Raw genomic sequence first — 70,349 nt, 5'->3', positions numbered from 1 at the left:
GCATCAGAGTTTTGGGTGGCAGAATTGATAGGATTTGCTCCACCACATCTTCACCAATATTTTTGCCAAACTCAGCCATTTCAGCTATGAACTTCTGGCTCTCCATTTTCTCCTTACAAGACACATACACAAAATCAAAACCAGATCACCCAGGTCAGAATACTACACTGTAAATATCACACACACACACATACATATATTCAGGCAAGGGTAAAGTTTAACAATTATAAGACTGCCCAAGACAGACAGAGAGAGTGGAAGAAGCGAGCTAGGGTGAAGATGGAGAGAGGGACTGAGATAAGCAATATGCAAGTAGGTCAATAACAGTGACAAAATTAGAGGACTGTTTAGGGACAGAAGGGATGGTTGAAACTGCAAGTAGATCAGGCCATCAGAGATTTTAAAAAAAAAAATAATAGAAAAATTAAATAATAAAAGCTTCTAGGTTACCTGAGTGCTTAGGGGAAGGAACACTCCAAGAGATAGACAGCGACGAAATGAGACGCGGCTTGAGAATTGAGACGGAGAATAATCAGCCGGAGTTGGCGTGGATGCCAAATGCGGTTTTCTTATTTCTCTTATATCCTTTTTTTTCTTTTCAACAATAGTAAATGAAAATATTTAGTGAAAAACGCTTCAAGTCTTGAACAGTCGGCAAAAAAAAAAAAAATTAATGACATGACCGCAAAAATTTTGTTTTACTTTCCCAAATTCCCTGATCCTTGCTCTGACGACTTGAACATTTTTCTCTCTTTCTCTGCAACCTAAGGTACGTGCGCTGACGCCAAATAAGCTTTTCAAATGCTGATTTTGTTTGGGTGAAGAGAAAGTGACATATAACAGACTCAACGTACAGTGTAAAGAAACAAGCTCACATATATATATATATATATATATATATATATATATCGTTGTTTTTATTATGAATCCCAATTCTAACCTATGTTATTCGGCTAAGATTTATTTAATTTTATAATGAAATAATTTGCATCCGATCGATTCCATGTCTTTTAGTTTGTGCAAACTGAATGGAATTTATCATAATTAAAGTATTCTTCTAGATCTTTTTTTTATTTTTATGTTTTTGCTATCTTGTGTTCGATACCAGGAAGAAGAAATGACAACAGATGGACACTTTATTGAAGTTGTATTGATGAGAATGTCATGCTCTTGTCACTGTTTGGTATGAGTTTTGGTTGTGCAATTGCAGAAAAAGCAAATTTTATTGCCTTTATGTATCACTAGTTAATTTTGGTGGGAGAATTGGAGATGGTTTCTTGCTTGATATTATAGGTTTGATGGTCATAGTTTCTTGAATTAAGAAATGTCATCTGATCAAGGTTTGGATGTGAGATGATTGGGATGAAAGTCCGAAATTGGGCATGCATGTAATGGATCATATAGGTTCTAGAGAATGTGATCTGGAGTTTGACTTGGAAAGTGGTGAGACTGAATCCAGCAGTGAAGAAGATGGAAGTGAAGAGTCTGGTTCCCATGGTAAACATTTCAATAAATTATTGAATAGGGGAAGAAGTGGATACTTGTGTATTGAAGGATCAATAACAGCTAATGATGTTGTAGAAAGCAATAAGGTATCAAATATGGATGAGACTAGGAATGTGATAGAAGGAGGAATTGAGAAGAGAATGGTGGATAAACAGAAAATGAAAGGCTCTGAGAAGCATCCCAAGCCACCTAGGCCTCCTACGGGTCCATCATTACATGCAGCCGATATAGAGTTGGTTAAAGAAATTTCAAAGCATACTAGGTTGCGGCGTGCAAGGAGAGAAAGACTGAAAGCATTGAAGAATATGAAAACTGATAGAAGTCATAGAACATCATCAGCAAATATCAACTTTTTGGCAATAATCATCACAGCTATCTTCTTCTTTGTGATAATCTTCCAAGGTATTTGTTGTATGCCTGTAGTGACTCTGCTTACATGTTTTGATATATTTGTCACTATCTCTTACATCGTAGACTGAAGAATGATTCATGACCTTTCAGTCTCAATTGTTGGACTACTTCAGTTGAGCCAATTCTATTTAGATTTTGATCATGGAAGTTCTAGTTGTTAGTGAATTTGAATAAGCACTATGGGTAGCAGTACTTCTGTAACTTTTCATACCTGAGTAGGGCTATATGAGAAATGACTGTAGTTTGGTATAAGCTGCAGAATAATAACGTACACTATCATTTTCTTCTTGAATAAGATCAATATTCTTGTATGGTTCGGGTGTTACTCCAACAAAATCCAGTTTACTATTGTCCTAATATATCTTTGAGGATTCCTTTGTATTTTCAGTTACAGAAATTCTTGAAATGTCATGTAATGTAACTTCAACGTAATGCTCAATTTAAGGATTCGGTATACATGCTCAAGCTAGAGCATTTTATTCATTACTTTTAGTATTTTAGAAGATATATATCAGATCAGAAGGGAGTGGTGACCTTGCCAATTAGGAAGCTAAGGTAATACTCAAAAAAATAAATGGGTTGATGTTGTGTGCTCCTTGGATATCAGGGGTTGGTGGTAGATTTGTGCTAAATTACAAAAGGTCCCTTAAGTGAATCTTCTTTGAGTTTGATTGTTAACAGTTAACACATGCGCGCCTACACTTTGATGAGTACCATGATTGTTTGATGTGTATGTTTCATGTTGGATCTCAGGAGTTTTGGGTGCTCGTGTATGATTCAAGTGTTCCCATGATTCCATAGTTTTGGGATGCAAGTGAACCTCTAGCCAAGCTGATCTATGTTTCCTAGGTAAAGTGCTATTTCATTTCCAATTTCTGATGCAGAATAGTGTGTTCAGCTCTATTATTTCCACACATTTGGTTATTTTGACTAGTAATATCTTTCGTTTTGTCTTGCAGGCTTGCAGGTATGAATAAGGGCAAAGTACGTGCACAGATACGAAGCGAACTCTTTTTTTAAAATCATATATAGTACTGCTGTTATATTCCATCTTCAATGTTGGATTACCTCCAGTATGACAGTATGTGCAATGAGGCATCCAAGCCGTTATATTCAGTGTTAAATGCTGGGTTGCCTCCAGTATGTTCTCCTCGTCCTACTCGTACACATATTTTTCTCTCTCTCAAAAATAAAAATATTCAATGTTGTTTTCACCAAGCCAGTAAGCAGGTTCAGCTTTTTTACTCGTAAAAGCATTCTGCACCTGGGTTCATAATCTACTCTTCCAAATCGTAGATGAAAGACAGCCTAGAGTTTTGTTGTTTATGCATCCTGCTCCATCTTGCTTGGCTCCATATTAACTTTTGCATCTGTAACATCATTTACTTGATGAATTAAAAGTACTTGTGCATATATCAGCAAGGTTTATTTCTAGTCTTGATTTGATCGAGTGTGTTAGGCATGACAGGGGAGAGGGATGCAGGGGGCCAGTGCCAACTGCCAAGTAAACACACACAGCTGCTACTAACTCATATGTCATATTGGTAAGAAAGTGTGGTATATGTGAAGACTATCTTACCAATATGTCATACGGCTTGGCTTTATTATCTAATTATTTATATGTATGCAGTTAGACATACACGTACCTACGTAGAAGTTTCAATAGAAGTATGGCAGTGGTACTCAAAGTACACTCTGAAACCCAATATAAAACTATGTTTCATATGACCTCAACCTACAAAAGATACCAATACCTTCTTTCTGTAGCCGGCAGCCCATCTTATGATCTCAGTTGCTGCAAAGCCTCCCCTTCAAATTCGGTCATTACTGTACACGGGATGTGACGGGGAAATTCTAGCTGGTGCTTCGTTGCAGTGCATTGGATCTGGTACGTATCCCATATAATTGATCACGTTAAGTAATTTTTCCTTAAATTTCCAAAGAATTATCATGTCTTAATTTAATTGACTCCAATTTGGTTAGCGCATTCTAGAGCAAGTTCCTAGGTGGTATGTATCGATACATTAATGGTAGTCTAACTCTGTATATCAGTAGAGTAGCATCACGCAGAGCTAAACAATCTCAAAGTGGTTTAGTAGTACTGCTTGAAGCTAGTCTAAAATTTAGAGCTGTGAATACGTAGTGGCTTAATATCCCTACCAACTTCCCCTTCGAACTTATAATTAGTTTGAGCCTGGATCTCAAGACTATGTTTATTCAGAATCATAGTAGCAATTAGCAAATAGACTCAACATTCCAGGTATTTTGAGTTCATCATTGATTACAACAAACACATTGAACGGAGGGCTGGGAATCTAGTCCATATTATTATTAACCACATTGGATTTTCATGAATAATCTGGTCCAAATATGTATATACATGTTTTGTTTTAGTACGTATATGGTAGTGGAAAGTCAATATTTCCTTGATGCCATTTCTTCAGAAAAAGTAGTGTCAATTTTCATTTTGATCAAGTCCAGTCAAAAGGTCTCCTTAAATTTATGAGTTCCATTAGATGCAGTCTAAACTCATTCATTTAATTTCATTTTGATCTAGTCCAGTCTAAAGGTTAAGTCCCAGTCCTAAACTCATCATCATAGGAATACATAAATAGTGTCTTTTTATTACAAATTATGTGGTACTACGAACATAATTAAGTAGTGCTTCCAGATTTAAAAGCAAACACTAAAACTGAAGCATTTATGCTGAATGTACGACTTGTTACCAATAGGATAGAAAGTATAAGAATCATGGATTACATAATACTTAATCTCGAGTAGTCAAACATTTCCCAACAGTAGCTCTCTGAACATTCATCTGCCAAAAGCCAACCCCTAGCCAAGATTATTGCACCGATGAATTATTGAGCAACCACGTTTGTAAGGGTTCCAATTGCCGTTAGGAGAACAACCTGGGTGTAGTCTTGCAAAAGCCAGGTTGCAAGGGACAGGGAGTCCAGGGTTAATCCTTCTAGCTTCGAACGCCACCATGCTAACAAGAAGTACTAGCCAAAAAATCAGCGATTTCTTATTTGACAATCCCATGATCTTTGTTGGCCTCTTAAGTAAATGTTATTTGTGTCTTCTGTATTTGTTCGAGAGATTGAATATTTATATGAATTTTGGCTGCGGCTTTTGAAATGGAATTATGGGTGCAAAAAAAGTTTGTTTTTGCGGTTTATTTTGTTTCTTCCTATTTGATCAATTACGTTATGATCAGATTGATTTTAACCAACGGAACTCTCTATTGCAAAACAGACTAGTGGGAGAAAGCTTTGGCATCTCAATCAGGACATGTTCAGCTAGGCGGCTGGACACTCTTTCTTTTAGATTATGGGGGAACACTTTTCTTAGCCTTCACTTGGGAAATGTCTCACTGTTGCAAAACAGAGTTGTACTAGAAAATAACATAACCTTCTAAAATTCCAGGCCAAAACTAAATTTAAAGTATGCCCAAGAGCTCATTCACAGGAAGGAAGCAAGTAAAAACATTGTAAATTGCATACTTGATCTATTCATGTGAAAAGGTTCGAGCATTGAGAGTTTGAGACTGACTGTTCTGCTATACAGCAAGAGCTGAATCAAGCTAGTCGTTTTAATACCTCTTTTCTGAGCCGAATTTATGAAGATATACTCATGGATCTGTTGTTCATCACCAATACTTGAATTGTTCATTTCAAAAACATACCAATAAGACAGCTCATATGTTGGCGCATCATGCATTTGCTACTTGCCAGGAGGATTGCTGGTCTAGTGTCCCTACTTTCATTCAAGATGTAATAGGTTCAAAACTCTGTACTACTTGATATTTCCTAGTTTCTTCAATAAATCTAACCTCCTTCGACTCAAAAATGTCTAAGAGATATAAAGTGATTAAATAATGAACTTAATTTGCACCCAAAATTGTCTAATGTAGCATTCAAACTAGATTACTTGATGCATGTGATTCCATTTCTTAACATAGCTATATCCAAGTGAGAGATCCATTGAGAAGGGAGGGATGAGCTTACCAAAGGAACTAAGTATCCTATTATAATTTGGTGGCTGGTGGTACATTTCAAGGTAAGTCTTGTGAAGAACTGAAAATACACAAATGATTTCTAACTTGTGATCCTTGCTTAATTAATTAACTCATACTAATCAGGGCTTTCCAAGATTGAAGGCATGCTTGACAAGGTAGTCATTGCAGACATAAGATGAAGAGTAATCTCAAAAGATGGATGTCGATCTATATATTAAGCACTGACAAGTTAAATGGGGGCTGTGAAAGTGCATGGGGCAAGGAGCAAGTAACTTGTGAATTTTGATGGAGTCTAGCAGTAAGAGGTAAATGAGATAGCTGGAATATATCACATGAAAGGGTGGAACACAATCACATATATCGTAGATGGTGTAAAAGGGTAAGAGATTGATGGAGGGTTAGAGGTGGAGTCTGAAAGAAAAGAATAATGAGGGAATATGTACATTGATATGCTCTCAAAATGGTAAAACCCCAGCTGGTGATTATGGTGGTTTAGGCAGACCTAATAAGGTGTGATGATACTGATCAGAATACTAATAGGAACTAAGTAGCTTGAAACAAGGAACTTCATTTGCATTGATCAAGTTCAATGAATAATCGATTGGTTCTATTTATGAGTTTAGGCTGGTGATTATGCTAGGCTACACCCATTATGATATTAATGAAGCCTTGAAATATATCTTATGAGTTTAAGCTGGTGGTTATGCTAGGCTACACACACTCATGCTAGGCTTCATCAATAATCATAATGGGTGTAGGTATGAATTTCTTGATAAGTACCATAGAACAAAACCAATTGAAACCTTCATGATTCTTTAACTAGTACTTGTAGAATGTGATGCAGTAAAATTTAACCACAATGTTTCTATAACCCGGTCTTATATATCCTAGTGTTTATGATCTGCAAGGGAATTGAAGACTTGAAGTTGGGCTAACAATAACAAAATATCGTGTGTGAGAATGTGGCTGAACGAAAGATTATATGCCAAGATACAGAGTGATAGCAATAGCTGTTTTAGGAATATATAAGAGAGTATTATTGATGCTAAAATACAGAGTAGAAGTCTCCCTTCATTGCAAAACAGAGTAGTAGTAGACTAGTAGTGTTAAGGTATCATTCTGAAAGCAAAGTAGAAAGGAATGTAGAACTTGTTGGCAACAAGATAGAAAGTAACAAATTATGGATCATTAAACTTGATCTCTTTGTGGGCAAACATTTCCCAACAGTAGCTCTCTGATCATTGATCTGCAAAAACCCGACCCCTAGCCAAGATTATCGCACCTATGAATTATTGAGCAACCACGTTTGTAAGGGTTCTGATTGCCGTTAGGAGAACAACTCGGGTGTAGTCTTGCAAAAGGCAGGTCGCAAGGATCAGGGTGTCCAAGGATAATCCTTCTAGCTTCAACCCCATGGTTCAACGCCGCCATGCTAAGAAGAAGTACTAGACAGAAGATCAAAGATTTCATGTTTGACAATCCCATGATCTTTGTTGGCCTCTTAAGTGAATGTTATCAATCTGTATCTTATTCTTTATTTGTTTGAGAGATCAGATATTTATATGAGTTTTGGCTGCGGCTCTTCTAAGTTGGATTATGGGTGCAAAGGAGTTTGTTTTTACAGTTTATTTTGTTTCTTCCTATTTGATCAGTTATGTTATGACCAGATTGGTTTCTTGATGAAATAGCTTAGAAACCATTAATTTGGCAGCTTACATAACAATCTGATTGCTCGTTTTAAAACAAAGAAACAAACTGATTGCTTTGATTGTCTTCTCTAACCATTTTAGTCGTTGGTATAACACAAAGTTGCAGTAAATACCTATTCTAATGTTGTTTTCCAATCAAGTTGTATGGATAAAATTGCAATAGCCTACACCCAAACAATTGAAATATTTGAACTAGGACGGTCGCTATAGTTGTTACCATAGTTGGTAAAAAAAAACAGAATATGCATAATACAAAAAAAATCTGTACATGTTGAAGGATATCGACATTGAGTGTGCCTCTTCAAACTAGGGTTTAGTTCTAGAGTTGTAATAGGAGAGAGATTCTAGATTTCCCAATTATTCGGATTCTATTTCCTTGTATGACAAGATTATGTACTTTGTAAATCCCTATATAAAGGGCTCCTATTATCAATAATAGAACACACAATTCTCTCATCAATCTCTCTGCAAATCATATTTACTACAACAGTACATCTATTATTCGGACAACTTTATCTAATAATTGTTGTAGTATATATGAAACATGTTGTATTGTTCATAGTATAAAATGTCTATGTCATGTATAAGATAGGTATTTTAGGTATAATGACTTGTGAGTCAAGCTTTATGCCAATGGGGAACAAGTGTGGCAATCATCATCATCACAACCACAATGTGAAGCTGCAAATGAAGAAGCCACAAGGAGAGGCTACAATTGAAGATGCCATCAAGTTGTATCATTATTTACTTCAAATTGTATCCCTATAAATACCTCCTTTGAATGAAATGAAAGACACACTTGAATCTCTCTCTCTCTCTCTGTGTGTCAATTTACTTATCCTTAAACACGTTATCAGCACGAAATTGCTCTAGAATTAGGATCAAAGTTGAGAAGAGAAGAGGTAGTTCATAATCCAATCGAAGCCATTTTCTCAAACTTACAAAAAACCTCCAAACCCTAGCTCATATCAAAGCCCTTGATTCAAGAAGCCCAGAACCGGTTTCAGAACCTCCAGAACCGGCCGGAAACCGCCCGAACCGGCTGCCGGAATAACTGAACCGCTGCCGGACCGCTGTCAAGTCCTGCCGAGCTGCTGCCGAGTCCTGCCGAGCAGCTGCGCAGAAGGCCTGCCTAGCATCTGCCGAGCTCCTGCCGAAGTGCTGCCGAGCTGCCTGCCTACCCCCTGCACACCTCCTGCCGAGCTGCCTGCCTACCCCCTGCACACCTCCTGCCGAGCTGCTGCCGAGCTGCTGCCGAGCAGCTGCCGACAGGCCTGCCTACCCCCTGCATACCTCCTGCCGAGCTGCTGCCGAGCTGCTGCCGAGCAGCTGCCGACAGGCCTGCCTACCCCCTGCCTAGCAGCTGCGCAGCAGCTGCCGAACTCCTGCCGAGCATCTGTCGACACGACTTCCCGACAACTTTTCCGGCGACTTTTCCGGCGACTTCCGGACACTTTTCCGGCGACTTCCGGACACTTTTCCGGCGACTTCCGGACACTTTTCCGGCGACTTTTGGGCAACTTTTTCGGTCATTTCCGACAACACTATTTCAAGGTATTTTTTACTAAAAGTTCCCGCTTTTGAGTTTTTATTTATTTTTCTCCTCTTTTTCTTTTTTTGGGAACTTACAATTAAAAAGCGGAATTATAGAAATTCACGCTAAACGAACTAAGAGCGTTCGTGGTCAATGAACTAAGAGTGTTCATAATATCCGGACTAAGAGCGTCCGCAAGCATCGATTTATGACCTTACTAAACATCATTGTTTCGGTCTAATCCAAATATTTTTGGAAATTGATTTCTTGGTAGCATAGCTCGGAAATCTTATTAATTTAGTTTTTCGTGGAAGTTTTAAACTCCGAAACTAATACATCTTTTTCTTCTTATTTCAAGGATGTCGAATGAACCTAGACTCGATTTTCAAATCCTTGACTCAACTGGTTCGGATTACCATAGTTGGAGAACCGACGTTGAGAACCATCTCACATCAAAAGGGATATTGCCCATAATCCAGGCACCAAACGCGGGCCTTGTGTTCCAACGAACACCCATAAAGCATGCACAAGCAATTATCTTGATGCGACGCCATATGGACAAAGCACTCAGATTAGAGTATATGTCCATCAAAGATGCAAGGGACCTATGGGTAGCGCTAGAAGAGCGCTTTGATAATATCCAAGATTCCCTCCTCCCTGACTTGAAGATTCAATGGAACAATTTACGCTTCTCCGACTTCAAGTCTGTTGCTGAATACAATTCAGAAGCTCTTCGGCTAAGAGCCATGCTGAAGTTCTGTGAAAAACCTCTCACAGAAGAAGAGCTGATTGAGAAAACTCTCTCCACCTTCCCCGTCGCAGCAATTATACTATCAAAGCAATATCGCACTGAATATAATGCTGGACGACTTACGAAGTTCAATGAACTTATCAATATTTTGTCGGTAGATGAGAAGCACGACAATATCCTTGTAAAGAATTATAATTCAAGGCCCGTAGGAACCAAAAGCGTTCGTGAGGCGAATTATAATGCACCCAAGAAAGGGCGCAAGGAGCGGTACCCTACTAATAAGGGGCATGTATACCCTAAAAAGGGAAATGACGGACGCATGGGTCCATACAACCGCCCCAATAAGGAAGGAAACCGCAACTTTGGAGCGGGCACACGTGGTGGCAAATCCACACGTGGGAGAGGAGAATATAACAACACCATGGGCCGTAACACTGTGGGCCGTGGAGGTCGCATAATACGCCGTGGTAGTAGCAGCAACAACCCGCCTAGGGAATATCCACAACGTGCACCTCAAATAAAGAAAGTCAATCACAATGACGTGTGTCATAGGTGTGGATCAATCGAGCATTGGTTTAAACAATGCCAAGCAAGTACACAACTAGCTGCAAGCTACAAGGAGTACAGGGAAATGAGGGAGCAAGAAGCTCACCTTGCTGAAGAAGATGATGGTGAAGATGTAATTCTCACCATAAAAGACTTCAAAGCTGGAAATGAAGAGCACGAGGATGCCGCAGACTTTGATTAAAATAGTCTTTTCTATTTTCCAATAAAACGGCAAATGTGCCTTAGTCAAATAACAATTGTATTGACTTTTTCTTATGTGGCGTACTCAATGAAGTATGATGTCTAGGCAAGTAATTGAGATCATGGTACTTAAGCGAGCCTCGCTCCACCAACATCTCTATACTTACCTGGTCATATTTTATTGAAATTACCAAACGGATTGAGCAATTACAATTTGTATAAAGTTTGATTTTATATTGGAATAAACTTTGGAAACTTTGATGTAATCATTGACTATTTTCCCTATTAATAAAGTATCGCATTATCAATGTCATTGACATGTGTTAATATTCCGAACTTTATTTTTCAGTATGTCTTCGGGAGAATTGGAATGCCTTCTTGATAGTGGCACCACACATACTATATTACGACATAGGCAATTATTCTTATGGATGACACCTAGTCAATCTTCAGTGACCACGATGGCAGGACCATCTCAATTGATTCATGGTCGTGGACCAGCTCAATTTCTATTGCCGAATGGCACAAATATTAATGTCGCCGAAGCTTTATATGCTCCAAGGGCTGGAAGAACCCTATTAAGTTTTAAAGATATAAGAGCCAATGATTTTCATGTGAAAACACATTGTGAGAATGGACAAGAGTTCCTTTACATCACCTCTAATAACTACGGAAATACACGAGTATTAGAGAAACTCACGTGTCGCTCTAGTGGATTGTACGCAACCACTATTAGAGTCATTGAATCCAACCATGTCATGAATGAAAATTATGGGATTCCGACACATACAGGCTTTGGCACGACCGTTTGGGACACCCAGGTCGTGATATGATGATCCGTATATTAAAAACTTCACACGGACATCCATTCTTTAAAACAAAAAGGAATACGAACCAAAAAGAGGTTCAAAGAATTACTTCTAAAGCATATCATTCGTTTTGCAAAGCTTGCTCTTTAGCAAAAGTAGGATCGAGACCATCCTATGCAAAAGACATTAAAGAAAATATACCATTCTTACAAAGAATACAAGGTGATATCTGTGGACCTATCCATCCAACTTGCGGACCATTTAGATATTTTATGGTGTTGGTTGATGCATCGACACGTTGGTCACATGTCGTGCTCTTATCCACAAGAAATGCTGCATTTGCTAAACTCCTAGCACAAATTATTAAGTTAAGGGCTCACCACCCTGATCATCCTATTAAGTCAATTCGTCTTGACAATGCTGGGGAGTTTACATCAAAAACTTTTGATGATTATTGCATGTCCATTGGGATCGAGGTTGAACACCCCGTCCCTCATGTACATACCCAAAATGGTCTCGCAGAAGCTGCCATTAAAAGACTTCAAATGGTTGCTAGGGCATTGGTTATGCGCACCAATCTCCCTATTTCTGCTTGGGGCTATGCAATATTACATGCAGCTGTGCTTATTCGTCTAAGGCCCACTGCCACCCAACCTTTTTCTGCATCCCAGATGGTGACTGGGTATGAGCCTAATGTCTCACATTTACGTATATTTGGGTGTGCAGTCTATGTGCCAATTGCGCCACCACAGCGCACTAAAATGGGTCCTCAAAGACGACTAGGCCTTTATGTTGGCTATGACTCCCCAACCATAATCCGCTACATAGAACCCTTGACAGGTGATCTATTTACCGCTAGATTTGCGGATTGTCACTTTGATGAGACAGTCTTCCCGTCTTTAGGGGGAGACATGAACATAACTAATGTTCAACAAAAAGGACAGGAATTGTCGTGGTTTGTCCCCACTTTGTCTCATCTTGATCCCCGAACTGCACAATCTGAAAAAGAAGTGCAGAGAATTCTCGATCTTCAGAACGTAGCAGAATCGATGCCTGATGCGTTTTCTGATATCGCTAAAGTGACGAGATCACACATACCTGCTGCAAATACACCTGCAAGGATTGATGTCCCTAAAAGACATAATGCCATCTCAAAAATACATGAGAATGGCGCCAACGTTCCCTCTATGGGTGACACATTGGCTAGGCCCACGGCTCCTGCCAGGAAGCGCGGGAGACCTATAGGTTCGATGGATTCTCGCCCAAGAAAGAAGGCGAGTTTGGCACAAAATAATAATCCATTAATCATAGATATGAATAATCCATCTCACGAGAATATTCCGGATTATGGTTATGTCCAAGAGACACCATTGGGGGACGCTCCAATGTCAGAACCAACTCCAGAGAATAGAGAAATCTCCATAAATTACAATAATGTACATGAGATGATGGATAGAAATTCTATGGCAATTGATGATGCGTTTGCATATCATATTGCAAAAGGAATCATAGAATATGATGATATCGAACCTCGCTCTGTTGAAGAATGTCAACGAAGAGCGGATTGGCCTAAATGGAAAAATGCGATCCAGACTGAATTGGATTCACTAACAAAGAGACAGGTATTTGGGCCTATAATGCTGACACCACCAAATATAAAACCTGTTGGCCATAAATGGGTCTTTGTTAGAAAGCGTAATGAGAAAAATGAGGTGATGAGATATAAAGCCCGCCTCGTGGCGCAAGGTTTCTCACAACGCCCTGGAATCGACTACGAGGAGACATACTCTCCCGTAATGGACATTATAACGTTCCGCTACCTTGTCAGTTTGGTAGTTTCCGAAAAACTTGACATGCAGCTTATGGATGTAATTACAGCATATCTCTATGGGGATCTAGATTCAGAGATATATATGAAGGTTCCTGATGGACTTCAATTACCAAAATCAAGTGGCTCTAAACCACAGAGCGCGTTTTCAATAAAATTAAGACGCTCATTATATGGATTGAAACAATCCGGACGGATGTGGTATAACCGTCTAAGTGACTACTTGATTGGAAATGGATATATTAACAATGAAATATGCCCTTGCGTGTTCATTAAAAGAACAAGTTCCGGATTTGCAATTGTAGCAGTTTATGTCGATGACATGAACCTAATTGGAACTCTAAATGAGTTAAAGGAAACTGCTAAATATTTGGAATCCGAGTTTGAGATGAAAGATCTTGGGAAAACACGGTTTTGCCTCGGAATAGAACTCGAGCACCGTAGTGATGGGATTATGATCCATCAGTCAGCATATACTCAAAAATTACTAAGGCGCTTTAATGAAGATAAAGCAAAGCCTGTAAGTACTCCCATGATCGGCCGAAGTCTTGAGCCCACAAAAGATCCGTTTCGTCCAAAGGATGAGGACGAAGAATTATTAGAGGCTGAAGTACCCTATCTAAGTGCGATAGGCGCATTATTGTATTTAGCACAATGCACAAGGCCAGATATCTCATTCGCAGTGAACTTGTTAGCTCGACATAGTTCTGCGCCAACACGCCGCCATTGGATTGGCATAAAGACAATCTTTCGATACTTAAAAGGTACGATTGATATGGGCTTGTTTTATCCCTACAAAGAGAAAATAAAAGACGGAAGATTGGGATCAGACCCTATGAGGCAAAAAGCCACCTTCCGTAATACAGACGCCGGCAACACCATCCATGGTGACCGACGTTCTCCTCCTCCCCTCCATCAAAATAAAAATAATGTTTTGATGGGCTTTGCTGATGCAGGGTATCTCTCTGACCCCCATAAAGGTCGCTCCCAAACAGGTTATGTCTTTACCATGGGAAGCACGGCGATATCTTGGAGATCTACAAAACAGACACTTGTCGCTACTTCCTCAAATCATGCAGAGATTATTGCTCTACATGAAGCTGTGCGTGAATGCATATGGCTAAGGTCTATAAATAGACACATTCGAGGAACTTGTGGTTTGAAGTTTACCACGGATAAACCTACATGCATTTACGAAGATAATGCAGCTTGTATTGAGCAAATGAAATTAGGTTTTATCAAGGGTGACAATACTAAACATATATCGCCGAAATTCTTCTACAATCAGCAACAGCAAACACTTCTAAACATTGAAGTAAATCAAATCCGATCAGAGGATAATGTAGCGGACTTATTTACTAAGTCGTTACCAAAAACCCCTTTCGAGAAACATGTGAAGAGTATCGGATTAAGAAGATTATCCGAACTCTCAGGGGGAGTCTAAATCAGGGGGAGTATCTAGAATCATACTCCACGCTCAATGCGCGTTGCACTCTTTTTCTCCTTCGACCAAGGTTGTTTTTTCCCACAGGGTTTTATTACTTGGCAAGGTTTTTAACGAGGCAATTTCGAAGCGCACGGCTTAGACAAATACTATCAACATGAAATATCCAAGGGGAGTGTTGTAGTATATATGAAACATGTTGTATTGTTCATAGTATAAAATGTCTATGTCATGTATAAGATAGGTATTTTAGGTATAATGACTTGTGAGTCAAGCTTTATGCCAATGGGGAACAAGTGTGGCAATCATCATCATCACAACCACAATGTGAAGCTGCAAATGAAGAAGCCACAAGGAGAGGCTACAATTGAAGATGCCATCAAGTTGTATCATTATTTACTTCAAATTGTATCCCTATAAATACCTCCTTTGAATGAAATGAAAGACACACTTGAATCTCTCTCTCTCTCTCTCTGTGTGTCAATTTACTTATCCTTAAACAATAATTCGTTAAAAAGTTGTATTATTGATGGGGTTTTTAACAATATATAAGAGTATTATTAATGCAGAATAACAGAATATATAACATAATGTACCATGCAACAGGGTCAAGTTGTTTCCAGTTGTTTGATTTTAATTAGTATTGATACGTTCAGTCTTCAACAATAACACTGCAGGGGCCTAGTACCAAATCTTGATACCTTTAGAATAAAACCAATTGAAACCTTCATTGTTTTGAACTCCATATATAGTAGTATACCTACGATCCAGTCTGCGAAAAACTTTTCCAGTATTTGGTGCTGTAGTTAAAATTAAACGAACAAAAGTGATATATCAGACACCAGATTGTCCAAAACCAAGCACATGCAATAACTCACTTTTGAGTTTTGTCTAAGACTCAAAGCCAAAGGTTTGCAGATAGCAAATATATATTTTTTCTACTGATATAATGGTTTGATTTCATACATTGGCCACACTAGTTTCTATATTTCATGGAACTTACAACTTTCTTACTGATCTGTTTTTTTTTAGTTTTTTTATTTATTACAGACAACATGTACACATCATTATAAGTATATACCTACAATGGTACGTAGTAGGCTACGATTCGCTTGCAATGGTGCATTACGCAGTGGGGTAAGAGGCTTCCATGGCAATACCACACAGACCTTCCGGTGCAGCAACATCTCTTTGCATTCTTATGTAACCTTCTTCACCCCATTGTGCACCCCATGAGTTCTTTACCAACCAGTACTTTGTCCCATCAGCACTCACACCATAACCAACAGCGGTAACACCATGGTCTAGACCCGTTCCACATGTTCCTGTGAAAACACCACTTGAATAGAACTGGAAGTCGGATCCACTAGCATCAATAGCAACAGAGATAGGTTGATTAGCCACGGCCTTAAGAAGGGCACTTTCGCTGTTTGCAGGCACATCTTCGTGGCCAGTTATTGTGGCTGCATGACCTGCTTCCTTCTTGGCATTGCATGTACCATCCGCAGCAGTGTAGGGATAATTAGCCTCGGTATTAATACCATGATTTTGAATAACGAACTGAAAGGCATCGTCCATAAGGCCACCTGCACAGCCTTGGTCTACACCTTTGACATCACAGTCTACAAGCTCTTGCTCAGACAAAGAGATTAGTTTACCAGTTGTAAGTTGAGTGATTCCTTCCATAGCTCCCACTGCCGAGAATGCCCAACAACTTCCTGTACGTATACATTTAAGACATTTGTAGCAGTTAGAATAGAGTTAATTAGAATCATGTACGTACAACATTTTTTTTTTATGGAAAATAATCTTATGACAAAAAAAGCTTATGACAAAAAAAGAGAGAGACATTAGTGTGTTACATACCACATTGGCCTTGGTCCTTGATGGGAGTTACAGCTCCCTTCTTTCTCCAGTCCATTGTAGTTGGCACAGTAGCATTTTCATACTTAAAAGTACTGGTCTTCGTCTTTGTGGAACATTCATGCGCCTTGAATCGATTTCTTGAGGCAGTGAACTCTTTATTTGTAAGGTCTGCAAATTGGTTCAGACTCAATTTGTAAATTTTGTTTCCATTGTTGTTGGAAGATTCTATGAATGCCTCATTCTCCTTGAATACCTTGAAGCGGTCCTCCTTCTCCTTGATATCATTATATACACGTCCATAACGAGCTATCCATTGCTCATACCTTCCATAAGCTAATGCATCTTGGAGACTACGAGAAGTGGCTTCCGAAGACCATGCCCCCAACATGAGGGCCAAGGCCAATCAGATACATTTGCTCTGGTTGGTGAACTCCATTGTAGGCTAAGATTTGAAAGTTGATGAATATGAGGTGGTGTAGTGAAATGTAGGACTACTCAGACTGTTTATATACAGAAGATAATGGCCTTTGTATAATATCTCCGTGCCCCAAAATACGGTCTGCAATGTCCTTGTATAATATCTCCCTCCCCCAGAAAACGTTCTGATATAGACCTGCTGTAAGATTAATATATATATATATATATATATATATATATATATATATATATATATAGTTCATATGACTATTGTTCTAATTTAATGCTTGTCTTGCTGAACCCCTATTATCTATGTCCTTACGTGCATAGTGGCCGGCTAATTAATCTATAGAGGAGAGGGTTTGTTAACCAAAATCTAAAAGTTTGACTGAAATGACCCTAGAAAATTAGTAAACTTTGACAATTAAATCACGTGTTGAAGGAAAATCAAGTTTAGTGTGCCTTATCAAACTAGGAATAGGAATAGGAGAGAAGGTTCTAGATTTCCCAATCCTACACGGATTGGTATTCCTTGTAACATTAGAACTAGCACTTTGTAATCCCTATATATAGGGCTCCTATTCTCAATAATAAGAACACATCTCTCTCATCAATCTCTCTCAAATACATTATACTTAAACACGTTATCAGCACGACTCTAACCACAAAACAGAAAACCAAAACTCATTCACAAAGCAGCCCCTAGCCCGAGCTAGCCGAGCCTTCGCTGCAGCCCGAGCGCCCGTGTGCTTGCAACCTTGCACAGCAGCCCCTGCTGCCCCCTTCCTGCAGCCCTACGTTCCAGCCTGCTGCCACCGAAGCATCCCTGCTGCGCAAACAAGCCAACGCACACCCACTGCATCTTTTTTCGGTTCCTGTGCACGTCCGTCTTCTTGCAAGCCTCTAAACGTCTAGTTCGGAAGCTCAGATCGAAAAACTTTCTTCATCAAAGTTGTTCGTCTCTGTCTCTTCCATCTAACCTCCGAATTTCAGCCTTATCGGAGTCATATTGAGATCTGTACACCAATCGAGGTACAAGCTGTTCAGAACAGAATCTGCTCCGAATTTTCACCAAGTAAGTATTCAAAAGAGTAAGTTTTGAAGTTCCTATAATTCGGAATTTATATTACTTCTTCTTTTCTCGGGGACTTGAAAACCTCCCTTCTTCTACATCCCACCTTTCTTATAACGTGGGTTCGATCATTGAAAAGCGGAATCGTGGGGATTCATGCAATTAACGAACTAAGAGCGTTCGTAAGACTTCGGACTAAGAGCGTCCGTAAGCATCGATTTAACGAACTAAGAGCGTTCGTATGCTATGGACTAAGAGCGTTCGTGAGCATCTATTTTGACCATACAAACATCATTGTTTCGGTCTAATCCAATTATTCTTGGAAATAGATTTCTTGGTAGCATAGCTCGGAAATCTTATTTATATTAGTTTTTGTGGAAGCATTGACTCCGAAACTAACTTGTTCTTGTTTCATCTTTCAGGATGTCAAACATAAACAAACTCGATTTTGTTCCATTGGATTATGCAGGCAAAAGGTACTTAATTTGGGTCACTGATGTCGAGATCCACCTTATTGCCCGTGATTTATTGCATACAATCCAAGAGCTTTGTCCTATTGAAACAGCTCCAGACCCTCAGACTGAGAAAGATAATTCCAAGGCACTTGCCTTCATGAAACGTCACATGGATAGTGACCTACAGTTTGAGTTCATAAATGAGGAAAGGGCCATAAAGCTTTGGCATGTGCTTCGCGAACGATATGGCAATGTTCGTGACTCCATACTTCCGAATACAGAAGAAGAATGGAAAGATCTTCGCTTCTCTAAATTTGACACTGTCATGCAATTTTATTCGGAAGCTCTCAGCATCAGAGCAATGATGCGTCTCTGTGGAAAAACAATCACAGAAGACCAATTGATTGAGAAAACCCTCAATACCTTCCCCGTCTATGCTATGAGGTCCTCTGACTTATTCCGGACTCATGTAAATGCAAGACGGATCACAAGTTTCCAACAGCTTATTGAAGCTATGGCCACTGCTGAAAGACATGGCAATGAACTTGTGCAAAGAAGATTTGATAGGCTTCAAGATAGCTATCAAGAGCATCGTCCTATGACTAGAGAAAGTCGCCATCGACGTCATGATCCATACGATCGAAATGCTCAAGAAGGTAATCGCTCAAGGCGACAATCCCACGACCGTAGGAGGCGTGATTTTGAGGGAAATAGGGTTGGAAACCATGGAGCCAACGTTGGCCATGGGCACCACTTTCCAACGCCACCAGTCCTAAGGACTATGCATATTGCGCCAATGCGCCTCAATCAAGGGAGAATCCTCTTTATGGTGTCTATTTCTGATATGGAACGTCTGATCAATGGACCTGAATTTGCAATGTACCTACGGAGGTAGTGGCATCATGGTGATCAAGACTTCGAGTTCACAAAGACTTTAAATCTGGCGATGAAGACAAAATGCCGCAGATTTTTATTTATAGTCTTTTATTTTTCCAAGAATTATGTAATGGCTATTATGCCTTAAATCAATAAAATGACTTATTGTATTAACTCTTTCCATCTAGGCGTACTCAAGAGTACTTGTGATGTCTAGGCAAGGTTTGATCTGAGAGAACGGTTTTAAAAGTGAGCAACGCTCCACCAAAATCTCGCCTTACCTTACCTGGTCACAACTAAATTGAAATTACCGAAAGGATTGAGTGACTACGATTTATCTACGGTTTGATTTTTATATTGGATTAGATTTTGGTCAAGAAACTTTGATGTAATCATTGGCTATTATTAATAAAGTATCGATTTATTTTATCTCATGTCATGGACATACTTCTCGAACTTTATTACTTACAAGATGTAAGAGCCAATGGTTTTCATGCGGAAACGCATTGTGAGAATGGACAAGAGTTCCTTTGCATCACCTCTAATGACTACGGAAATAACCGAGTATTAGAGAAACTTATGTGTCGCTCTAGTGGGTTGTATGCAACCACTATTCGATTCATTGAATCCAACCATGTCATGAGAGATGATTTATGGGACTCCGACACATATAGGCTTTGGCATGACCGTTTGGGACACCCAGGTCGTGACATGATGATCCGTATATTAAAGACTTCACACGGACATCCCTTTTTCAGAACGAAAAGAAGTAAAACTCGGTTTTTGGACACCGAATGAGCCCCTGCGCCTCACGGCGCCGTTCACCCCCAAATCCGGCCATCCTTGGCCGGCGCCGCCTTCCCCCTGCCGCCTCAGGGTGGCATTGACGCCACCAAGGCTCCTTTGTCTCCAACTTTTACTTCTAAAGTCGCTTGTGCCTTTGTGGCTCAACCAAAATCCTCATTGGTTGTTTATAAAGCCCATCATTCGTTCTGCAAAGCCTGCTCTTTAGCAAAGTTAGGATCGAGACCATCCTATGCAAAGGACACCAAAGAAAATATACCATTCTTGCAAAGAATCCAAGGTGATATTTGTGGACCTATTCAACCATCATGCGGACCATTTCGATATTTTATGGTATTGGTTGATGCATCGACACGCTGGTCACATGTCATGTTATTGTCCACAAGGAACGCTGCATTTGCTAAACTCCTAGCACAAATAATTAAGTTAAGGGCTCACCACCCTGATCATCCTATTAAGTCTATAAGATTAGACAATGCTGGAGAGTTTACATCAAAGACTTTTGATGATTATTGCATATCCATTGGGATTGATGTTGAACATCCTGTTCCTCATGTTCACACCCAAAATGGTCTCGCAGAAGTCGCCATTAAACGACTACAAATGGTCGCTAGGGCATTGGTAATGCGCACCAATCTCCCTATTTCTGCTTGGGGCTATGCAATATTGCATGCAGCTGTGCTTATTCGTCTGAGGCCTACTGCCACTCAACCCTTTTCTGCGTCCCAGATGGTGACTGGGTATGAGCCCAATGTCTCACACTTACGCATATTTGGGTGCGCAGTTTATGTGCCAATTGCGCCTCCACAGCGCACCAAAATGGGTCCTCAACGACGATTAGGCATTTACGTTGGTTATGATTCTCCAAAGATTATCCGCTACATAGAACTCTTGACAGGCGATCTCTTTACCGCAAGATTTGCGGATTGTCACTTCGATGAGACAGTCTTCCCATCGTTAGGGGGAGATAAGAACACCAATGTTCAACAGGAACGACCGGAATTGTCGTGGTCTGTCCCCACTCTGTCTCATCTTGATCCCCGAACCGCACAGTCCGAAATTGAAGTGCGGAGAATTCTCGATCTTCAGAATGTAGCAGAATCGATGCCTGATGCGTTTTCTGATATCGCTAAAGTGACGAGATCACACATACCTGCTGCAAACGTGCCTGCAAGGATTGATGTCCCTAAAAGTAGAGGACATGACGCCAACTCAAGAGTGCATGAGCATGGCGCCAACGTCCCATCTCTCAATGATGGTGACGTTATGGCTAGGCCCACGGCTCCTGCCAGGAAGCGCGGGAGGCCCATAGGTTCGATGGATTCTCGCCCAAGAAAGAAAGCGAGTTTGGCACAGAATAATCCATTAATCATCGATATAAATAATCCATCTCATGAGAATATTCCGGATTATGGTTATGTCCAAGAGACATCATTGGGGGACGCTCCAATGTCAGAACCAACTCCAGAGAATAGAGAGATCTCTATAAATTACACTAGTGTACATGAGATGATGGATAGAAATTCTATGGCAATTGATGATGCATTTGCATATCATATTGCGAAAGGGATTATAGAATATGATGATATCGAACCTCGCTCTATTGAAGAATGTCAACGAAGAGCAGATTGGCCTAAATGGAAAGATGCGATCCAGGTTGAATTGGATTCACTAACAAAGAGACAGGTATTTGGGCCTGTAACGCAGACACCCCCAAGTGTAAAGCCTGTTGGCCATAAATGGGTCTTTGTTAGAAAGCGTAATGAGAAAAATGAGGTGGTAAGATATAAAGCCCGCCTTGTGGCGCAAGGTTTCTCACAACGCCCTGGAATCGACTACGAGGAGACATATTCTCCCGTAATGGACGTTATAACGTTCCGTTACCTTGTCAGTTTGGTAGTTTCCGAAAAACTTGACATGCAGCTTATGGATGTGGTTACAGCATATCTCTATGGGGATCTAGATTCAGAGATATATATGAAGGTTCCAGATGGACTTCAATTACCCAAATCAAGTGGCTCTAAATCACGGAGCGCGTTTTCAATAAGATTAAAACGCTCACTATATGGATTAAAACAATCCGGATGGATGTGGTATAACCGTCTAAGTGACTACTTGATTGGGAAGGGATATATTAATAATGAAATATGCCCATGCGTGTTCATTAAGAGAACAAGTTCCGGATTTGCAATCGTAGCAGTTTATGTCGATGACATAAACCTAATTGGAACTCTAGATGAGTTGAAGGAAACTGCTAAATACTTGAAATCCGAATTTGAGATGAAAGATCTTGGGAAAACACGGTTTTGTCTCGGTTTAGAACTCGAGCACCGTAGTGATGGGATTTTGATCCATCAGTCTGCATATACTCAGAAAATTCTAAGGCGCTTTAATAAAGATAAAGCAAAGCCTGCGAGTACTCCCATGATCGGCCGTAGTCTTGAGCCCGGAAAAGATCCGTTTCGTCCAAGGGATGAGGACGAAGAACCCCTAGAGGCCGAAGTGCCCTATTTAAGTGCAATAGGCGCATTATTGTACTTAGCTCAATGCACAAGACCGGATATCTCATTCGCAGTGAACTTGTTAGCTCGACATAGCTCTGCGCCAACACGCCGCCATTGGATTGGTGAAAAGACAATCTTTCGATACCCAGGAGGTACGATTGATATGGGCCTATTTTATCCCTACAGAGAGAAAAGGAATGACGGAAGAATGGGATCAGACCCCATTAGGCATGAAGCCGCCGTCCACCACAACATAGTGGCCGGCCATGTTGCTGCCAACGCCGCCACCACCATCAAGGGTGGCCGGCCTCACCCTATCTCCCTCCATCAAAACGACAATGATGTCTTGATGGGTTTTGCTGATGCAGGGTACCTCTCTGACCCTCACAAAGGTCGCTCCCAAACTGGTTATGTCTTTACCATGGGAAGCACTGCGATATCTTGGAGGTCTACGAAACAGACCCTTGTTGCTACTTCCTCGAATCATGCAGAGATTATTGCTCTACATGAAGCCGTTCGTGAATGTATATGGCTAAGGTTTGTGATTCGACATATTTAAGGAAGTTGTGGTTTGAAGTCTACCACAGATGAACCTACATGCATTTATGAGGATAATGCAGCTTGTATTGAACAAATGAAGTTAGGTTTCATCAAGGGCGACAACACCAAGCATATATCGCCTAAGTTCTTTTATAATCAGCAACAACAATCACTTCTAAAGATTGAAGTGAATCATATCCGATCAGAGGATAATGTAGCGGACTTATTCACTAAGTCGTTACCTAAATCCACCTTCGAGAAACATGTGAAGAGTATCGGATTGAGAAAGTTATCCGAACTCCCACGATTGTAGCAATCAGGGGGAGATATCGACATCAGGGGGAGTTATGATGTATACATGTTCGATCTCGAATAGTGAAGGACGTGTTGTGCTCTTTTTGTCCTTCAACCAGGATTATTTTTGTCCCACAGGGTTTTTGTTACCTGGCAAGGTTTTTAACGAGGCAACGGATGAAGCGTCACCACCAAGTTTGAGCGGCACAAGGGGGAGTGTTGAAGGAAAATCAAGTTTAGTGTGCCTTATCAAACTAGGAATAGGAATAGGAGAGAAGGTTCTAGATTTCCCAATCCTACACGGATTGGTATTCCTTGTAACATTAGAACTAGCACTTTGTAATCCCTATATATAGGGCTCCTATTCTCAATAATAAGAACACATCTCTCTCATCAATCTCTCTCAAATACATTATACTTAAACACGAGGATAATTATGACATTTACAAAATATATTTTTATTAAAAAAAAAACCCACAACCCACTTTTCTATCCCATTATCTCTTCTCTGCAATAACCGTTTTCTTTTTTATTTTCAGGAAAAAAAAAATACTTAAACATGCAGAGCATGTGTAAAGAAAAACTAGTTTACATAAAGACAGCCTAATAACCAAAAGAATGGATTTGGCTTATATTGAGATAGACATAAGTCACAAGAAGTCTATAACTAGTTAGTTTTTGTTTTTTGTTTTTTTTTTATGCGACGTCTTTAACTAATTAGTTAATTAAAAATGTAGTGTACTCTGATTCAAATTGAAGTCAATGTCTTTTAGAATTAACTATAAAAAATGTCTCAACATCATTTAGAATTTTGAAGCACGTACCAAGCAAACTACTAATATAAAACCATATTGAGCAAACTAATATGGTATTTCATAATGAGTTACGCATAGCAACCTCAGAAAAGCACAAGTAGTGATGAGAAGCTTCAACAAAGGATAAAATCCTTATAATAAAGCAAGAACTAGGCAGACATAGAGACTTTTTTTTTTTTTTTCCTTTTTTTTCCCTACTATCAAAACAGTAATTGTAGAGTTGCAGAATTTGATGCACTAAAATTTAACCTATGTATTTCATCGCGGTGTTTATTATCAAAGTTTTAAATGATCAGTTAGAAGTTGGGAAAACCAAACCAATGACCACAATTAATTTTGTTATGTGAGAATGTGGTTGAACAAGAGATTACATGCTAAAATACAAAGTCTAAAATACAGATTCAATAGAGTAATATCAATAACTGTCTTATTTGTGGAGTTCAAACTAAAACATTCCTAAATCATATGTTGAAACTCATTGTTTAGCTACTGAAACAATTTGTCTTCCAAGGAAAGGTCTCACTTTATCAAAGTGAATAAGATGCCTCAACTTTAGCTACATGGAAGGCAAACGACATCAAAACCTATAGATGATTCTTCACTTTTGGTTGTCTGACTTCATCTAGCCATACAATCCCAACAAATAGCATGAACAATTTATCAGTTATAGCCATCCCTTAGATAGTTGGGAGACTTGATCTTATTGACTCCTTTTGGTAGCTTTTTGTTCCCCAAAGTTGGAAGGACTCTCACTAGAGCAAGCAAGGTGGGAGAGAGGAGGAAAGTATTACAGTAAACTTTTTTTGCCTGTAACTTCTTTAACTTGTGATCCTAATAACATAACTAGTACTCGATAAAACAAGCATAGCATTTTTAAAGTAAGCATAAGTTGCAAGACAAGGGAAAATTGTTCCAAGCTGAGATAGAAAGAAGAAGTCATATTCGGGAGATTGGAAAAGTGTTATTAAGATTCTGGAGAAGTTCGGATGATATGATGACGGCATCATCAAGAAAAAATCTAACGGAAGAAGAAAGATAATAGATCATAGGAAGGAGAATGGAACAGAAAAATGAGAGGGGTTGCAATGAGAAACAAACAGCTGTTGGGGAGTTATATAGTGGTAAATATCACAGCTTGATGAAGATAAAAGGAGGGGATGTTCATGATTTAACAGTAAACTTGAAAATTTCTTGGTCAAAGAGATGCCACATTGCGAAATTTAGATGGGATGGTACACAGATGGGAACTGCAAGCTCTGCATGGGGTTGGTTGAAAAGTGATAACAAGTAACGTTGGGGATCAATAGTTGTTTTGAGTACTTTGATTTTCAATCATATTAATCCATATAGAATGTAACATAATCACAATGTACTAAAAACATGAAGAACATCCAATATCAACCAAAATCACATGAGTAATAATTGACTGAACATAATAAACAGTTGTAGAATTTGATGAGCAAAACTTATTTACACTTGTTTTTCTTAGCAAAAGCCTCTGTATTGAAGAACAGAGTACTCTGTATTTCAAAACAGAGTAACTAGTATAACTGACACTGAGCTAGTGGTATAGCACATTTGTTCATAATATAATCTTCGTTTAAAAATAAAAAGCCAATACTAAAGTTTAAGCATTTCCAACAGCTTTACCTATAAGATAGTGAGCATAAAAATTGTGAATTGGATACTTGATGTCTTCCATGGAAAAAAAAACTGGCACATTCAAGGTTGCTGGAGCATGACCAACTTCACCTGCAAGTTCATATAGATTGCAAAATCACCTAAATCTACTCCATCTTTTGATAATATCACCCATGGCCCATAAGGATAACCATAAATCATATACTTCAGACCTGTTGAACGAGTTAATTCACATTAATTGGTATTGTTTATCATGAATCAAAGAAACACGTTTGCGGACATAAGTGAATGCATGCATTATTCCATATAAACTTATAGACACAAAATCCCAGTAGCTAATGCCAAGGCTACAATATTAATTTAAACCATAAACTTCTCTTGAATAACAACATAATTGATCTCTTCCTTCCTCCAAGAAAATTAGGGCAAACCCTCTAGAATAAGCTAAAGCAACTATTACAAAAGCATTCCTCAGTCCAGCCGATGGACCAGTTGCACCACATCATTTTCCTCGTGCTACAGCTGTCTCTTCAGCATAACTGAGGATGAAGGGAATCAAACAGTTGCAGAGGAAGCTACCAGGAGTGAAGGATAAGGACCATTCAAGCTGCACCGGGGTTCTTGCAACTTCAAGTCCTAACTTAATGAGTCCTCAATAAGATATCAAAGCTTTTGAAGTCGGCATGATGTGCAAAACAAGGGGAAATTGCTGCAAGCTGAACATTAAATGAAGTAATTTTGGGAAATAGAGACGTAGAATTAAGCCACTTGGTAAAGTTGGATGGTACGGTGGCAGCATGATAAAGAGGCTGTAAAGCAGAGCTAGTGGTGTTGTTTGCAATGGCAGAGCAGGGGAAAAACAAAGAGAACAGATCATAGATGCTGTTAGCTGAGATGGAAAATATGGAGAATGAAACAGATATACAGAGAGGTTGAAAGGGATGAAATAAGAATGAGAGTTGGAGTGTTATATAGTGGTAAACTCTAGGCTTGAAGGTGATAGAAAGGAGGGATTTTCAAAATTTAAAAGCAAAGTTGAAAATTTCTCGGTCAGTGGATGGTACACTGATGGGAACTCCAAGCTCTGAATTGGTTAGTAGCTATTCAAGCTGCTATGTACTCTCAATTTCAGTCTGGTTTTCTTGACTTCTTCAGTGTCCTTGCTAGCTAGCTTGGCCAATTGACCAAACTCTACACATTGGATCGATTTTGGTTAAGGCCTCTAACAGATAACCTCATTAGTTAGTTCATATATATATACCTTCATTCTTTAACAAGTACTTGTCGAATTTGATGCACTAAAATTTAACCAGAATGTTGTCATAACCTGGTCTGAGTTTGCCAATGTATTTCGTTGTAGCTGAACAAGATTATATCCTAAAAGCCTACAATACAGAGTAGCATATCTCATGGCGTTTTAGTACTACAGTTCATAACACACTTTAAAACCCACCAATCTCAAAGCAAGTCCAAGTGTTTGTTTCCAATGATAGAGGAAGCATAAAATTCAAAATTACATCATATTTTGGGAAGTTTTTATCCAAAATAAAACCGTTTATGTTCGGTCCCTCACTTCGCCACAGGCCTCTCATTGCCATCTCTGGTTCTCCGCCACTTTAGTTAACCGAAAGGCAAATGGCTATGGAGACTTAGCCACACCATTATTAACCATTAAATGTGGGAAGCCACTGTAATTGAGCTAACATCATCCTTTAAAGACTGTGGAGTCTTCCAATCTTTTTCAGTCTCCTCTTACAGCAGTTTTTGCTGACACATTCGGACCACATGACAGCAGGCCGCAGGCAACACCAAGAAGACAGAAAGACATGAGGCCTGAAACTTTGTAACTTGTGATCCTAACTTAATCAGTTACTTGATAAAATACTTGGAGCTTTTTTGAAGTAGACATGATTTTCCAGACAAGGAGATATTGTTTCAAGCTGAGTCTATAAAAAAGTAATTTTCAGAGATAAAGAGGGATTATTAAGCTTCTGGCACATGTTGGATGGTGTTCTGAGGTTGTAGAGCAGAGCTGGTGGGTTGTGATTTACAATGGCAGAGCCTAGGTGAAGAAGACAGTGAACAGATCATAGATGGTGTTAGGTGAGAGAGAAAAATGGAGGAGAAATAAACATAATCAGAGGAGAAGCAATTATAAATAGAGGTGAAAATCAAAGATTGATGAAGATAAAATGATTTTCAAAACGGAAAAAATTTCAGTCAAAGAAACAACACATGGCCAAATCCAAGTGGTTGGTACACTGATGGGAACTGCAAGCTCTGCATGGTCAATCTGAGTCTGGTTTTTCTTGACTCCTTCATCGTCCTTGATTGACCAAGTTCTACATCTGTTAAACACAATTAAGTTTGGTTGATTGGATACTTCAGCTTTTACAGATAAAGACTCTGTTACTGTATAAAAGTACTGACAAAGAGATGGCAAGTATCATTAGGGATCAAGTTGTTTTGAGTTCTTTGATTTTCAATCGTATTAGTCAATATAGAATGTATTAATGACAATGTACTAAAACAGGAAGTGCATCCAATATCAATCCAAATCAATAAAGAGTAATAATGGACTGAATACAACTAGAGTTGTAGAATTTGATGAACAGAAGTTATTTGCACTCATTCTTTTCTTAGGAAAAGCCTCTGTATTGAAGAATAGAGTACTCTATTGCAGAACAGAAGACTAGTACTACTGAGCTACTACAACTTCTTCATAACATAAGCTCGCTTAAAATCAAAAGCCTACTAAAGTTTAAGCATTTCCAACAGCTTGTTCCCAATGCGAAGCATAAACGACATTGTGAATTGCATACTTGACTCTTCCATGGAGAAAACGTGCAAATTCAAGCTCTGTTGCTGGATCAGGACCAGCTTCACCTTCAAGCTCATCGAGAATGCGAGATTCAATTTCGCATTTCTTCTTCAAAATCACCCAAATCTACTCCTTGCTACCTATAAGAATAACCATAAATCCTATACTGAAGACTTGCTGAACGAGTTAATTCACATTCGTTGGTCTTTATTTATCATCAACCAAGAGACAAGATTGAGGACATTTTGCGCAAAAGCAATATTTAAGTTTAGTCCAACAGCTATAAGTGCCAGTGCTACAATATCAATTTAAACCATAAATTTCTCATACTTCATCCCTTCCTTCCTCCAAGAAAATTTGGGCAAAGGCCCAATTCCCAACTAGGATTGTGGGCACCTTGTATTCTATAACAACACTAACAAGCACTAAAACCTTGGAAGTAAAGAAACAATTTATTGTTTGTTTTTTGCAACCCTCTCAAGCCTCTAATAGAAACAAAAACATCATCACAAAGTATTCTTCAGTTCCACCAGTGGACAAGTTGCACTACAGCAATAAGCTTACGGGGATCAAACATTTGCTTAGATAGCAACCAATCTTTACAAGCTCCTTGCAACTTCTCTAACTTGTGATCCTAACTTAATGAGTACCCAATAAGATTTCAAAGCTTCTGAAGTAAGCATAATTTGCAATGCAAGGGTAAATTTGTGCAAGATGAACATAAAATGAAGAAATTTAAGAGATGGAGACATAGAAAATAGAAATAAGCCTCTGGGAAAAGTTGGATGGTGCGGCGGCATGATAAGGAGGCTGAACGGCAGAGTTAGTGGTGTGGTTTACAATGGCAGGGCAGGGGAAAAACAAAGAGAACAGATCGTAGATGCTGTTAGCTCAGATGAAAAATAATGGAGAATGAAACAGATATACAGAATGAGAGGTTGAAAGAGATGAAATAAGAATGAAAGGTGGAGAGTTATATTATAAAATCAAGTCTTGAAGGTGAAAAGGAGGGATTTTCGAAATTTAAAAGCCAAGTTGAAAAATTCTCAGTCAATGGATGGTACACTGATGGGAACTCCAAGCTTTGAATTGGTTGGTGCAGCTCTTCAATTCTGTTATGTACTCTCAATTTCAGTCTGGTTTTCTTGACTTCTTCAGTGTCCCTGCTAACCAGCTAGGCCAATTGACCAAACTCTACACATTAGATCGATTTTGGTTGAGTGTAGCCAGATAACCTCATTACTGCAGGTTAATGCATACCCACAGAACAGATAGTACCATCAGGGAACATTTGTTTCGAGTTCTAAATAGTATTAGTCCACAAAGCATATATAATTATATATGATATTTGTTAAAAAGAAATAAGATAAAAAGAAAAGTGTAAAGGATGGTAACATACAAAGTAATGTCGAGCCCTTTTGTGACAAAATGTCATACTTATTTCGCAATATGAGTGGTTAAAGTGAAGAATATCGGCATGTTGGATATTTGAAACCCGTTATCTGATATTCACAATGTACGAAAAAACATAGAATTGCATACAGTATCAACCCAAATCACACAAGTAATAGCGAACTAAATAAAAATTATAATCGACATTAAAACAATATCTTGATCAATGCCAAATGAATTTGATATATGTATTTTAACTTCTTAAGGACCATTTTAAACATCATATGTAAAGATATTCGTATATATGCTGTCATACAAAAAAAAAATATACAAAAAATGGAAACAGTCACTGGGAGGATGCAATCTTATGTAGGGTACCAATGGTAGCTTTCAGAACATTGATATATATATATGCACTACTAGCTAACATAGGTCGGCTCTTCCTTTTGGGCTTCATTGTTTTTGATCATGATGATCTAATTTTTGATCATGATGGTCTAATTTTTGATCATGATGATCTAATTCATAACCATGGCACCGATGAATAAATGAGCATCCACGTTTGTAGGGAGTAGGGGGTGAATCCGGAACTTGACCAGGACCATCCTTGTTAGGAATACAGCCCGGGCGTAGTGCTCCGGAAGGAAGTTTGCATTGATCAACAAGGGGAATATTGTCAAGTCTTCTAGTTGCAAATCCATGGCTTACCATCACCATGCTAACAAGAATGACTAGACAGAAGATCAAGGACTTTGTGCTAGGGAGCGCCATGATCTTTGTCTTAGCCGCTTGTACCGATGTTTGTTCAAATTTTGTGTTAGAGAGATTGGCCATTTATATTAGCGTTGGTTCCGGTTTTAAGCTTGAATTGCGCTGCCAAGACGGGGCTACATTTGGGTTTCGGTGGTTCTTCCTATTTGATAGTTAATTTATGACCACATTTATATTAACTTTGTTTAGGAAAGGAGTATGGGAAATACTTGGCAATCACATAACTGCTGACTGTCCTCGTTCCTGACTTTTCTAGGGATCTTATATATCTAATCCTACTTTGCTATTTTGAAAGCAATTAATATTGTACGTTCTAGATATAGTAGTAGTCTTATTCAGATCAAGTTCTGATTTGGATCAAAGGCTTGTTGCTAAAACTGGCACTTATAGCCTTTACCGATCAAGCTTTCAATTTTCCTCTTTCTAATTTTCAGCCTCAAAAGTTTTTTTTTTTGAGGAGAAGAGACCTCAAAAGTTTCAAATAGGGAAAACTCTATTTTAAGTACCTTTTTTTTTTTAACCAAACCTCGCAAATGTGAGGAAAAATATTTAGGTACGTAAATTAAGGATGCCCGACAGCTTTAGGAGCATAAACATGATGGAGTGCCTCTTTCTGTACAACGTGCAGTAATTTTTACATGCATCTTCAATTAGGTACCAGTTCCAGGCAACCATGGACTAATCATTTTCCCATTCAACACCTGCCATCTTGCAAATTCTTGAATTGTTTTCCTTCCTTCTAGAATACTGCTCCAGGCCGAAGAAGCACGAGAACCCTTGGATGCATGTAAAATATCGCTATTCCGAAATATAATCCTTTAAGAACCTGCACCAAAAGATCTTCAGGTTGCTGAATAATTCTCCAACACATTTTCACCAGAAGAGATAAATTGAAGTCATTAAGATTCCGAAAACCAAGGCCACCCATGACCCATAGATTTAGGTAACCCCAGTTTTATCCAACGCATCCACTAAATTTTCCTATTTTCATCAGTACTACTACCCCACCAAAAATTTGCAAAACCAGCATCCAGGTCTTTGCAAACACCATCAGAAATAGAAAAACAGACATTGGGTAAGACGGAATTGTGCTGAGCCGATTTGATCAGAATTTCTTTCCCAGCTGGAGAAAGGTGTGCATGCTTCCAGCCTTGAATCTTACAAGCAATTCTATCTTTCAAAAAGGCCAAAGCTTGTTTCTTATATCTCCCCACATAGTAGGCAACCCAAGATAAAGCTAACTGATATTTGAACGCAAAGTTTTACACCATATAGATATAGTAGTGGTATTCATATGGTTATTAACTAACTAAAAAATTTATGTTTAATTACACTTAGATTTACATTCAAAAATGAAAACAAAAACAAATCAACCCTAAAAATATATTTTCCCATCATTGAACTTACATTCAAAAGTGGTTTGAGTATAATTTTCTTAGTCAATTATTGATCAACTATTATATATATCCTACATGCTTACCCTTAATAGGTGGGGGGATTGAATCAACTATATGTTATATGGGTATGCTAACTTGTTGCAACAATTGGCTCGCTAGCCATTAAGTTTTAAATTATCGTCTTTCTAATCTTCTAATCTGTAGCTTTAAAATTTTTCTTAGAAAAAGTCTCACTTCAGTGCTTCAAAATCCAAATAGAGTAACAAAAGTACATAAATATTTTAAACCTTCGAAAATCCAAATTATAAATGTCTACTCATTATTGCAAAATAAAGTAGTACTAGTAAGTAGTAACCTTGCTTTAGACGTCAATACCAAGTTTAAAGTGCATGTGATGGTGCTCAAAAGCTTGTTCCCAACAAGGTATGTAGCATGGGCGTCATGAATTGCACACTTGATCTCTTCCTCTGAGATAACTTTGACCTCGTCCCAACTGGGACAAGCTCCACTCAGTGGTTTAAGATCAATACCAATAACCAACTTCACCTGCCAACTCATATAGCCCTTTGTTCAGGAGAGTCGGTTTCTTCAATATCGTAGCTGCCAAATGATCCAATTCTATACTCGTCTCCTCCACTATTTTAGGCACTCCATAAAAACCAACTGGATATCTCTTTTTTGAGTACACGAAACAAATAGTCCGATCGGATAGAAGCTGTCCGAGTCCAGAATCAGAAATTTCTAATGGGTAAAGAGCTTTTGAAAAATGTGGGCGAATTGGAATGATCAAGCAAAAAGAAAGCCATTTTGTAAAGAGCCTATAGCTTAGAGTTACTGCCATTTTGTAACTTGTTATCCTAGCTTAATACACTAGATTTTCTCCTTGCAAAAAGAAAGAGAAAAAGAAAGGGGTCTTTTCTTGATTTACAAGACAATGAGTAGATTGAGGGGTTAAAACATTTCCCGATTAAAATTCAACTTAACATTGCTGCAAGAAAATCTCGAGAAGTTTTCACGACAGCGAATTGAACAGATCTCCCTCTAGATTACTTGATTTTGTAGTATATTGACCATACTAATTCAATGATATCTAGAACATTAGAACAATCACAAGCGCTTTGTGCAGAAAATACATGTAAGTAGTTAGCTAGAGAAGGACTAAAAAATGCACGAGGAACTACCTGATCGAGCTAAACCAATGGTATCATCCCTAATGTGGGCTTGGCGGTTTTGTTGAGATGAGAATGGGTTCGGTCATTTTCTTTGTTGGGCTTTGAAGTTGTGTACGTTCTGCTTAGTTACCGTCTATTTCATATTTGTTGTTGGATTTTCCTTTTCCACCTGACCTATTTCTTGCTCAATTATTGCTAGTGTATTAGCCATGAGATCATAAGTTCAAAACTAGATATTATCTTCGTCTTATATTTATATTACCATCCTCCCTTAATTTAAGAACGGACAATTTTCTCAGCTCCAGCTGTATTTTAGGGTTTCGACGCTTGTCTTTCCTCTACCTATCTGTACCAATAGTCCGAGAATAACCATAATCACAGTAACAACAATAAGAATATAAGCCTGTAAGATCGAGACCTTATGCCATTAGCAAAGCAAGATCAAATAAACAAAACAAACAAGTGAAGAAGCAGAGAGCACTGTGTAGGCTGCAGCTAGGTCGGGGTCTTTTTCTTTAGCCAACGAGGATCCACGTGCAGCAAAACATAACAAACACTTTGGTCGATTGTCAGAGAGAGACGTATAATAAGCATGGTGTGTGACTGTGTGCTAATAGGTTGTGCCACGAGTTGCCAATTTTCTCTCAGAATCGAGCCACAAGTTCACAATGTGGCAGGCACATATAACACCCTTCTGTGTTTTGTCATGTTATACCGATCTGTATCGTTCTGGGTCCGATGCCAAGTGAGACCATTGTTGTTGGCTCCTTTATTGGGGATGATGGTTGTTGGACTTTGACAACTCAAAAGTGCATCCCATGCCTTCTCTTTTGTCGCTTACTGCTAATTTTGCAACCCTCGTGTAGGTACTTAGAGTTGTTCAATGGTGTTAAACCAAAACAATGTTGAATAATCATGGAAATAATCTTGTTGGTTTTTGGTAGACTGTTAATCCAACCATTCTCATTGTGTTTAAAATAAATATTATTGAATAACATATAAAATTATCTAATAACTAAATTTATATTCTTAAAATATTTGCCTCAACTAACAAAAAAGATTACATGATCAATATACACATAATACAGTTTCATTAAAAAAAATGTATCTTATCATCTTATGTACGTAAGACAATAAAGTCCTGTATTGCGATTATAGTAAAATTGAGTGTAACTAATTAAAAGAAAAGAAAGCTACAACACTGTGAAGCGACGTGACCTTAGTCCTTGGAACCCTAGCTCATGTGCGAGCTAGCAAAAACATGTGAAAGGTCTCACAATTATAAGGATATGGTTCTTTAGCTTTGTCAGATATGGCACAAACATAATCCATGGTGAGCAGAAAAAAGAGAGAGAGATGCATATGCCATTTCAGCATTTCTGGCGTGGGCATGTAGTTCAAATAATCAAGCTACTCTATTCTAGGCTTGTAGGTGGTGATCAATTATATGAGAAATTCATGATGATATGACGCAGAGCATATATATAAGAGAGAAACTAATATAAATAAAAAAATTGGTACAAAGAGAGCCTAATAATGCTGCAGAAGAATATGCGGGTTTTATCTGATGTTATGGTCCAATGCTCCAATGCGACCTTGACATGTCGTTTGGCAGCTAGCAATGACATGCCGCTAATTGTCACCTTTCAGAATCAGGTACCCCTCGATCAGAAAACAACAGATTGCATGCATGATAAGTTGGAACTTAGAACAGGTGTTGCAATTTAAATGGAAAAGCGAATGTGAATGTGAAGCTTTATAATTTATATATATCATCGCTCTCCACCGGTAACCCTAAAACCAAAGTTTATTGGGACCATTATTGGAGAAGACTATGCCAAACTCAGATAGCTATCTTCTACAACGATGTTCATATAATTCAAAGAAAGGGTAGGGCAATATTCTGTGTCTTTGTGTTTAGATAGATTATTCGCCTTAAAAATAAGCTTATCTCATTGGAAATAAGTTAACAATGTATATCAACAAAACTCACTCAATCAAATGTCGACTTCTTTGGACTTGTAAAAAAAAATAAAAAAAATATGTACATGCATCCTCACCTTCATCATATCAACCAAAATGGAAGGTCAATTAAAGATTTCAACTCGTAATCTTTTTACACGTGAAGTTCTAATATCATGTTAAACAATTACAGTCTTTAAACTTTTAAAAGAAGCATATCTCCCATGATCTAAATCAAACGAAGGAGCACAATAAATGTGGAGGTTGTCATTGAGTTAAGCTTTTTATCATTTACGTACATAGTACACAGGGAGGTAGGAACTTATTCCTTCATAGGTATAAAACATCGCAGGCCTATCAATAAATTGGTCCAAGCATTCTTACATGAACATAGAGAGACGCAGACACTCATACACATGCATATAGATGCCATGAATTGGATCAAAATGGTCCAAAGCATGGGTATGTAAAGAAAAGTAATTAAAAGACCAAAAACTCGGTACCTGTCAACACATTGGTCCATGCATTTTTCAGAAAGTGAAAATGAATTCACTACCTAAAACTCAGTCGCATGTCACGATGACGTTGTTATATATGGTTCATAACTATTCACTCATTACTAGGCTCATCGGATTAATGTACCTCAGGTCACCAACACTATTAGAGGAAACCGTACGGCATAAACAGAGCTAAAAGTTAGGAACCTCTAATATCAATGTACGTACTAGCTCAGTCATCCTATAGGTAAACCTTAGCTAAAGTAACCAAAAAGCTGAAACCCTCCATACTTTGTTGAAACCTAAACTTTGAATCCACATTCTCGCAATTGTAAATCTTAGGAGAATAAACTCCAAAAAAAAAAAAGTACTCGAAATGGAGAATTCCACAAATGGTCACTCAACTATGACTCATTCGACATTTTGGTCACTCAAGTTTCAAATATATCATTTTAGTCACTCAACTATTACACTGTCAATCACTTTAGTCACTCAAATGTCATTTTATCTCACTTTAATCACTTCTCCAAATCATTCTAATACATATTTATCAATTTTTCACAATTGGTTGGACGAAAATATCATTAATATTGTGGCAAATATATATATATATTTTAATGAAAAAATTAAAAAAATGACTAAAGTGAATAACAGTGGTAAAGTTGAGTGATCATATGTGATATTCTCTATACTCGAAAACTCTAAATACATATGCTAGTCCAAGAACTCTAAAGCATGTTTCGAATAATGAGTTGAAAACTCAAAAGCAAAACCCTAAATCCACACTGTTGCAATTCTAATGACTTGAAGAATCAACCCTAAAATGAAGACAAACACATCGCACTATTGAGTCAAAAGCAATCTCTAAATTCATAGCACAAGACTCTAAATTTCACCCTGGCAAAACTCTAATATATAAGCCAAAAGATTGCCTCATCATTTTAGGGAATGTTTTGGAGCCTAAGCAAGTCCAATCCAGCAAACCCTACAATAATTATTTCACGGTGTAGGCCACCATATACACATAAAGTTCATGTGTGCCATAAATTCAACAACAATTAATAAAGCTACAAACCAAAGAAAGAGATGGGTTCATTAGAATTAAAGAGTGCACATGGTTGCATGTGATGTATGGAGTGTTTGAAAATGCACAAACCGAAATGAAAGAAAAAAAAAAATAGCACGCAAATATAATGGGAGATTGATTCTTAGGGTTTCGACATGAAAGCCTACTAAATACCAAGCTATGTGTATCTGTGGTCCTCGATTCGACCATCAAAATATGAATAATCCTTTTTGATAGTTAAGTTGATAGACAGGGATAGGAGATGATCGACGATCCCACTAGGGCATTGGGCATCGATCTGTTTGCTCGTCTCCATTAGCAAAGTGACAGCTGGGTGATTACCGTGGCCAGACTTGCTAGCTTCTCAAAATTACGAAAACGAAATGGCCAGAGAGAGAGAGAGAGAGAGAGAGAGAGAGAGAGAGCTAACGACATTTGATGGTAGGGTTGGTCCATGTTATAAGTGTACGTGTTTATTCTCACAATCAAACAAGCATTACAGTGTTGTTGTGGGTTTTTTTTGAAATGCTTATGAGGTTTCTGGCATATCCCATTTGCTGGAAATAGCCACCATGTGAGGGGTGGTTCTTTTGGGTTTAGAGGCACATGGAAATGCAAACAGCCTTTGGGGAAAAGGGAGGGTTTAGAGGGTCACTGAGTACTTGCACTTGAAATTTGTAGGGTCACTGAGCCACATGATGTGCAGCTCTTCCTAATTTTCAAAGGGTTCGTTTTTGTTTTTGTAGTGGGGGGCTGAATTTCCCGACCACCTCCTCCTTCTTCGCGATTTCGTATCTTAGGAATATTCAAAGCCACTGCCATACAGTACCCCCTCTTAAATTAATTGCCTGTGTTTTTTTGTTAATGTATGGGTTAGTTAATAGAGAAGGCAATATTGCTGCACACAAGATGGCAAAGCATGCCTTGATGGCTGCCCGAAGATAGACTCTGGGAGGAAGCAGGGCCACCTTGGCTTACTGATATCATTTTAGATGAATGTAGAAATTGATGATATGGGGGGTGGTGCTCTTTTTTACTTGCTCTGATCATGCAGGGTTTTTAACGAGGCCACCTTAACCCCAAAGGATGTATTGACCATTTGTTATCAATGAAAGTTTTTTAACTGATCAAAAAAAAAAATTACATCATTAAGCTCTGGCTAATAGAATCAGATGCATGTGAATCACACAATTTTCTGATCAAGGGGATCAATCACCCATTTAAGCTATGACATATCTACAAAGGAAAAGTAGGTTGCTAGCTAGAGAATAGAAACGTAATTATCATGAGTCTTTATCGATCTCCACTTAGGTGACTAATCACTTTGATTTATGGTTGTCATTTCACATGAAAACTTTAATTTTGTTTAGGTGAGACTTAAGACGTAAGATCAACTTATCATCACACACTTAAATATCCTTCTTCCTTTGTATTCATGATATAAAGAAAAGTTTTCTTGTTAGACAATTCGTGCATAGTAACATAATGAGATAGTCTATTTCAACAAACAATAACTATTGGTTTAGTGTAACCAAAAAAATAAATAATAATAACTATTGGTTTAGATAATGATGGAGTTATTAAGGCCAAGTATGTTACTATATATGAATCATATTGTTGTGGTTTTTGCTTTTTACAATTCTGTTAGCTTAATCCTTTGACCCACTCCGGCAATATTGTCCCCTGACACAATAGTTGGCTTTGTCATTTAGTTTTAGTGAAATCTCACTCGAATGTTTGGTCAATGAGAAAAATTCAGAAACATACCTAACAAAATGTGTGATAAAGGACTTCGTGAACAATTTTGTTATATGTGAGCATGTGGTACTTTTCGCAGGTGGAAAATGTCACGCCGAGTTAATATGTTGTATATGATGAAATTTTAACGAAACCATTTTAGCATTTTTAATGTGTTATTTCTATTAAAAAAATATATTATTGTAGAGCAACTATATGATACGACTTCTTAAAAGTTTAAACAAACCCAAATTCGAAACAAAAACTTTGGTTTGATAAATGAGCTAGGTTTGGGGATCAAATTAGGTGGCATATTCAATCAATCCAATAAACTAAGAGAATTATCAAAAATAAAGAAAAGAAATTGATAGCGGAGCTCAGAAGAAAGTAAAGCCTACTGTACACAATAAGATACACGAATTAAAAATTTCATAGATATAGAATATTTATAAAAATTACATAATCCCCCCCAAAAAAGAAAAAAATAACACCTGGCACCATAAGGCAAGGTGCATGCGCGGTTATTGAATAGCGTCAACTGGTAAAGTTGAGACGATTGGCCGCCGGAGCACCGGAGAGAAGCTCCGTCAGAACCGTCATAGCTCGAACCTGCATCTCCAGCGCCGCTATGTAATCGGTCGTTTCTTCTAGAAGGTTCGGCAACGGAGCCTTCCGGCAACCGGGAACCAACTGGCTAAGAACCTTAACTTTCTTCTGCACAGCCGGCGTCCTCCTCCTCTCTCTCCTCACGTCCGCCCTCTTACACCGGCTATCCCCGGTAACCCTCGCCTTTCTACACTTCTGAAGCCTCTTGCTCAGCCTGAGTCGACTCCTCAGAATCGCTCTGCTCCACCGAGTCGTACCTTTCGCCGCCACGGCCAGAACCCTGTCGGCTGCTTCCTTCACGATTTTCCCCCCGGAGACCGCTACCGGAGACGATGATGATCCCTGGCGAACCTTCCGGAGCGCCTCCACCAGCTTAGTTGAATAGATCCGTTGCTCTTTATCGGATCTCCATCTCGCTTGAGTAGTTGAAGCCGGATTCCGATCATCCTCGACTTTTCGACGTTTCTTGCGACTCGAGTCAAGACAGGGGTCGGGGTTCGAGACAAACGAGGCCGCCATGAAAGCTGCGTATCCGAATGTGCAATTCAACAGATACAAAAAAACTCTGAAGCCTGTAATTTATAACGGTAGAAATGATCGTTATTTCGATGAAAGCAAGATGAACAAAGCATATATATATATATACATAGAAGCAAAACATATGACAGTACAAACATCTATATCTATGAGATTGAATTTATACCTTGAAGGAGCAAAGCAAAAAGTGGTTCAGAGGTTAATGGTGGCGATGTCTTCTGAGATTTTTAGTTTCTTTGGAAGTTTTTCAGTTGAGAGTTCGAGAGAGAGAAGAGAGAAGAGAGAAGAGAGCAGAGAAGAGAGCAGGGGGGGGGTTGAGAGAAAATAGGAAGAGAGAAGAGTATTAAAGCAATCCACGGGAACCACGCGTCAATTTCCTTGGTCACATTTATTGCCGCTCCTTTCTTCCTCAAGAAAGTTCTCTTCTTTTTTATTTGTTTTCCCTCGAATTCAGAAAATAGGAAATGTGTTTTCTATCATCCCTATTGCATTTTCTTTTTTGCCAAGTCTTTGTTATTTCTTTCCTCGATTCTTTTTTTTTCGAATTTCATACGTGGCATTAGGACTCATCAACATGAGTCTTTGTTCTGTAGTTAACTAAATTATACAATCAACACCACTTCTAGATAATTAACTAATTAAATTATATGGTCAAAATCACATCCCTACTGCTATAAAGGGAAGCCTAATTTTAGTGTCATAGGCTTCACCAAAATTTAAAATACCTAAAATACCATTATCAATATTTTTTTTATTTTTAAAGGTTAAAAATGTAAAATATATTTTTATTTGTAATTGTTAGGTAAGCATAAAATGAAAACAAACAAAATTAAATGAACAATTACATTATCACACGTTACTCTCTTCAATTATCCGTGTAAACACACGGGTTAAAAGCTAGATTAGATAATTAGAAGCGTTCTAAATATGTAGAGTTATAAGATCATCAGGCCATACTAATTAATAAAGAAAGAAGTAAATCAAGCAGTGTCTACATTCATTAACTTGGAATGGATTCGAAAACAATGAAAATGACTATTACATTTATTAAATTTTTATGCATTTATCAAATAAAATGGATCGTGATGCATGTGAATCTCATATTAAAATTTATCAAAAGAAACTAAATTACCCCATTTCTTTATGGATTTGATTACATCGTTGGGCTTCCAATTTCTCTCATCTCCATTTTATATAAGTAAACGTGTCTATATTAATTGATCCGAGACCAAATTCCGTGTGATTTGATCTTGAGTTTAGATTCAGTGTTTGCTATTAAAATCAATGCGATACTTCATTGCGCATGACTCTAGAAACTCTAAAATCATAGAATGAATGATGGTTGAAGAAATGAAAGATGAATTAGGTCAACCAAAGCCGCAACTAAATCTTCATTTGGTGAAACCTAATCATAGTTCAAAGAGACTTGGGAAGTGTTTGGTGACATGAATGTTTTAAGTAAGACGTCACCCCCTGGCAGGTGAAACATTTCCCCTGTCCCCTAAAAAATGGTAAGAGCATTACAAACGTGCCACTTTGTGTTTAAACATTTTTACCAAACCTTCAAGTTCCATTTATAAAGTGAAGATATCGAAACCCTAATCCACAGTCCAAATTAAATTAATGCAATGAACAAGCTGGCACCGGGAAAGAAGGAAAAAACATGGGTCTGTCTACTCGTCGTGATTCTTGATTTCTTGTCTTGCAAGGCCGGTATGTATTTTAATGTTTTCTTATACATTTGCAATCTCTATTTTAGTTTTCTATTTGGTGGGTTACAAAACTTTGGACTTTGTTGCTATACATATACAAATAAAATTAGTTTCTTTATAGCCAATTGGGAATGAATATGATCAATGCTGCTTCACGATTTAGCTCATTTTACTCGATTTTTTCACAATTTAAAAAATTCATCTATATTTTTTAGTTGAGTTTTATTTACTAAATATATTAAAAGAGATAGAACTATTATTCATTACTCAAATAGTTTCAGACTTTCCATCGTGGCAAGCGAAACCGATGACTTCTTAATTACGAGTAGTTAAAGCTAAAGGTTTCAATTAAAAAGTGTTTTCTATGCATTTTATTGTTAGATTAAAATTGAAAACAAAACAATTAGTATAATATTATAAAGTTCGAACAAAGGAAGTAAACTAAACTCAATCCGTCAATTTTTTTTATTTTTTTTTATGGTGATTGATGATGTGGAAATAAGTTATTAGAAAACAACAAATGTGTTGGCTTGCAATCTTGCACTAATTGGTCTTGGCATGGGACCAATGGAATTTGTTTTCTAGCTAGGCAATGATTAGTGGGTGATGCACCAAATAGAAAATTAAAGAGGGGCATGTGGTTGTTTTCATGGCACTTTCTATCATCTGGGCCTCTATTTTGTTGTTTTCTTATCAATGTAGGATGTGGCCCGGTATGATCCACATTGCCTCACCCATTTTATCTTCCCAATTCCCCCACTATTACATTTCTAAATCAAAATTGGCACAACCCAACATGAACATGCTCTTTTCCTTTGTTGTTTGCTGCCTTTTGTTCTTGTTAGTGACTTGGTGTAGCTACATATATAGATATCTATATATATACTGATAAGGCTCTTCAATAGTAGTTTGAACTTTGAAGGTGGCTGGCATATGCAATTAGGTCACATTTGATTGATTATGTTATATTAAATCCTAGATTAATATGACTAAAACATATGGGGCCTGACTTTGCAAATTGGAAAATTATAGTATTTGAAAGAAATAGAACTGCTAATTACATGCCAGAGAGATCTGTCTCCTAGTGTGAGACAGGCTTCTGTATCAGAATTCAACTAAAATTTTCTGTATATAATTCAGTGCAAAACACCTGGATCAGAGTTAGATAATCTTTAACCTAGCAGCAATAATTTACTCACTCAAGATTACTAAATCAAGAGTTTAATATCACACTTTGACCCTCTCTTTGATCCTTCAGAAACCCAAGTACCCACTTGAACTTTTGGTAATTATTCCAGAAAAAGATTTGGTCTACATTGGTTATTGTTTGCTGATTGACTATGCTATTGTTTGAATCCTCCATATATATTCTTGCTTATCCTTTCTTCTGAACTAGTTGCAAACATTATCCAATTTGGTTTCACTTGGAGTTTCCCCACTAACTAAAATATATGACTGGAACTAAGTAACTGAATTGAAAACATGAATCAAATACCTGCGAGGTGTGACTGCATGCATAAGACAAGGAACTTGATTGATTCTGGTGCAACCTTGCTCCCTAACATGGATTTTCCTCATTTCTTATTCTTCCATGCTTTCATATTCTTGTTTAATTATTAGTTTTCCTCATATTAATCCTTGTTTGACAAGAAACCTAACCCTTAATTGGTTTCATATGTCACGGACGATGTTGGGTCTGAGTTGTTAGGTTATCGAAGTAAACTAAATAGTTATCCTCTATTTGATTCCTAGCTAGCTAGAAACTAGAACTGCGCGCTTCGATCTTTTTCCATAAACCAGTCTTAGAGATTTTCAGCTGCACATGAACTAGAAATCTGGTTCATGAACAGACCCAATTAGATAGTGCCTTGCACTAAAAAAGGGGGCAATGCAATGTTGGGAAGAAGATAAACATGGGATTTGGTGGACGAAGCACGTTTTAGGCTGTCAATCTTCTAATATTATAATCTCTGTGCGCGTAGGGTTTGATTAATATGATTAAACAAATTAGGAAACATGTTCCATTCACATGATTTGATTAAGTCTTAGAGTTTGTCAAAGATTGATTCCAATCTACTAATTATTTTAAGCTGTAGGTAACAATTGGGGCCTAATGTGCTATCTTTAGCTTAAATATTTAATAAGTGATTACACTTTCATCATTTGATCAAATGGAGACAGGTCCGCACGAGTGCGTGTCTTGGTGAGCAATCCATACCTTGCTTATGCCAATAACCTTAATGATGGTGTTTAATCTTAAACTGCTAAGGAGGATTGGCTCCAAAATCGTTTGTTTAAGTTCCATAATGCATTCTAGTCCGATTTTCGACACATCAACGGTTGTCAGCTGCTCACAAAGTGCGAACGATTGTTTTATCGAAAGAACGACTCCTATGCCCTAACGAGAACTAGGTGCAAGATTGCGTGTCTTGATAAGCAATTCCCAGCTTAATTATGCCACGAGTCATAATGATGGTGTTTATCTTAAACTAATTATAACAATTAACAACGTACTAAAGAAAATGTTTATGAGAATCGACTCCTCAATAGTCTCACAATGCGTTCGAGTTTGAGTCTCTAATACAAATCAACAACTGCCAACCCCCCACAAGGCCACAATGCAATACAATTGTTTTGTTGAAGGACCGTTGTTGCGCGCTAACAAGAGCCCTAGTCCATGATGAAAAATATCTGTATACAGTGTATCCATAACCGGAGATAGGGAAGAATTACCCAACCTTACTGTGGCAATTGCTACAAGACTACGACAAAATATCCCGAGGATCAAACACGAGGAAAGGGAGGTCTTGTACACACCAGAGAATAAGTCACTTGGTAGTGGATAACTAGTATAGTTTAGTTTGCTGAATGAAGTATGAATATGACAATGACACAAGCTATTCAATGTCTACTAATGTGGTCTTGTTGAATAAGATTGGACATGTTTAGTGCCTTGATTCTCATGCCAGTCACGTTAAGGGTACTGTTTTTTGTTTTTTGATACAAATGTTAGGGGACTGTTGGACCTGCCCCGACTGTGGGATATGTCCTGTCTCCCTGGATCAACTCATCAATTTTCCCCTGTATACAAGTCAATGCATAATTCCTCTGGATTTTTCATTATAAAATTTGGTACAAATTCTGAAAAACAAAGTAACATGAAATGACCACAAATAACTCAAATGTTTTGTATCTAACTGCTATATGTAGTTTGGTATCCTATTTTCATGGTGAAGTAGTACAAGATCTATACAAAATGTTTGTGTAATCGTGTCAGCGTGCAACTGGTAGCTGTAAGCTGTCTGTTGAAGTTCTGGGCTTTACAAGGTAGGCAAGTGTGATTTCTTCTGGGTTGGATTCTGGAATTTCCTCATGGAATGGTACCTCAAATAATAAGGATTGGTATAAACAGACCTCATCTTCTTTGCAGTAGTAAACCTGCAAGACAAGCCAACTTAATTAAACAACAGAATATGACATGGTGAGCTTTTCATGTGCTAATCGTTTTTAATCTATCAGATTTCTAAGGGTCGGGCTACTATAATGCTGGCCTGATCACAAAAGCATGGGGTTTAACAGCAGTGTTACAACAAAAGCATGTGGTGTAACAGTACTGGTACAAAGACAGACCACGACAATTCAATTATGTTTTGGCAGAGCTGATTAGTTTGCGGCAAAAAATAAGCAATACCTTGCAATTAACTCTCCCCACAGAAGCTGAGGGAGAGGATCTCTTAAAATGAAGTACTGCTGATCCTTCTGGACTAAGATATCCATCTGAGGGATCAACGAGAACTGCAGTTTCAGGCTCAGTTTCAACACTAAACTTACTGCGAGCTTCCTGCATTAAAAATTTATACATGACAACTGACAAAAGCTCGCCAAAGTACACTAGCCAAATTGAAAGTAAGATGGTAAAAATCATTAGAGAACAGTAACTAAATTGGAGTCAACAAGCTTGTGTGGTTTGAATTAGAAGAGGGACAGGGACCTTTGAAAAATGATACTCTTCAGGTAATGATATTTTAATATAGAGGTTCCCCTCATTGGATGAACCACCATCAACTGTAACGGTCTGTGTGTCAGCTGATAAGCGCCTTCTGAGGCGTTTCAAAGACTTGGATTTTGCTGTGGGAGGTTGAACCCCTTTTAGCTCCAGAGTAAGAAGTTCAGGTTCCTTGTTGCTTAAGTCAATATATCTGATTAGACTGTTGTTTGTATCGGCTACGAAGAGTCTCCCTGCAAAGAAAAAGAATTGTAATAAAAATTCTTGTTGCAACAAATACATTGATATCTCACTTTATAATTTTCCATGAATAAAAGAGAGAAGAGAACATCTAGAATCTTTACAAGATTAGAATGTAATTTAACAAATGAATCCAAAAATGACCCATGCAGAATTTCAAGTGGCATATATATGTTATAAAAAATCATCACCATTTGTCGCTTCAATGATTCCTGATGGCTCTGAAAGCTGCAAAGAGATAATATGGAGAATGAATCAATACGTTGACCTGTTCATTTCTTTTCTAGAGTGTGATAGTGCGATACAAATATAAGAAACATGAAAAATATTCTGCAGTAAAATGATTCAAGAAAATAGTGAGTGTTTTGAATTTTGTTACTTCCTAGACGAGTATCTTTAATCAGCCTAATACTTGAAAGAAAGCTATGCAATCTGAGTGACTAAAATTCCTGCATCATTAGGATCTTAAATTGCTCAAATATAAGGAAACCGAACAGATTAGCCAACCTGAGCTTCAAGAGCTGTTCCGTCCTTGAAACCAGCTTTCCCTGTCCCTGCTATGGTACTAACTCTTTTACTATCTGGATCTAGCTTCTTTATCTGAAGTTTGGAATTAGAAAGACCAAATTAATACTTGACCAGACACTTCTAAAACTTATCACAATATTTTCCAGTCTTAAATAATAGGTAAATTGATGCATCCAAAAGTACATGCTACATCTTAGAATAGTTATTGGCGGTCATTGTCAAGCTACCTTGTGATTATAGCTATCTGCTATATAGATTTGACCGCCCTTTGTACACAAGACACCGAGTGGATGTTGAAGAAGTACTTCAGAACCCATTCCATCATGGTCCCCAAACTAAAGAATTGATAAAAATCATTATTAAAAAAGGATCATATACAGAAGGACATTAACTTTTAAATTTTTCTTTGATTTCTGCATATGATGTCCATAGTAGACAAGTTATTCAGATCACCTTAAACAAATTGTCTGAGAAAAATGGATCACCACCCGCTAGCAATCTCGATCCTCCTGTTTTTAAAACAACTGCCCTGATGGAGCTACTCTCACTATCAGCAATATACAGCTCCGTCATATCTAAAATAACGAAAAATTGTTATAACCTGAAAAACTCCATATACGGAAAAAAAGCCTTAAATGATGATTGGAAGTCATGAATGTGTCAAAGTGTTATAATACCAGGAGATAATGAAATTCCAGAAGGCTGTGCAAATGATGTGCTTGAAGAGCTATCCCAATGAAAGATCAAAAGGACCAAGTCAAGTCTGGAAGTACATAATAGCAGAAAAATGTTGATATTGCCATTAGCATCTTCAAATTATCAATTACCTTGATCCATTCAGATTTCTTTCATAACCATCACCACTAAATGCTCTAGTAATCCCATCAGATGTATCAAGTTGCCAAATTTGATGTTGGCCAGCCATGGCAATATAAACTTTCTCATTGACCGGATGAAAGCAGACATCCCATGGAGAGTTGAGTAGCTGAATAATATAACCAGATTCTTTAATAAAATGGAGATGTTTATCCAAGAATTTTGTAATTCAGTTTTTTATTTTAGATAAATCACCAGAAGTTCATTAGTCCTAATAAAAAAGGTTAACATCCTCAAACTCAAGGTATTTCTAATCTTACCTGAGTGCTTCCTTTTCCTCCTCCTCTGTAATCAGAGCCTTTGGTTCCATTTCCAGCTAGAGTATGCACTGTTTCGTTAACAAAGTCAATCTCCCTACAATTTCAAAGCTATATTATGACAGGAACTCATTTATAAAATGTCAACAGATGGGTCAATACCACTTCAATCATTATATTGTTCTGTAAAAGATGAAAAAGCACGGGAAGTAAACCTTGAAATATAAGTGATAAATCCTTTTAATGTTTCAGGAATTCTTTCAAATGTGAAGAATTCAGAAAGTTCTTATATTTAAATATTTAACTATTGATGATTCCGTCCTTTTATTTCTTATATGCTCTAATAGCAGGAAACACAGGGAGTTACACAACCAAATGAAAAGGGATTTCTGTAGCCACCACGTACCTCAACGCATGGTTTTCAGTATCCGCGACGTAGAGAAGATTTTTTTTTGTATTGTAAGCCAGGCCCTAGGATAAGTACATGCCCAAAGGTTATATGCATACATCAAATACATGAAATGAGATGGTAAACCTCAGAAAGAATGCAGATTCAGAGAATAAATCTGTGTCGGCTGTGTCAGCATAATCAGCAGAGTGTAATAACATGCTTTTAAGACGACTCTTTTCTTACCTGAGGCCGATTAAAGGTGGCATCATCAAAAGAACCATCACGTAGACCTTCCTCTCCTGTACTTCCAATTTGGACAATAAAATTTCCATCTAGGTCGGTTACAACCTGAGCTCCACATACAACAGCATGGTTAGATAACAATCCAGTTCACGTTCACTTCTGCTATCACAAATTTGCAACACATGTATACCTTAAAGCTTAAAAGTATTGACAATAAGAAACTGAAATGTTCACAATACACTAGTTAACATGAAATATCTTCTAAGTTAGGATCTCTACTGGAGAGAATCTAGTGTTGAACTGCAAAACTATATTATGTCCACTTATCAATATATCATCGCAGTTTAATCTACAAATTTGGGTATCAAACTATAATAACTTTTCAAGAAATATGACATTGATTACAAGAAACATGCATGCACAGGATGTAACCGCTTCATCAGTTACATAAACCCTATAATACATTTTTCTTTAGGAGAAAGCCAATTTATAAACTTCAGCACTACCTCGCATATATAACTCAAATGCCATGATATGACATTTATTACAAGAAACATGTATGCACAGGATGTACCACTTCATCAGTTATATAAACCCTATAATAAATTTTTCTTTTGGAAAAGCCAATTTATATACTTCAGCACTACTTGCATATATAACTCAAATGCCATGCGTGCATTCTGGCCCTGACATGTGAGATATGCTGAATAGGAATCCAAATTGGACATACAGTAGTTGAACATTTTAAGGCACAGGAAAGAAAAAAAGAAAAAAAAATGCACGCGCTCGCACACACACAGTGCAGGAGTGTTTCCAAATAGAGAGAGGGGGTGTGTGGGTGAGAGTGAGGGAGACAGAGCCTACTATGCGGTTATGATTACTGTCTGAAATGAAGAGCCTATTGTTTTCGACATCAACCGCCAGCTTTCCAGGAAACTTTAATGGAGATGTAAACAGACGGGGATCATTATCTTTCTCCAAACTCAAAGGAAGTGGTGCATTGTCCAATATTTTCTTTCGGCCATAGTACAAAAGAGCTGCCTCCACCAAATCATCAAGATCCTTTGAAAATAAAAAGTTATTTATTAGCCAATTGCAAAGTAGAATTGTAGAAATACATGAAACTGAGCAACTTACAACTACAGTCTACCACAAAGAAAATTTTGAAATTGGTTATTATACCTTGCGGCGACCTTCACCTGATAGTTGAGCAAGAAGTCTTCCATTGGGCCCAACAACAGCAAAAGTTGGCCATGAATTCACACCTAGCTCTCTCCATAGATACATATCTCCATCATTGACTACCTAAAAAATGAGAGGCATAGAAGTTTAATTGGTAGGATAAACTTCAATATGCAATGAACTTCAACTTTATTAAGACCGTTTAGCTGAAATGTTACTTGATTTATAAAAGCAAGAGACTTTACAGAACACAAGAATCTTAACATACAAAGATAACTCTGTCCAATGATGCAGGTATCTTTTAGGAAACACATTTATATGCTTGGGAACATGTTACTCAAGTTCTGCAATATTAAGCTCATAAACCAAGTATAATCATCAAAAAGATCGACAATTACATATTTATCATACTTTTCATACAGCAGTTTCCAGGCAAATAGTTCTGGTACTTTAATAGAACAATCAGCGACAGATGGTCAAACATTACCAAAGAAACAAACTACTCCAGAGTACTAGAACACCCAGAATAGAATGAGAGATCAGCTTATACAAAGTACAAAGCATAAGGCTTACTGGATGAGTGATGTTATAGCGTAACACTGCATTCCGAATGGCCTCTAAATCCTTCTCATTATCAAACTTTGCCGAATGAACTCCCACCACAGTGAACTACATAAGAATAAATTAACAAATATAGCATCCACTAATGTGGCTATTTAAAGTTTTAAATTTTGCCAACTGGCACATGGATCAGCCAAATAAACATTATTGAAAGGGGCAAATTTTCAGAACAACATGGTTGAAGTACACATGCTATTCATATATCTATATATATGTTTATAAGGATATCATTATGAAAAGCTCCGCCTATTACACATTATTTGTTCTTTTGTAAGTCTCCTGAATTCGCTATTAACTTGTTACTTGGTTCTTTGTTCCACATAGAGAGTATTACTCTAGGATGATGAAAATCTAGATTGGATATACTGTGTTTTAGATCTAAATGATAAGTAATAGCTGTCTGTAAAGATGGGAGGAAAACATTCAATCTATAAGGAAAAAAATCAAGTTAACCTTATACAACTTTGTTAAATTTTACGATCAGCAATCTGATAAAGCAGAAGCCTGGAACATAATAAACTGAGATGGCAGACAAGCTGAGACTTCAAATGAAGAGAAACACAAAAAGGATTACCGGCATATCTTTGTATTTTTTCTCCAAAAACTCCAGGTCTGGCAGTACATGCATACAATTTATACAGCAATAGGTCCAAAAGTCCAGCACAACCACTTTTCCTTTGAGATCCTGCCAAAAACTTTATCAAAATTAAAGCTATAAGATAAAACTTGGTTACACTAAATAGAAGTTCAGATTCAAAACAAATCACCTTGCTTAACTTGATGGGAGCTGTATTCAACCAATCAAGTTTTGGTGGAAATTCTGGCACAATAGGAGCAGTTCCTCTTGCATAGTACAAGGTTGATTGTTGAAGCAGATTAGACATGCGTTTCTTATACAGTAAGAACGAGATATGGAGGAACTATGAGGACAGATACAACACATAGTATGTCAGCAATTTACCTGGTTTCCAGGTCAGATATATAGTTCACAAATTGTTGGATTCTTTCCAACTTTGATTCACCTATAATCGAATGAAGAAAAAAAAAAGTAGTTTTTAGTCCCCAACTATGAACCAATAGAGACACTTTAGTCAGATAATAAGAATACGTTGTAATGCCAACTTCGTAAGAATTAAATGAACAATATATGCACATATTACATAAGATAATGAAGGATTAGGCAGATAATAAACTGAAAAGAATATGCCACCCAGAGGTTTGTGACATCAGTACCTTCTTTCTGTGCAATAGATGGCTGGTTGACCCCAAATATCACATTCCAAATAGCGTTAGGTGATGTATATTGCATTGCCTGTCCATGAGTAGAATATATACATCATATATAGAAACTAGAATAACTTGAGGAAAAAGAAAAGAGATTACTACATTGTTTCCATGCTTATGATCACTTGTAAATTACAATGCATAAATTCAACACACACACACACACACACACTCTCTCTCTCTCTATCTGAGCATTCTACTCTATTTAGTTGTACCTTCCAGTTTGATATGGTGAAGGCAAGACAAGACAAAGCAATCCCCAAGCTTCCATATTTCACTATATCTCGCCGAACAACCCTGAAACCTGTCCATCAATTATTCTCCAGCCGCAAGCTAAGGTGGTTTAATATGGTATTTCTTCCATTCGAAAATCTCATGCTAATAGATTACACTGCTCAATATTAAAGTAATTTATGTATAAATTTTCAATTTCTTTATAAGCAATTATTTTCTTTGGAACCTGTTCTAGCAATTAAGTTAGACATCAAAACAAAGAGAGCCACATATTAGAGGATACTACACCCTCACACAATGCAAAATAATACTCTTGGAGCATTTACTAACACCTCTCAGATCCATGTGACCAACACACTAGATGTACACAACATAGTACATATGTGTGTGTCAAAGCAAGTTGGATAAGCTTTGTATTGCAAGCATGATTTTGTTGGAGAGAAAGCAGAATAGTTGATTAATATGTGCTGTCTGAAATATGGTTAAAGCCCTTATGTGTCTTGAACTTATACCGAATGAAGTTAATAAAAAATTAGGAATAAAAAATTTAATCAAATTATATGACTGATATTTTGCAACTAGAACTCTTCTTACCCTCCAAACGAGAAAATGCCGTCATTGGCAGCACCAGAAGAATCAGTATCTCTTTCCGTGAGCTTTTCTGATGTGGTTTGAGATGAAGAATTAAGAAATTGAAGTCCCTGCATCTTCCCATCTGCAGTGGCATATCAACATAAGACCTCATTTTCCAGAATATATAGGAGAAAAGATTAGCCTGTAATAAGTTGGTATAGGACTAATGACATTAAAAGCTTTTGAGACATCATCTTAATGGAACTATCACTCAAACTACAGATCAGTAAGATCAAAAGTGTGCATATAGCAATATCCGAGGAAGAGTTTCAACAAAGAGGACCCCTAAAAGAGGTCTTTTCTTATAACTCATAAAAAAATGGCAGCAGTGTAGCTTCACCATTCTACATTATTTGAAGATACAAATGACTTTGCACATATTCTCAGGACTACATACTATAGCCATCAGAGCCACCACTGAGAATATCATCGAGTGAAATATTTCCTATTTGATTTCGAATAATGGATGGACCAGCACTCATTAGAGCCTCTTCTGATAGAGTAGTTTTCACAGCTATACATCTGCAAGTTGCAGAAGAACATTAGCAGTTACCACATAAACAAAATTCGTAATTCTACATCAAAAGAAAAAAAAAAAAAAAAAACCTGTGAGTGGAACATAAAAAAATAATGCAATTGGTGATACAAAAGAAAAATGAGACAAAACACTGCCAATTTACAGATAAAAGACTTTTTTGCAAATTTACCTCATTTTTGCAGCGTTGGCAGCCTGCACTCCAGCTAGTGCATCCTCAATTACAATACACTGCCGAAACATATGCAAATCCCAAATGAGCATTAAAATGGAAAGAGTTAAACTCCTGACATGATCAAGAAAACTTCCTTAGATATGTGTACAACAGAATAAGAAAAACAGAACAACTTCATTATATAGTCTATGGTGAAAGCTATTGGGGAAACTTTTGCGAGACATTTAAGAAAATTATGGTCACAATTATATAGTATTTATATCTATTTTGTTATCTTCTATTTCTACTGTGAATGTGCAACTGTACTGACCAGTGACATTTACCAATTCCTTCTACTTGATTATTCAAAAATCTTCTCTTCAGGTAAAATATAAAATTCTTCTTGTATACCTCACTAGGGATTACATCCAAGATCTTTGATGCAGCCAAGAATATATCAGGAGAAGGTTTCAGATTCTCAAAAGCATCTGCTGACACAATAGCATCAAACCTGACAAAAGAGGATAAAAAGATAGCTAGAGTTGAAAATAATGACCCTACAAAAAATAATATTATAAAACTATTGCACAACTTGAGAAGCACAGCCAATCACTATAATGGCTTACAATGAAAGTGGTAAATTGGCAGCAGCTAGATTTGCCTTAACCTTGATTAGATCAGCACTGGATGCAACAGCAACCTTAAGGCCTTTGCTTTTACACTGTTTCACATCAGAGCTTGCATACATTAAAGAATAACTAACTCAATTAGCAGTCTAGCAACATTAGGTAAATATAAGTAATCTCCTTGACACCTGAGTAACAAGTTCAAGGGCACCGGGGTATCCTATTCCAGAATCTGGTTTTGCATACTGCAAGACATTCAAAAACCAGAGAATTAGTGTAATATACTTATAATCAAGGTCTAGTCTCAATTCATTACATTGATAACTTATAAACAATGAATACTGGGATAGGACAATAACCTTATCCAAATATATCTCAAAGAATCTCTTCTTTGCTGCCTCGGTATCGAATCCCTTTACCCCCTTAACAGCAGCGACACCTCCTAAAAAATTCGCTTCACCTACAACATCAATGCAACACTATGAAAAAAAAAGAAAAAAAATCCACAACATTGGTCCATCACATTATAGTTTATTAGTTTACTGACTCTCTATCACCATGTGAATACAGACAAGGACAATGGGAGAACTAAACAATAAGATAACAAGTAAAAATTCAGTCTTTATTTTGTTTCATGTTAACTTGTACAAATGGTTGAACCAAAGTTAAAATCTTTTTACCAGAAAGTTATTTACTTTACAAATGTAAAGAGAGGTGCAGTAACAATTGATCAAATCCATGGAATATCAGAGAAATTTTACCAGTTCCTCCGAAAGGAACAAAGTCCTCCACCGTGGTCTCAACCCCCATTTCGGCGAAAACTTCGACTGCGGCCCTTCTAGAAGGCTCTTCGCTATTGCAGAGAACTCCATCCATGTCAAACAGCACAGCAGAGACCTTGCCCCACTCACTTCCAGAAGATTCTTGAACGTTCTTCTCCTCCACTTTCACACAAGCTTTGACTACCATTCTCTTGGAGAAAACGAACCGTTTTGGGGTCCTTTGGAAGAGAAGGGTTGGGACTGAAATGGGTTTTGGTCTGGTTGAGGTGGAATGTAAGCAGAAGAGCCTGGTGGGTTGTGAGAGAGAAGAGGAGGGTGGTGAGAGTAGCTTCATGGCCATGGGAGGGAGGTTGGTTGGGTAGACAACACCAACTGATTATTCTGTTAGTGAGTGGCGGGGAGAGGACTCTGTGTTATATTTTTGTGTATTTGTGGACGAAATTGTCCTTCAGTGTGCTGTGGAAGTGAGAAGGGATTTTGGCAATTTCGAAATTTGTTTGTGGTTTTAGGGGCCAACTCCTAAAGAAATCGAGTTTTTTTTTTTTTGAAAATAAAATAAGTTTAGTCTCTATTGTTTTTCAGTGGTGGAGATTGGAGAAATGGGCCTGACGTTGAATTTATTATCCACTTTTCAATTTATAGTTTTAGTTATTTTTCAAAAAATGTTATATGGTGTGTTAACATACAGATGCATCAAATATATACAAACTTCATGTAGTTGTAGACCAACAGCTTATAGTTATAAACTAGCTTGAGATCTGGCTAAGGTAATCTACTAATGGATCGAACCGTTCTACCTCTATATGAAACTACTCTAGTTACTGTATTGATACTTCAACATATGTAGATGAAGTCGTTTTTCAATTTCTCTTATTTTCAAGAATTTTTTGTAAGATGTTATTTTTCGGTTCTATTTACTCAAATAAGGATAGTTATTCAAGAATTTTATTATCAGACGTGATGGCGTCAATTTTGCTCAATTTATCATTCACTAATAACACAGTAATATTTTCGACGAACTAGTAATTTTTTCGCCTAGCTCTAGGGGCAAACATTTGATGACAAAATTTTGTTGTTACAACTTTCCTAAAGCAAATTCAATCTAATAGCTCCACGGGCATAACTTGCATACTATACTTGAGAGAAGAACCGAAACCCTAGTTTGCATCATATGTGATCAATCACAGATTAATTGCTCGATTAACTGAATCTGTTGTGCACTTGTGCCGTGATCGCAGATTCGCTGGTGCGGTTGTCTTCAATCCATGATTAATATAAGGTTTTAATACAAGAAGTTTCAGCATTAGCGTGTGTATCTTTTACAATCAAAGAATAACTCTTTACTTTTTTAACGTGAGATTTCAAGAATTCTAATTCAAGTCACACTTCTCCAGTAATCTGTGCATGAGACAAATTTCAAAATCTAATAAGATTACGTTAATTACGTGATGTTGTAAATATTATTATCAATGTGGCTGTCCACGTAAATACTCATTAGTTATGTATTTTGATAACTCTACCTCTATATAAACGAGCCACAAGCCAACCGTCTCCCTCATCAGATTTCTTGATGACTACTTTTAACGATCTCCCTGACTTTGTATTGGTTGAAATCCTTTGTCGACTTCCTCCCAACTATAAATTCAGTTTCCAGTGCAAGTGTGTGTCGAAGCGTTGGCTCAGTCTCCTCTCTGATCCTTATTTTGCTGCTCGCTTTCAACGCCTGCAGCTCGATGAATCCAAGCCCGTTATAACTACACTAACTTTGTGGAATAATTGCTCCTTCAAAAGAACCATAACGTCCAAAAATCCAGTGTTCAACACAATTGATTTCTCTCTGAGTTTCCTCCCATGTTATAAACACCAAGAACGTAGGGTCGTGCTAGGGGCGCATAAAGACTTGCTCTTGTGCTGCGCAACCAGGTATTATCAGTGTGATTACTACATTTGCAATCCGTACACCAAGCAATGGTTTGCTCTCCCTCCTTCCCCTCAAGTCCACCAAACCCTACCGCATGTGGGGTTCGTCGTCCAAGAATTAGAAGGTCAAGATAGTAGTGCTATTACCTATTCCATCATTCCAAATGCTCAGTATAACTGGAGGGTTGTTCGGATCATTCCAAATCTATCAAAACTGAACTTTCTTGTTGAAATCTTCTCTTCTGAAACTCGTGAGTGGAGAGAGTTGGATCAACTTGGATGTGTTATGTCCAGGAAGGATTCATTCTTTCTATCATTATCCCGATACCAGTTCTCGTAGAAGACCTGTTGCTCACAATGGAATGTTGTATTGGTTCTGTCAAGATTACTCTACTTTTGTGTTGGATCCCTTCACCACAAGTGGTGATAATATTGCTAAATGTTGTTTCATCAAGGAGCCTGACCAGCTCAAACATGACCTTCCAGATAGAGATTATGACTATGAAAAATGGCTAGGTGTGTGTGGAGGGCGCTTGCAGATGTGTGTGGTCACAGACCGGAATCATGACGATCCGAATCCATTCAGTGTTTGGGAGTTGAAAGGAGAAGTACCAGAGGACACCACCTTTGGAGGAGGCAAATTCAAATGGATAGTTGAGAGAATTTCTTTGCCTTGCCAAGATATTCCTTTCTTCTCACTGAATATATGGTGGAGAATGCTAAGCTTCTACCCGAATAATGAGAATATCATATGTTTACAGTTGACAAACGAAGTGGTCGTGTGCAAGCTTTGTGGTGGAACCTTGGAGATTGTACTAAAGATCACAGATGCTTCAGCCTTGGATTTTCCATATGGGCAACACATCTACCCATTTGTGATTCCAGGGTGGCCGACACCAGTTCCTCGATAACAACCAATGCTTGTCCGGCACGTAGACTGTACTAAAGTTTTTTTAACTGGACTTCTACATTATACTTGGTGTTTCTGCATTTGTAATATATACAACCAACTTTTTCTAATGTCTTCCTGAGTTTTTATGATGTTTACATAACAAACTGATCCGCCATATGTGAAGTGTGTAAACTAACAATCTAACAATGTGTGCAAGGGTATTTTAAGCTACATACATGTGTATTTAGATAATGCATGAACATCCAAGACCATCCGAACGTACGGTGTATCAAATTTAAGACCTTACCAAAAATCCTTGCACGAACACCGTCCATTTCTAAAATGATGATAGCGCATACGGTCCCTCACAATTATATCCCGGTTGTATGATTGTGAAAAGAGCTTTATGGCAGAATGACAGTCCTCACAAATCCTCAAGTTCTTCACAACCCGGATGGTTGTTCCAGGTTTTGTGTTAAGTACTCCGAAAGCAATTGCAAGCTTCTCACTGTGGTACCGCAGTGCTGTTTCCTTCTCCTCCTCTGCAATGTCAAACAAAACTTGAGATGTATTCGGTGAATAACCCTCTGTCTCCAGCTTTTCTATAATCTTTTCAAGCATCAAGTAGACCTCCTTCATTTGTGGGTGTGACCCATCTCCCATTTTGAATTCATGTACTTTGCCACCAATATCAACCATGCTAATTCCAGGAATAGTCTTTACTCCCCTTTCCTTCATCAATTTTCTTACCTCTGCAACATCGTCCCACATACCTGCCTTTGCATAGATGTTAGATAACAACGCGTAACGTCCACTGTTTTGCGGTTCCAATTCAAGCAAAATCCTCCCTACTCTCTCACCCATTTCAACATTTCCATGTATCCTGCAAGCGCCTAACAGGGCACCATAAACAGCTGCACTAGGTTCAATTGGCATTGAATTTATAACCTGCTCTGCCTCTTCCAAAAGTCCTGCCCTTCCAAACATATCAACCACACAACCATAGTGCTCTACCTCAGCCTCCATACCATACATTTCCTTCATAGAACTGAAAATTGTAAGACCTTCATCAACAAAACCCCCATGAGCACAAGCACTTAGAGCATTCAGAAAAGTAATCCCATTTGGTTCCAAATTATTCCCTTGCATCTTGAAGAAAACATCCAATGCATCATCTGCTCGGCCGTGCATAGCAAGCCCACCAATCATGGCATTCCATGTCGAAACCTCTTTCTGTTTCACATTTTCAAACACTTCCCATGCCATGTCAAGCCTCCCACATTTGGCATACATATCAACTAAAGCAGTCCCCAGTAGTGCATCCACCTGAATTGAGTTCTTCTTAATATAACCATGAATCCACTTTCCTTGATCAAGTGCTCCCACATTGGCACAAGCAGCTAACACACTCGACAATACGAATTTCCTTGGACTAACAATCTTCTCCTTTTGCATCTCATTGAAAACTTCCAATGCCTCCTTGTGATACCCTCCTTGCACATAACCATCAATCATAGCACTCCAAGAAATCTCATCTCTCTCAATCATTTCATCAAACACCGCCCTTGCATCTGTCAACCTCCCACACTTAGCAAAACCACTCACCATTGCATTCCAAGACCCAACATTCTTAATTGGCATGTGCTTATCAAACAACTCCTTAGCTGCTTCTGCATCCCCACATTTCATGTACCCATCAATCATTGCATTCCAACAAACAACATCAGACGACGCCGCGTTGTCTAGCAATATCCTCCTTGCCTCCTCCACAAGCCCGAAAGACGCATACATTTGAATCCCAGCACTTCTTATGTGCCCATCTTCACTAAGCTGCTGCTTCACCACATGTGCATGAATTTGGAGACCTTCCTCCACTGCTTGAACTAATCTGCAGGCCTTGAACAACATGGGATAGGTGAACTTGTTAGGCCTGGAATTCATATCCACCATCTTACAATAACATGAAATAGCTTGCAGTGCCTCATAGTTCTCCACACACCCTTTGATCATAATGTTCCAAACAAACACATTTGGCCTCCACACATTATCAAACACCTTCAAAGCAAACCCAAAGTCGTTGAAGTGAGGACTTGCATAGCATTTTAGTATGGTGCCTGCTACATAATGGTCTTGAAAGTGGCCTGACCTCAGGACAACACAATGGGCTTGCTTGAGGTTTTGTAGAGAAGTGGTGCATTTTGTGCTCAAGATGTCTAGGATTGTTTTCTGGGAGAGCTTGAAGGTAGGTTTGGTTTCTGGTGAGGCTTCCTTTGGTTTGATGTGATGAGGAAGGTTTGTGGTGGTGGTGGTGGTTGTGTTCATGTTTGCTCTGCTCTATCCGGTCTAGGCTAAGGTGCAGATTACGTATCACTGAAGATAAAGCGATAATGTCATTGATAAGTCATGTCGTTTGTAGGTTTTGAACTGCACGACATGCTTATCCTCAATTTGTTCTTTAGCTAATTCTTTTAATTTGTTTTTTGGTCAAGTGTTTGGTTCTCTGAAAAGATGGAAAATGTGGTCAAAACCACAGAAACAGAAATCATACAATTAGGGGAGAATGATTCTTTTCTTTTGGTCAGGCTTTAAATGGATAATTAAATTTGATAAACTCTATTAGGCAAGTAATCTAATCAGAAAGACAAAGGTCATCATAGTTATGACTCAATTCTCATTAACTCCGGTACCTACATGTAAGTTATAAAAAGATTTCATTTTTAAGCTGCGTGATAGATTTCGAACTCTAATTACTCATACTGATGTGTTTTTGCGAGAAGGTTGTAATCCCTCGAGACAAACCATACATTATACTTGAAAGAGACCTGAATGGTCTAAATAACCCCGATCGAATATGGAGATGCTGGCAAAGTTTTTTTTTTTTTTTTTTTTAGAAATCCTTCGTTTTAGTTGCAGGCAGATAATTTCACTGCACGTTATGTAACATTCAAGGTTAAGTATGAATGTATGATGCTTTGAGTTACTGTCACCTTCTTTAGCCTTAAGTAGTTAAATTTTACTTTTTACTAATAATTATTACTTTGATCCTGGTAGAAATACATATAATACTTCTTCTGGAAATGGATATCGAAGCGAGGAAAGTTACATGCGCACCGGGGCTGCCATTGCCGGGGACAAAGCAAGTTTCTGTCAGTGTGCCAGTGCGTAGTTTCATTAGCTTGCTAGACACGTTAAGTGATGCCAAAGGTTGTCACTATATTTATAATTCCCATGTTGCAGGTGCTATAGACTTCACTTGGGGCAATGGCCAGTCAATGAACGAGGTAACAATCCTTGTAGCTTTTTGTCCTATTCAGTTTCTAACATTACCTGAATCAATGATACATTCAGCTACATATGTGTTTTGTTTTGTTTGCCAGGACATATAGGAAAGATATATATTATACCCAAGAAGGAATTACCCTCGTGGAGTGTTGTTTGTGAGTAAGTTTCTCCTTTCATGTTTGAATTTTTGTTCAAGCAGTTCAATTCTGTTGTCTAATCCTTCCTTGTTTTCTGTTTTTCCGAATAGGGACTTAATCACATATTCAGAAGCAAAACTGCAGTGGACCTGGAGCAAAGATGTATCACCGTGTTAAGTGGGAGAAGCAGTTTTCTGATCAGGAACTGATGAATTTAACGAACACAACTAATTTCATAAACCAAGAGGGGTGGATCGATGAGCAACCGAATTAAGCCCTATATTCTTCTGTACTACAAGAAAAATTGCAACTGAAAGAAGGCAGATTATACTGCAAAAGATGTGCTTGAATGGATTAAACCTCCGAGGACAGATTCAAATGCCATTGCAGATGCCTTACCAGCAAAAATATTAGCCTAGAGGCTAGCACAGTCATTAGTTAAGAGGGGAACACGTTAACAAACTATACAGAAACTCCTACAACATCCATATGCAATAAAATTTCCATAGGCCCATAGGATATGTACAAGAATCCATCTCCCCATGGATACAAAAGCACCTTCCATATTTTTGAAAATTAGTCGCTCCCAAGTTATCTCCATGAGTTATCCCAGTACTCTGTTTGTACTATTGGGTCGACTGATGATTAATTTACCTCAATAGATTTTTCTGCATCACTTGGATCCAAAATCACATGGTAGTCACCATCCGGCGAAGCCTGCTTGTTCTCCAAATCAGCACTTTCCATGACATGGTTTTGTTCATCATCAACAGCCACTTTGTTAGCTAAGCTTTCCTTTTCCTTGATACTTTGCTCAAGGAAGGGCTGCAAGGAAAAGAGAGCAACTTTTATAGACATATGAGCACTCCGAGATTGAACATCAGTAGAAAAATTAGCAGCAATAATCAACCTTTTTCTGTTATTCTTGCTACTTAACATAGTCCGCTCCTTGATGATAAATTACTGATTGTCCTCAACGCATGGAGATCGTGAATACTAGTACTCAACACTCCCACTATGTGTGCTACAAGTTTGGTTTCAAACCCAACACACCTCTAGATTAATAGGTAGCATGTCATCATGCATGTAAATGGGGTACAACTTAAGTGACTAAATACACAAATTGATTAGGGACTGCTGTAACAACAGGGAAAGAAATTAATGTAGAGGGAATTGTACCTGTTTCTCAGCCTCAGATAGCTGATTCCATGCATCATTGGCCAGTTGTCGGAGATTCTGGCCTTTATTAGATTGAATTTTTTTTAATCTCCCACATTCTGTCTTGATAAAGATGTGGTAACCACTGCGTATCCCTTGTCGAGCACCTGGCTTCTTCATCCCTTTTTTCCTGGGTACAGCCAACTGTTTTTCAGCTGATGCTGAACCTCTTTTCCTCATCTCTTTTTTCTTCGGGTGCAGCTTGGGGGTCTGCTCCTGTGCTGCTTCGGGTACTGCTAGTTGGTTTTCTGCCGATGAGTGCATATCTTTTGTCCATATCTCTTCTTTCTCTGAGTGCAGCTGGGGGATATGCTTCTGTTCTGCTTCTGGTGCTGATTGTTTTTCTGCAGACGCCGAACCTACTCATTTGAAATACAAGGGGTTAACAATAAGCTCAGTAAGCTATAAAATCACCTAACATCGCACTTCGGTCTTTGTTCATTATAAAGAGAAACAATCAGCACTGTTAGCCTATATGCAATATCAGGTTAAATTATAACAGCTCAGTGTGCAATTGCAACATGACGACTAATCTACAAAGTAAAAGAAATGGCGACAATACCGTATATACCTGTCGACATTGATTGAGAACAGCTCTCCTTGAGCATCTTCTTCTCTCCAGGCCCATCTTCAACATTTGTTACCATTTGAGATGAATGATTGGTGCACTTCATTTCCATTCGGGGGCTATCCTCAATATCAATAGTGAGATCTGCAAATTTCAACCTCATAAGCTCTAAAATACACTCAACTTATTTCTTATGTGCAAGAAAGTAGATGCAAATCTAATTGAAACCAAAAACTTCTAAGCAGTTAACACCACACACTTAGCGTAGATTTTGCCAAACATATAAATGGTAGTATCCAGAAGGCTTGGCTAAGCTATCGGATTAGCTCCTATACCTGGTGTTGAAGCCACTTTCTCAGGTCCCCTATAAAAGTAAATCTGTTCATAATGAAACAGAAAGAGTGCATAAAGCTTTAGAAGAATATCTGGATAATTGAGATTCCTCCCATCCAATTTCAAAGAGGATGCAATCTCATCCCATCTCCTATCTTTGTTCACCTGGAAATGCAACAAGATATCAATCAAATTCCACGAGGCCAAGAACAACACAATTCAGTAGCAAACTTTTCAGGATATAAGATACTAAAATGACATGGTCACGAAGTCACTTTTCTTTTTCACTGAATAAATAGGTAAACATTAGCAAGTCATTAGAAAACCTGATTAAAGCCTCCCCTGAGAGTGACTTCCTTGTAAAAGAGATGCAGATTCAGTTTGGTTTGTCTGACATCAAAGCTGCCCATCAAAAGGAAGATATTGAGTAATTTTCACTCAGAAATAACCCAAATCAAAGATAAATTTCTAAATATTTGACCACCATTCCAATCCTATTAGCTGCCTATATGTATATCTTCCACATGCAAGAGTAAAAACCAGTCTAATAAAAGCCAAAATATTAATATGACAGGAATTATCGAAAGCTTTATGAAAACTAAAAGGTCCAAACACATCAACATCACTCATCATGCATTCCAATAAAACGTAATTTTGATTTGCATGTGATAAAAGTTTCCAACTTTTTCTCTTTCTTTCCCAAAAGTTTCTCACAGAACCAAACACAGCAGCAAAAACCCACATAATAGTCCTGTACTTTGAACACATTACAGAACATAAAATCCCTACTTTGAACACATTACAAAAATGGAAAACAGAATGCATAAAAGGAAGGTAGAAAATGAAGCCCAAAAGATTAAAACTTTAAGAGTGAATTAGGGACCTTACACAAGATTGTATCCAAGTGACTCATTCAACTTGCCTAGCCTTTCATAGAAACTCTCACTATCAGAGCTGTCAAACATGATTTTCCCCTGAAACCCAGAATTGGGCTCATTGGGATTGATCAGTTTGCCAGAGCATTGTGGTTTAGAGAACTCAGAGAAGCCGCTGATCTGGCTATCTCTGGTGTCCTCTCTCACATTCTTCATTGGCATACTGAAGAAAATGCTTAATTGGATATGGCTTTGCTGCTCACTCCAAATGATTCCACTGGCTTGATCTGAAGGCCAAACTCTATATGGGAAACTGCAATGTACTCTGCAGCCTTACACGTGTCTGCATTGGGGTAGATGAACTTAGGTTTACTGTGGACAGCTGTTTTCTAGCTCTTAGCCATGGAGTTCTTGGCATCTTGGAGCTCATTTGGTAAAAGACTAAATTATGGTGACCTGGTTAGTCCACTGAGTCATTATTAATTGCAAAGAAACAGAGAAGCTTAATAAATCCACCTATGTTACGTTGAGATCAAGGTCTACAAGTATTAATATTTCTCAGAATTTTATTTTGTACAACTACATGCATCTAAAATTATAATAATATACTTATCAACGATATCCCATATTTTTAACCAATTTTTTTTTTTTTTTAAGTCTTCAACGCTCGATATTTTTGTCATTGATTTTTTTTTTTTAGAATAAAAAATTCCATTAATAACCAAACAGATTACATAATATTATATCCATAGTTGCGGGACCGTCAACATGAGTGATTTCCATGAGTCAAAAAGGCTGAACCCTAACCAAATTTTACACTCATACCCTCGAGCTACAATGAGTAACCACCAAATATATACCGATACAACCCAGCCACCAACAATACGATGAACTGTTTCCACTCGTTCGGACACCGCGATCCAAAATCGCCAGACCACGTGTAAGGGTGATTCACCATCACGTTGATAACCAAAAAGCACCAACAAAAGTCCATACCACGACACACCCATGAACCCAAAACAAACTAACCCTCGCTCAATTGAGGAGGGACTTATTATACCTAAACAAAAACCAAAACGGAAAAAACCTAACCAAAAACCACCAAATATAATTAAATAACAAGCCTAGGCCCAGAGAGCTAATGCAGGCAAGCCCCACCTCGTTAACCCAGTCCAGGAAGGCACCTGTACCAACACGCCACCATACGCGCCACTCCGCCACCGATGTCGGACTTCGACCATCTGCGAGCCATCTCCGCCGTCGAACCATCGGCCAAGACTACCCACCCACTCCACAGCCCCAGCCCCACACAGCCTCACTCCGAATATCAGAACCAAACCGGACAGACCTCCGATCCCATCCGGTCCCAGCCAGCCTGTCCTTCCTCCTCCCATCTCCGATCTCCCACCTACCCATGGTAGCTTCGCCGTCAGTCCCACTGCAGCGTCATAGATCCAAACAACTTCGATCCCACCTAGCAGCCACCAACCCGATCCACGTTCAGCCGCCTCCTGCACATGAGCACGACGAGAAAAACAGCTTCCCAACCCCAACCACTGAGCATCAAGCATGCCAACGAACCAGACCACCCGTCCGGCTGCATGCACAGTGCACCGACTAGGCCAGTGGCCAGCGCCAGCGCCGAGGCACAGCCGGACAGGCAAGAAGGACCACGCGGCTCTCAAGGTTTTTTTCCTTTAGGGTTTCTTTGAGCACCAAGTTTTCAGCCACTCATCATTGATTAAGAGACTAAAATATACAAAATTAAATTACGTTATATTAATGCACATATGATGTCCAACTCAGTGTAACACAATAGCTAGTTTCTTATCAAAAAAAAGGATAAGAGGGCCTCTGGTTTTTGAGGAGCAACCTGGAAGAGCAAAACCTAGGCTTCGTGATGGCGGGGGGGGGGAGCGTCGTGGTTTCCAAACCAAACAAAGGCCAGTGAAGGGCGGCGTGGGCTTGGAGAGGCCATGGTCTCTTTTGCAACGGCGTTGGGATCTCGAACAAGATTTTCGAGGGCTCCGGTTGAGTCAAAGCTCAGCTGAGGGTGGTTTTGTGAACGTGCGTTGCTGGATCGGGCCGGAGCCAAGGTGTTGCTTTCGATGCCGTCAAGTTTAAGGACTACTGGGATCTGCATAGTTGTGGCAGCCTCCACTGACCAAGGCTGGGCTCAAGTCAGGGCTACTGGAGACGATGGCTCATGTGGCGTCGGGCTATGGGGTTGTACCGCTCTTCTTGGAGGCGACAGGAGGGCAGGCGATGACTGGGCCAGTGGCTTGAACTGGTATGCTGGAGATCAGTGCGGCGACGGGTCACGGGCAAGAAGGCGACCCGGAAAAATCACCGGAAGACCCTAGTTTTGAACTAGGGTTGACTGGGCTTGTTTCTAGGCCGCTGATGACTGGGCCTAGGGCACGACCTAGGCTGAAGGCAGGGACTGGGCCTATTTGGCTCAAATCTGAAAATGGGGGCTATATGCTGCTAACTCTCAAGAAGAGCTCGAGGAACAACCTGATGCCAAGGTGATCGGTTACAGAGGAGGCTGCATATGGTGCTGGTTCCAACCCTACGGGGAAGGGACTTGCGCTTTCTTAAGTCCTCAAAGCTTTTTTACATTCTGGACTCAAGTTTTTTGAAGTAGGGGTGATTTCTATAAGCTTTTCTAAGACGTTTCTAGTTGTTATTTGTACCACAATTGTGTGTTTGACAGATTAGACTAGAGGAATATTTTTCTTTAGAGAGCGAGATTATGCTTGCATAGATTAGGCTTGCTGTTCAGCGAGCGTCCCTTCAGACTTTAATGAGTTTAGTTGTGGCTTAGATAGGTTACGTGGATTATCTCAGGATTTCTTATGTAAGTTTTGTTAGACTCTGACCTGTTTTCATGACTTGATTACTAATGCCATCATTCATATTAAAAATATATATATATGATGTCCAACTCTTCTATTGTATGATTTTTTGATCAATCGGCAAATAAACCTTTCAAATTCGAACTCTGTAATTAGTAAAGCCAAACTGCTCCCCTGACGCACATACACGCGTTCACAATGCCTATGCTCTGGTTACGTTAACGACCCATATATGGAGGTTTACTAAAAGACATTAGCAGTATTGTGTATGAATACCACAATCATTGCACTTTGCACCAATGCAGCACCATTATTAGGCGAGAAAATTTAACGTGATTCATTCCCACTGTAGATTCCTCCCTTTCGGATAGATTTTGTATTTACATTATGCCTCTTTAAAAATTTCAAACCCTATTAATTATCATTGAAGATTTATTTCCAAATCAGACTAAACTAAATGCATTTCATCATCTTAATTACAGAGCACTGATGATGTCTTCTTATAAATAGTAAGGGTCTGTTAGCCATAATCTCCGTATCAAACTTGTGCATCCCGAGCCGCCAGTTTGAGGGGGGTGTTAGTGACATTAATTCCTTAACTTGCCTCAATCAATTAAGCCTGATCTCTTCCTCAAATCAAGCTCATTAACACTAATATCTTCTGGAAATGTCAGTTACTTATTAGCATTGATATTAGGCTAATCTTGTGGTTCTTGCTATAATATGCAGTTATTGTTAGGCATGTAATACTCTGCTATATATGTGTACACTTGTAAATCATTTATCAATGAAAATCATATTCAACAAGGTTCTCAGTATACTGCTAAGTTATTCTTCATATCTTGCAAAATGAAGTCTCTTATTCTTATTATTTCAGTGATATTGGCTCTTTTCTCTTTTCTGAATGGATTGAATGCATTCCGTCCACTAGACCAAGTTTCAACTACCATCGTAGTTGATCAGAATGGTAAAGGACAATTTACCACTGTTCAACAAGCCGTCGACTCTATACCACCAAATAACCCGTGGACTCTAATTCACCTCAACTCCGGTGTCTACAAGTAAGTAACATATATTTGTGTTTGGTTGTTTTTCTTTGTAAGCTGTATACTGTCAATTGGAACCCTATGTGCTAATATAACCATATTCAGTGAAAAAGTTGAGATCAAGAAGCCATATATTATTCTTGAAGGAGACCGCGATCAGCAAACTGTGATTCAATATGGAGATGGCGGAAATGTTGTTACCAGTCCAACATTTAAGTTGAATGCGGATAATTTTGTGGCACGATATATTGTATTCAAGGTTAAGTGTCAAACTCAAGTTTTATTATTTTAAGCACACAAATAAAATGAAAAATAAGAAGTTATTTTGACTTTCCACTTGTCATTATATTTCGTGTGTACAACTGCACTTCTTTTTTACTTATATTACATCTCTTAGAGCAACTCCAACAGCTTCCCTATAATTTTTGTATTATAGAGAAGCAAAAATCAAACCTTTAGCCTATTTTTTTTCTCCAATTCCAACAGATTCCCTAGTTTACAGTAATCTATAAAATCTCCATATTCTTCTTTAAAATTTTGGAGTTTGCTGTAAATATAGGGAATTTGGTTTTCTCTCTCCTCACTTTCTCTAAAATAGAGATAATTATAGGGAATCTGTTGGAGCAAAAGAGGCTTATTTTTCCCTAAAGTAGAGAAAAATCAAAATATAGGGAATCTGTTGGAGTTGCTCTTAGAATTAGAAATAACAAATTAATAAAATTGTTTCATAACAGAATACCTATGATAATCTTCCTTCTAAATTAGACGCCAGCGGGGTCAACACTACTTGGGCACCTGCAGCTGCAATTAACGGAGACAGAGCAAGTTTTTACCATTGCAGCTTCAGTAGCTTGCAGGACACATTGACTGATGCCAAAGGTCGTCATTACTTCTATGACTGCAAAATTTCCGGCGCCATAGACTTCATTTGGGGAAATGCACAATCAATTTACGAGGTTGAAAAACAAAATAAAACCATCATTGCGATCAATAGTTAGATATATTCACACAATCACATGTATTTACACTCGATCAAATTGTTTGCATGCAGAATTGCCAGATCAATTCATTGGCATCAAAAATAGCTCCACGGGTAGGTTTTATTACAGCACAGGCTCGTGAAAGTCCAGAGGAAAATACTGGTTTTGTATTCAAAAATTGTCATGTGACTGGATCTGGCCCTATGTATCTAGGAAGAGCTCATACAAACCACGCAAGAGTATTGTTTGCTGGGACAACAATGGACAATGTTATTAGGGCAGAAGGTTGGGACGGGGCACGGTTTAAGGGCTCCGAGTGAGTATTGGTTTCGTTATTTCTTTTGTCTAATCACAGTAGTGACAGTACTGTAGAATTTTCCAGAGTTGGACTATACTTGTTTGATGCTCTTCTAATTATTTGCTTTGTTATTTTTCTTTGCTCTTATTTCACAGGAATTTAATCTCCTTCTCGGAGGCCAATTGCAGGGGACCTGGAGCAAACATGTCGAAACGTGTAAAGTGGGAGAAGAAACTATCAGATCAAGAAGTAAATGATTTGACTAGTTTATCTTACATAAATCAAGATGGATGGATAGAGAAGCAACCTAGATAAGCCCTTATAATTTCAGGAGCAAAATAAAGTATGAGGTCGAAGGCAAACTAAGCTGTCACTTTATATGAATTGTTTATTTGATAAAAAAAAAAATTGAATGCATGATGTATTGAGGCTTTTTCCCATGGGAAAGGAATTTCTCACTAACTTTCATTTCTGCTGTTTGGAAACATTGGGAAAGCAACGGGAAAAAATATGATGGTTTCCATTTTAGTATTTGGTTTGTGTATGGACATGAAACTAAATTATACTAATATTCCAATATCCTCATTTATTAAAACACAAATCATAAACTTTCCAAATAAAATTATCAATAACAATTTTCAACAAGAATATAAATGTATTTTTATCATGTAATTAATACACATTTAATGTTGAGAAAGTGGGAGGAAAAATGAATCATTTGGAGGATGAGAGAAGAGGTTTCACTTTCCCTTGTGCACACCAAACATAGGAAATGAATACGTACATTTCCTTTCCCAAGTCCTCAATTCAATGAACCAAACGAGGCCTAACGTTAATCAATTTGTTTGATGTTTATGGTAGGTATGTGTCTTTTGGTTCGTTCCTCCTCATGAGGTATTTGGTTTTGGTTCATGTTCAATAGGTTTGTATAGTATTGGCTGAGTTGAAAGTTTATGCTCTGAGAAAACAGGCGAGAGAGGTCTAGGGTTGGAAAGACAGAGGCTGGTGTTGAGGCCTGTCCGGCGGCGCTCCTGCTTTGATGGCGACTTCCTGCGTCGTCGACGAGTGGTGGGTGTTGGCCGACGGGTTCCTGGGGCTCTAGGATTCTTCTTTTTCTCTGGGTTTAGGTGCTCTTGGCTGTGTATGCTTTTTCATCTATCTCAAGCAGCGGCGCAGACGTTGGTGAAGGGTGCTCGGCTATCGGCGACGAGAAGGCGTTTAGTGACCAGATAGTGGCGGCGGCAGGCCATGGATCGTATGGCACTGGTCTTTTCTCTGAGGCGTGTGGCTAGGTGGAGGATAGAGTGTTTGAAAGGGATTCTCGAATTGATGGGAGGCCGGATTGGTTTCAGATCAATTTGGGATGGATTTGCACAATGGGTCGGTAATGAGTTCAGCCAAGGAGGATGGTGGTGGCCTGAGATCCCAAGCTGGTTGTGGCAGAGTACTTGGCTTGGGTGTCTTCGGTGGGGTGTGCTCACTTGGCTGCACTCATGGTGGTTTGCCGGCGGTCTGTTGTCAACGGCGAGGAAGATGGAAGTGGTTCAACATAGCCTGGTTCTTTGTTTTATTAGGTTTTAGTTTTTTATTAGGGTTATAGTTTCAGGTTTTTGGTTAGGTCAAATAAAACGTCCCT

At 38.3% G+C, this 70,349-nt stretch overlaps 7 protein-coding genes and 1 long non-coding RNA gene across 15 annotated transcripts; 3 read left to right on the top strand and 5 right to left on the bottom strand.

Annotated features, from left to right (window-relative positions):
• The first annotated feature begins 658 nt into the window (after nucleotides 1–658).
• Nucleotides 659–5,734, top strand: LOC112193711. Its single transcript, XR_005808960.1, has 7 exons — nucleotides 659–769; nucleotides 1,109–1,908; nucleotides 2,671–2,766; nucleotides 2,877–3,461; nucleotides 3,548–3,605; nucleotides 3,685–3,805; nucleotides 5,176–5,734. It is a non-coding gene; the product is annotated as an uncharacterized LOC112193711 (long non-coding RNA).
• Nucleotides 5,735–9,175: 3,441 nt separating this feature from the next.
• LOC112194009 lies at nucleotides 9,176–10,680 on the top strand. The gene is made up of 2 exons (XM_024334275.2): nucleotides 9,176–9,201; nucleotides 9,540–10,680. Exon 2 carries the CDS (start codon nucleotides 9,541–9,543, stop codon nucleotides 10,678–10,680), a length of 1,140 nt encoding a protein of 379 aa, XP_024190043.1. The 5' UTR covers nucleotides 9,176–9,201; nucleotide 9,540.
• A 5,205-nt stretch (nucleotides 10,681–15,885) lies between these two features.
• On the bottom strand, nucleotides 15,886–25,077 carry LOC112194714 (senescence-specific cysteine protease SAG39). The gene is made up of 4 exons (XM_024334931.2): nucleotides 25,021–25,077; nucleotides 24,805–24,859; nucleotides 16,627–17,025; nucleotides 15,886–16,478 (listed from the first exon to the last, which is right to left on the bottom strand). The coding sequence occupies exons 1-4, from the start codon at nucleotides 25,075–25,077 to the stop codon at nucleotides 15,886–15,888; spliced, it is 1,104 nt and encodes a 367-aa protein (XP_024190699.2).
• Nucleotides 25,078–39,271: 14,194 nt separating this feature from the next.
• On the bottom strand, nucleotides 39,272–40,336 carry LOC112192824 (transcription factor bHLH149). The gene is made up of 2 exons (XM_024332706.2): nucleotides 40,169–40,336; nucleotides 39,272–40,037 (listed from the first exon to the last, which is right to left on the bottom strand). Exon 2 carries the CDS (start codon nucleotides 39,982–39,984, stop codon nucleotides 39,394–39,396), a length of 591 nt encoding a protein of 196 aa, XP_024188474.1. The 5' UTR covers nucleotides 39,985–40,037; nucleotides 40,169–40,336; the 3' UTR covers nucleotides 39,272–39,393.
• A 4,464-nt stretch (nucleotides 40,337–44,800) lies between these two features.
• On the bottom strand, nucleotides 44,801–54,863 carry LOC112193291 (protein SUPPRESSOR OF QUENCHING 1, chloroplastic). 6 transcript variants are annotated; one of them, XM_024333372.2, is made up of 28 exons: nucleotides 54,286–54,859; nucleotides 53,884–53,984; nucleotides 53,713–53,769; nucleotides 53,525–53,619; nucleotides 53,310–53,409; nucleotides 52,917–52,975; nucleotides 52,607–52,731; nucleotides 52,171–52,291; nucleotides 51,558–51,639; nucleotides 51,292–51,370; nucleotides 51,020–51,080; nucleotides 50,826–50,901; nucleotides 50,633–50,743; nucleotides 50,011–50,106; nucleotides 49,438–49,560; nucleotides 49,120–49,317; nucleotides 48,256–48,360; nucleotides 48,028–48,092; nucleotides 47,625–47,718; nucleotides 47,316–47,473; nucleotides 47,166–47,215; nucleotides 46,942–47,063; nucleotides 46,716–46,823; nucleotides 46,468–46,560; nucleotides 46,152–46,188; nucleotides 45,706–45,953; nucleotides 45,406–45,591; nucleotides 44,801–45,152 (listed from the first exon to the last, which is right to left on the bottom strand). In XM_024333372.2, exons 1-28 carry the CDS (start codon nucleotides 54,644–54,646, stop codon nucleotides 44,988–44,990), a joined length of 3,276 nt encoding a protein of 1,091 aa, XP_024189140.1. In that variant the 5' UTR covers nucleotides 54,647–54,859; the 3' UTR covers nucleotides 44,801–44,987. The 6 variants fall into 6 exon arrangements, with proteins under 6 accessions (XP_024189140.1, XP_024189142.1, XP_040372514.1 ...); XM_024333374.2 differs by having other exon boundaries at nucleotides 45,406–45,555; nucleotides 54,286–54,858; XM_040516580.1 differs by lacking the exon at nucleotides 46,716–46,823 and having other exon boundaries at nucleotides 54,286–54,863.
• A 2,383-nt stretch (nucleotides 54,864–57,246) lies between these two features.
• On the bottom strand, nucleotides 57,247–59,495 carry LOC112191652 (pentatricopeptide repeat-containing protein At5g66520). Its single transcript, XM_024331034.2, has one exon. The coding sequence runs from the start codon at nucleotides 59,438–59,440 to the stop codon at nucleotides 57,422–57,424; it is 2,019 nt and encodes a 672-aa protein (XP_024186802.1). The 5' UTR covers nucleotides 59,441–59,495; the 3' UTR covers nucleotides 57,247–57,421.
• A 1,445-nt stretch (nucleotides 59,496–60,940) lies between these two features.
• LOC112195078 (high mobility group B protein 10) lies at nucleotides 60,941–63,954 on the bottom strand. 3 transcript variants are annotated; one of them, XM_040517088.1, is made up of 7 exons: nucleotides 63,545–63,954; nucleotides 62,983–63,058; nucleotides 62,659–62,821; nucleotides 62,318–62,467; nucleotides 61,717–62,114; nucleotides 61,448–61,592; nucleotides 61,222–61,362 (listed from the first exon to the last, which is right to left on the bottom strand). In XM_040517088.1, the coding sequence occupies exons 1-6, from the start codon at nucleotides 63,751–63,753 to the stop codon at nucleotides 61,470–61,472; spliced, it is 1,119 nt and encodes a 372-aa protein (XP_040373022.1). In that variant the 5' UTR covers nucleotides 63,754–63,954; the 3' UTR covers nucleotides 61,222–61,362; nucleotides 61,448–61,469. The 3 variants fall into 3 exon arrangements, with proteins under 3 accessions (XP_040373021.1, XP_024191196.1, XP_040373022.1); XM_040517087.1 differs by lacking the exon at nucleotides 61,448–61,592 and having other exon boundaries at nucleotides 60,941–61,362; XM_024335428.2 differs by lacking the exon at nucleotides 61,448–61,592 and having other exon boundaries at nucleotides 60,941–61,362; nucleotides 62,327–62,467.
• Nucleotides 63,955–65,639: 1,685 nt separating this feature from the next.
• On the top strand, nucleotides 65,640–70,005 carry LOC112194008 (probable pectinesterase 29). Its single transcript, XM_024334274.1, has 6 exons — nucleotides 65,640–65,821; nucleotides 67,493–67,694; nucleotides 68,170–68,391; nucleotides 68,487–68,731; nucleotides 68,869–68,962; nucleotides 69,841–70,005. Exons 1-6 carry the CDS (start codon nucleotides 65,640–65,642, stop codon nucleotides 70,003–70,005), a joined length of 1,110 nt encoding a protein of 369 aa, XP_024190042.1.
• The last annotated feature ends 344 nt before the right edge of the window (nucleotides 70,006–70,349 follow it).

Source organism: Rosa chinensis, chromosome 3 (assembly GCF_002994745.2).
Source record: "Rosa chinensis cultivar Old Blush chromosome 3, RchiOBHm-V2, whole genome shotgun sequence".
Classification (NCBI taxonomy): Eukaryota; Viridiplantae; Streptophyta; class Magnoliopsida; order Rosales; family Rosaceae; genus Rosa; species Rosa chinensis.
Note: the sequence above shows the minus strand (reverse complement) of the source record. Positions and strands in the feature narration are given on the sequence as shown.

What these genes read in the sequence shown, in the direction of transcription:
- LOC112191652 (XM_024331034.2), bottom strand. Translation starts at nt 59,440, where the DNA reads ATGAACACAACCACCACCACCACCACAAACCTTCCTCATCACATCAAA.
- LOC112192824 (XM_024332706.2), bottom strand. Translation starts at nt 39,984, where the DNA reads ATGGCGGCCTCGTTTGTCTCGAACCCCGACCCCTGTCTTGACTCGAGT.
- LOC112194009 (XM_024334275.2), top strand. Translation starts at nt 9,541, where the DNA reads ATGTCGAATGAACCTAGACTCGATTTTCAAATCCTTGACTCAACTGGT.
- LOC112194008 (XM_024334274.1), top strand. Translation starts at nt 65,640, where the DNA reads ATGCCGTCAAGTTTAAGGACTACTGGGATCTGCATAGTTGTGGCAGCC. An exon ending in TGGGCCAGTGGCTTGAACTG is followed by an intron (nt 65,822 to 67,492) that starts GTATGCTGGAGA and finishes TTTCTTTGTAAG; the next exon opens with CTGTATACTGTCAATTGGAA. An exon ending in AGAAACTATCAGATCAAGAA is followed by an intron (nt 68,963 to 69,840) that starts GTAAATGATTTG and finishes CTCTGGGTTTAG; the next exon opens with GTGCTCTTGGCTGTGTATGC.
- LOC112193291 (XM_024333372.2), bottom strand. Translation starts at nt 54,646, where the DNA reads ATGGCCATGAAGCTACTCTCACCACCCTCCTCTTCTCTCTCACAACCC. An exon ending in TGGTGGCTCTGATGGCTATA is followed by an intron (nt 52,292 to 52,606) that starts GTATGTAGTCCT and finishes ATGCCACTGCAG; the next exon opens with ATGGGAAGATGCAGGGACTT. An exon ending in CTCCCATCAAGTTAAGCAAG is followed by an intron (nt 50,744 to 50,825) that starts GTGATTTGTTTT and finishes AGTTTTTGGCAG; the next exon opens with GATCTCAAAGGAAAAGTGGT.
- LOC112194714 (XM_024334931.2), bottom strand. Translation starts at nt 25,077, where the DNA reads ATGGCTATAACTGATAAATTGTTCATGCTATTTGTTGGGATTGTATGG. An exon ending in GGATTGTATGGCTAGATGAA is followed by an intron (nt 24,860 to 25,020) that starts GTCAGACAACCA and finishes CATATGATTTAG; the next exon opens with GAATGTTTTAGTTTGAACTC. An exon ending in CAAGGACCAAGGCCAATGTG is followed by an intron (nt 16,479 to 16,626) that starts GTATGTAACACA and finishes GTATACGTACAG; the next exon opens with GAAGTTGTTGGGCATTCTCG.
- LOC112195078 (XM_040517087.1), bottom strand. Translation starts at nt 63,753, where the DNA reads ATGCCAATGAAGAATGTGAGAGAGGACACCAGAGATAGCCAGATCAGC. An exon ending in TCACTTGGATACAATCTTGT is followed by an intron (nt 63,059 to 63,544) that starts GTAAGGTCCCTA and finishes TTTGATGGGCAG; the next exon opens with CTTTGATGTCAGACAAACCA. An exon ending in GAAAGTGGCTTCAACACCAG is followed by an intron (nt 62,468 to 62,658) that starts GTATAGGAGCTA and finishes TGAAATTTGCAG; the next exon opens with ATCTCACTATTGATATTGAG.